Source organism: Lathyrus oleraceus, chromosome 1 (assembly GCF_024323335.1).
Source record: "Lathyrus oleraceus cultivar Zhongwan6 chromosome 1, CAAS_Psat_ZW6_1.0, whole genome shotgun sequence".
NCBI classification, from domain to species: Eukaryota; Viridiplantae; Streptophyta; class Magnoliopsida; order Fabales; family Fabaceae; genus Lathyrus; species Lathyrus oleraceus.
This window is the reverse complement of record NC_066579.1, coordinates 153,919,366-153,991,454: the sequence shown is the minus strand read 5'-3', so window position 1 is coordinate 153,991,454 and position 72,089 is coordinate 153,919,366. Positions and strand designations below refer to the sequence as shown.

General features: G+C 36.3%; 2 protein-coding genes across 2 annotated transcripts; both read right to left on the bottom strand.

The window, feature by feature from the left end:
- Positions 1 to 21,340: 21,340 nt before the first annotated feature.
- On the bottom strand, positions 21,341 to 25,481 carry LOC127123537 (pre-rRNA-processing protein ESF2). The gene is made up of 7 exons (XM_051053750.1): positions 24,898 to 25,481; positions 24,109 to 24,172; positions 23,912 to 23,979; positions 23,721 to 23,810; positions 23,509 to 23,639; positions 21,781 to 21,906; positions 21,341 to 21,646 (listed from the first exon to the last, which is right to left on the bottom strand). Exons 1-7 carry the CDS (start codon positions 25,151 to 25,153, stop codon positions 21,629 to 21,631), a joined length of 753 nt encoding a protein of 250 aa, XP_050909707.1. The 5' UTR covers positions 25,154 to 25,481; the 3' UTR covers positions 21,341 to 21,628.
- Positions 25,482 to 36,839: 11,358 nt separating this feature from the next.
- LOC127123530 (pentatricopeptide repeat-containing protein At4g35850, mitochondrial) lies at positions 36,840 to 45,468 on the bottom strand. The gene is made up of 13 exons (XM_051053744.1): positions 45,304 to 45,468; positions 45,067 to 45,220; positions 44,121 to 44,283; positions 43,336 to 43,401; positions 43,121 to 43,218; positions 42,695 to 42,812; positions 42,399 to 42,608; positions 41,341 to 41,417; positions 37,930 to 38,023; positions 37,685 to 37,750; positions 37,521 to 37,598; positions 37,311 to 37,412; positions 36,840 to 37,185 (listed from the first exon to the last, which is right to left on the bottom strand). The coding sequence occupies exons 1-13, from the start codon at positions 45,326 to 45,328 to the stop codon at positions 37,090 to 37,092; spliced, it is 1,347 nt and encodes a 448-aa protein (XP_050909701.1). The 5' UTR covers positions 45,329 to 45,468; the 3' UTR covers positions 36,840 to 37,089.
- Positions 45,469 to 72,089: the final 26,621 nt, after the last annotated feature.

Here is a 72,089-nt window from a genome sequence, read left to right as displayed (position 1 = left end):
TCATGTCCCGCGAATGTGGGGATACACTTAGCAAAGACCCTTCGATTAAATCATCATGTCCCTATAAAATAAATCATTGTCCCTCGGATGTTGCTTGCGAATATATGATTTTGTCCCTCGATGACCCGTCGTTGTAGCCTACGGTTAATGATGATCGTCCCTTCGAATGCTAAGGTATCCTTACAAATGTTGCCTTCCATGACCAATCGATGACCCTACGATGACCCTCTTACATCCAAAGGATAAAACTACTTACTTCTCAATAGTAAGGACAGTTTTACCCTCATAAGGATAGGAAATGCCCATAAAGACATTAGGTAGGTATAACCCTTAATTGGTTACTCACAACTTGAAATGCTTTTCACACCTCACACCTTTTCAAAACATCTTTTAGAAAATCACTACTTGGTATACATTCGTACTAGAATCATTACTGAGTTATATTTTTCTAAACAACTTTCAAAACTAAACGAGATAACCACTTTGTATACATTCGTACAAGAATCATTACAAAGTTAAATTCTCCTTTCAAAACACTTTCTAAACAATTCACAAACACTTTTTCTCAGATAAACATAAGTGATCAAGCAATTAAGAGCCCATGGATAACCATGGATACAAAGGGTGCTAACACCTTCCCTTTGTATAATGTACCTCCCGAACCCAAAATCTGATTAAGGTCTTTCCTGTTCTTTTCCACCTTTCCTTATGGGATAAAAGAAAAGTCGGTGGCGACTCTTGCTATCCGCGACATTTGCTTTCCAAAGCAAAACACACCAAATTCAGTTCACCGTATGACAGATAGTGTATGCGCTTGAAAAGTTTAGGTCTTATCTTATAGGGTCTAAAGTCGTAGTGTATATCGACCACTCTGCGATTAAATATTTGCTCACCAAACCGGATTCGAAGCAAAGGCTCATCCGTTGGATCCTCTTGTTGCAAGAATTTGATGTTGAAATCAAAGACAAGAAAGGATCGGAAAATTTGGTGGCGGATCATTTATCTCGCTTAGTTAATGTGGAGGTTACCGCTTCAGAGAAGGAAATCCGGGAAGAGTTTCCTGATGAAAAACTTTTCAAAATTCAAGTTAGGTCGTGGTTTGCAGACTTTGCGAACCACAAGGCTAGTGGTTTTGTGCCTCCCGACCTAACTTCGAACCAAAAAAGGAAGTTTCTTTCGGATGCCAAGTATTACGTATGGGATGACCCGTACTTGTTTAAGTTGGGTAGTGATAACCTTTTAAGGAGATGCGTTACTAGCGATGAAGCGCAGAGCATCCTTTGGCATTGTCACAACTCGCCTTACGGCGGACACTATAATGGGGTGAGAACGGCCACTAAAATCCTTCAGTCAGGATTTTATTGGCCCACTATTTTCAAAGACGCACATACCCATGCGCAAAGTTGTGATAGTTGCCAGAGAAGCGGTGGGATTGGTAAGAGAGACGAGATGCCTCTCCAAAACATCCAAGAGGTAGAAGTATTTGATTGTTGGGGCATCGATTTTGTAGGACCATTCCCACCCTCTTATGGTAACGAGTATATGCTTGTCGCAATTGATTACGTTTCTAAGTGGGTTGAGGCGATTGCCTCACCTCGGGCGGATGCGAAAACGGTAATAAATTTTTTGAAGAAAAACATATTTTCCCGTTTCGAAACCCCCCGAGTGTTGATAAGTGATGGAGGGTCACACTTTTGTAATGCACCGTTGGAAAGCATTTTAAAACATTATGGTGTATCACACAGAGTGGCAACTCCGTATCACCCACAGGCTAATGGGCAAGCCGAGGTCTCTAATCGTGAGATTAAGAGAATTCTCGAAAAAACTGTGTCAAATTCGAAAAAAGAGTGGTCACAAAAATGGGATGAAGCGTTATGGGCATACCGTACCGCCTTTAAAGCTCCAATTGGGCTCACTCCTTTTCAATTGGTGTTTGGTAAAACTTGGCATTTGTTGGTCGAATTGGAGCATAAAGCCTTGTGGGCTCTGAAATTTTTAAATTTTGAAAAGGATTTGGCCGGTGAGAAAAGGAAGGTGCAACTGCTCGAGTTGGAAGAGATGCGCAATGCCGCATATCACTCAAGTTGGTTGTACAAAGAAAAGGTAAAAAAATATCATGACAAAAAGCTTCGAAAGAAAGAATTTGTGCCCGGACAGTTGGTCCTATTGTTCAATTCCAGGTTGAAGTTATTCCCCAGAAAGTTGAAATCAAAATGGTCCGGGCCATTTCGGGTCAAAGAAGTTAAGGAGTACGGAGCTATTGTCATTGAGGACATGGAAAAGAAGGAGAGTTGGACCGTTAATGGCCAGCGTTTGAAGGTTTATCTCGGCGGTCATGTGGATCGCGAGAGCTGTGCTATTTCTTTCGATGCTCCTCTGTGAGCATCGCACCGTCGAGCTTATCCGACGTTAAACAAGCGCTTGTTGGGAGGCACCCCGACATTGTAAGTATTTATAGTTTTTTTGTGGTGTCGTATTGGGATTCCAATTGTTAAACCTTGCTGAATGTACCAGGAATGCTATTTTTGAAAAAGCAAATGTTGTCATGCTCGCCAGATGCTCGCTAGGCGAAGCAGTAGCGAGCGGATTCGCTAGCTGCTCGCTAGGCGAAGCAGCAGCGAGCGCTGCGTGGCAGCACTCATTTAATTCTTAGCAGGCCACTCTTTTGGGCCCAAGTGCAATTTTTCTTTTTATAACTCTGAACTGTAGCACTCACAAACACTCTCTCACTTTTCATCTCACTCAAAACCTAAACGGTTACATTGCATTGCAAACCTCACTGTGCACTTCAAATTCAATCAATCTCTTTCATTAAGGTTTGCCCTAATTCCATTTCTTTATGTTTTAACTTTGTAAATTTCTGATGTATATGTCATTTAGGGTGAATTTGGGGGAATGAGTACATTAGGTTTTGCATGTGGGTGTAGATTTGCATGTACCTTAGAACGATGCCTTTCTTGATAAATCATTTTGTTCTGAAATAGATACCATGAGACCTTGGGTTTTGCCAAAATTTCAGTGTAAACATTGCAGAACCCAAAAACCCGTAAGATTCGCTAGCAACTCGCTAGGAGAATCAGTGGCGAGCATTCGCTGCCACTTCGCTAGGCGAACCTGTAGCGAAGCTTCGCTAGGTTCTCGCTAGGCGAAGCAGCAGCGACCATGATAGTAGTTGGAATTCTGTGTTGCTTTCTAATCTGTTTTGTGTTGTGTTGTTTCCTCTCTATGTCTGTGCAGATGGAATCCAGGTCCGGAGCTTCGAAAAAGAGAAAGGGCGGGAACACTTCCCGTCCCGTACCAATACAATTCGACACCGACAAATTTTTCGGGCCAAAGCAAGCAGCAAGATATGTTGCTTTGGAAAAGCGAAAGATTTTGCCGGAAAAGAGATTTATAATCAACCCTGAAGGCACGAACCGTACATTCGCCGGGTTGATTAACAGCAAAAAGTGGGACCGGTTAATATCCCCCCTGGAGCATTACGACATCGCAACAGTGCGTGAGTTCTACGCGAACGCACTGCCGAACGACGACGAGTCATTCACATGGACGTCTAGAGTGTCCGGCCGTCCTGTTGCGTTCGATCGGGATGCAATTAACCGTGTCCTGGGTGAACCGCTCCATCTGGGAGCCAATGAGAGAGACACCTACCACCAAGATTTAAGGCTTCACCGGGATACCGATTCGATTTCTGCTGCCCTGCTTTTGGAAGGGAAATCAGTTAAGCTGAACCCATCTGGGGTTCCGATGAGATACCATAGGGAGGACATGATTCCCTTGGCTCAACTAATCCTTTTGTTGGTTCTTACAAACATCAAACCCAAGTCTCATACTTCTACCGTGCCAATCCCAGTGGCACACTTGGTACACAGCATCCTCACAAATATCCAGATTGATGTGGCGAGGATTATTGCTTTGGAGTTGAAGTCCGTGATTGAAAGCGGGCTAAAGTTGGGGGCACGAGTGAATTGTCCCCTGGCTTTCCCTTGTCTAATCATGGCTTTGTGCCAGCAAGCGAGGGTGAGGCTACCCTCTAAGGGTCAAGTAAGGATCCCGCCGGCCATTGATGACCGATACGTGGCCAAGTACTGCAAACCGAAGAATGTAAGAAGTAGTTCAGCTGCTGAGGTTACCGGGGCTTCTGATGGTCCTGGTACTTTTACTCTAGGATCCAATCCTTTCCAGCAGGCTGTCTGCAACTACAACTGGGATTGGATGGCGGCAACTCAGCGCGCCATGCTCGATATGCACGATTCTATGCAGCTGTTACAGTTGCAGATGCGCGACCCCTCCGGTGAGCATTCTATGATGTCACGTGAGCAGTTTCTGCAGCACGCTAGCTGGCCTGTGGACAGACCTGTGTTTGGAGAGGGGGCGGGTGCTGGTGCAACTGGTCCTGGTGCTTCTTCTGGTGCTGCTGAAGATGATGATGATGATGATGATTAGGCTACCGGTTCTGAAGCCGGTAGTGATGAGGGTTATGAGTCCTTGGAAGGCTAAGTTTATTTTATTTTTCATATTATGTTTTATTTCTATTGTATTTTCATATTTGTGTATTTTGATTTTGGTTATGTACTTTTGGGGTGTTTTGTCCCCCATGAACAATTTTAAATTTTGAAGTAATTTTATTATTTATGTTTTAAATTTCTTCTGTTTTAATAAATTTTTGGTTGGTTGAGTGTCAAACATTCTAGATTGGTTGCTCCTCAAAGAAGTATCCAATGAAGGTGCATCCGAGCTTGGATGGTAATGATAAAAATAAACAAGTGAATAATGCTAAGGTACATGGTTACCTCCGGCTAGAATTTTAGAATGCATTAAGAACTTTACTCTTTTTTGTAATTGAATATTGTCTTTTTGCAACATAATTGAATGAATGTTTCATCTAGGACTTAAAACCACAAATTGTGAGGAAACCTCCATTTGTACACTTAAATGCTGGATTCTAATAAGCTTTGTTGATTCATTTGATTCATGCTTTGTCTTTTATTGTTGTGAATATGTGGAAGCAATTAGAAATGATCAAGGCACTTGTTTTCTATCGAGCATAACCAGTTCCAAATACAACTTACCTGTGAGCAGAGAGAGTATTCGTTAACCCCTTTGAGCTTAAACAGTTGAATCTTAGCTTGAAATAAAGCGAGATTTCAAAAATCTTTTTTTTCTTACAACCCGGAAAATTTTGATAATTGTTCTTTTGCCGTAAAAAGTCAAGAGCATTCACTTAGGGTGAGTAAGAAATAAGTTGGGGAGAACGAAAATGAGAATCGGTAAGTGCCACAACTCTTGAAAAATCGAGCAAGTATAAAAAATATATATATATATATATATATATATATATATATAATATATATATATATATATATATATATATATATATATAAAATATAGAAAAGAGAAACATCTGTTTTGTAAATATGATGTGAAAGAAAAGAAAAAAATAGAGAAAATGAAAATGAATGCTTGCTTGGAAGAAAAATAGTGAAAAACAAAAATTGAGTTGTGAAGGTTTCAAATGAGAAACAAATGGAACGAAGTTGAGATGTGTGAATAATGTACAGTGAATGTCTCTTTTACATCGACAATTTCGTTTTCAATGGCCTTAGAAATGACCCTTGTTTGTTAACCTAACCAAGCTTCAACCGAAAAGTCCTTAGTGATCTTCGTACTTCCACATTACCATTTATAATTGTTAGACATTATATGAATTGAATTGATTTCTTCATTGTTTGTTGGAGAGTGAGATTATTCCCGCGGTTGCAAACGCGTAATTTCTTCAATCCTTATTCGAAGAGGAGAGATAGGGTGATTCATTCAAGATAATATTGTTGTGGATAGATACATATTTCGCATTGCTACTAAGTTTTAGTTCTTGTGTATTATTTTATTCTAACCGTTGGAAATTTGTATCTGCTGATTCGCTTGTGTTTGAGCCGTTTTATCCGATTTCGGAGAAACCTTTTTCTTAATGCAAATCCTCTTGTCCTTCAAGAGGCATACTTTGCTTGAGGACAAGCAAGAATCTAGTTGGGGAGAGTTGTTAGATACCCAAAAGTGCTTATTTGAGCTATCAAATATGGGCATCTTTCACTCCATTTCCTTGCTAAAGTGTTAGAAACCACCTTTGTTTTTGATGAATTGCAATACAATGATAAACGATCTTGGTACCTTTGATTTGTGTGTTATTGTGCAGGAATTAGGTATGAAATAATAGAAAATGAAGCCACAAGAAAGTTGGCAAAGGGACCAAAAAAAGGATGCATTCATCAGCTTGCTCGCTAGGCGAGGGCTGTGGCGAAGATCTCGCTAGGCGAGCACCCAGCGAAGAGCTCCAGTATTTTACAGTAGCAAACATCAACAAACTCGCTAGGCGAGCAGCCAGCGAAGGGTGTAGCGAACACGTCCAGACCTGGTCAAAAGCGCAGCCAGCACTAACTCGCTAGGCGAGCCATTAGCGAGCTCCCAGCGAGCAATTCCAGTAGCAAAACCTCCTAAGCTCGCTGGAGCGAAGGGTGAAGCGTGGGCTTCGCCTAGCGAAGGTTTTGTTCGCCTAGCGAACATGCCAATATGGCAAAGGATATTTCTTTAGGCGCAGGTGCCTCAGGTGCCTCATTTTAGGGCTCTCTAGGCGAGCCATTCTGCTCGCCTAGCGAGCATGACAGCTCAGTAGCAGCACTATAAGTAGCAAGGGCTACTTTTTGGAGCCATACTTTTACACCTCCATACTTTTGTACTTTTGAGATATTTTTCCAGCATTGCTCTAGAGATACTTTGTGACCTAGAAATCATTTCTCTTCATCTCTTAACAATCTTTCACAAAAAGAAGGTGGATTCCCATCCAATCTCGGTTATTCGACTTGGATGTTGATCAACCTTCTTCCGAAACTTGTTGACCAAGCTACCATGAAAATGAGTAGCTAAGTTCTTCATTTTGTCAAGGTTAAATGTAGATGGTCATAAGCTTTGTGTGTATATGAGATGATCTTCATTTGTAAACTCTTTAATGATGAATATATGGTGAAAACTTTGTTTTATTGAAAACTCTTTGTGTTGGTTTATGATCGAGAGATGTTTACCAACTCTTTACCTAGGATTTCATCCAATCTTGTTTGTTAGCTAGAGATAGTAATGAATGATTTTGTTCACCATAAGATTGAACCAAAAAGTTGTCATTTTGATAGATTGTGTTAGAGATAAACAATGGATAAAAATGGGAAAACTCATAATGTGTGTTAGAGATAAACACATTGGGAGGACTTTGTGAAATAGTTTATCATCTAAAGGAGTTTATAAGTTTTGTTGATCGAACATATACATGCAAAGTGATCGTCGAACCCTAACTTTGGCAATATTTCTCAAATATTAAAACCAAATCTTTTACCGTATTTTCTCACACTTTTATGCAAGATACCGTGCCAAAAACCAAAACCCCCTTGTTACTACGAGTTAAGAATTGAAACATCTGTCAAACGGCGGCGATATCTCACAATCCCTGTGGAGACGATAACAAAAACCCGACACTTAAAAATACAATCAACAATAGGGTAATCAAGAGTTGCCCCCAAATCAAAATGTAACCACATGAATCATGCCATTAAAATTCACAAAAAGCTCACAAAAAGCAACCAAGGGTAGGAGGCCTAAACCTCTTGTCAAACACATGCATCAAAAGGGTATCAAATTCACCCATAATACCTCATACATTCAGAGCATTCAAATTAAAAGCATAAAGTATTGGGAATAAGGCAAACCTGACTAGAGAGATCGAATGAAATTGAATTGCCCGGTTGGGTTTGCAAAGCACTCTTAGGGTTTATATGAGAGGGAATTGATTCTTTGTCGATGAGTTCCCTTCAGTCTCTGGAGGTTGCTCTGAACTCTGTTAGCTCTTCTCTCACTATCTTTTTCCCTGCCAAGGTAATAGGAATAGAATTCTCTTTTGTTTCACTGAAACTCTGAATTTATAACCTGATTTTTGTGGACCTGTGGGCTCAAATGAGAGAGGCTCAAGTCCAAAAATTTTCTGTTATATTTTATTTATTTATTTATTATTATTATTATTATTATTTTATTTATTTTTTTCGTTCTTTTTTTTTTTAAACACGTGGGCTTCGCCTAGCGAGCATGACAGTATAAGAAATTCCTCTGAGCGTAGGTGATTCTGGTGGCTTTTCTTGGGACTCGCTAGGCGACCCATTCTGCTCGCCTAGCGAGCATGACAGCTCATGAACAAACTTTTGATCCTTCAAGATTAACGTTTTGACTGACGAATAGACCCCATTTGAACCTGTTGGAAGTATCTCAAGCCATTCCCTTGTGTTGACTGATCATCTAAATAAAACCCACAAAGTGTCTTGGATGATACTCAAGCTTCAAACAAAAGATGTTAGTGACACATTTTTGTGCTTTTGGTTAGTAAACAAAAGTAAGAGAAACAATGATGTATAATTCAAGCATGCTTGGTGATCTCAAAACCAATCACGAGGAGTCCCACCCAAAGGCAAAAGGAACCAAGATGCTAAAGATCCTTGAGGCAATGCAAATGCAATGTTATGATGCCATGAGGGATCTTAGGGTCAAAATTGGGGTCTTACAGATGCCCCTATTTAAATTCATTCTAGGCGGAGAAGTGAAGGTTAAAATCTTCTTCTCGACGGGGTAGAATGTGCTTAAATAATAACAAAGAGACGAATTTTGGTCCCTAAGAGACCTCATGATGCAAATGTAGGTATGAAAAATGGTAGCACTTTGTGGAGATATGTGTCCACAAAAGCAAAGAAATCAGAAGCCACTGATAATCCATATGAGCAATTCACTCCATGGGACCAAGACCCTGGGGACTCTCCTGGGGATAGAAAATGGATAAAAATGCGCGAGCAGGTCACGACTCAAAGCGTGGGGAACAGAATTCCAAAGGGAAAAGATCCAATGGAAATACTCGAGATGACTCAAAGATGCATGTATTTGGGAATATGCCAATACAGCAAAAACTATCCACAACGGATACTTCGGATAAAATCCGGATGAAAACAATCCACTAAGGGACTTCGCTGGGGATGTCCACAAGGACACTCCTGGGGAAGCAGCGGGACGGGGTATTACCGGTTACTAGGTAATAAGCTCAAGGAGACATGTGATCTGAACGCCAGGTATGAGGGTGAGAGATACAACATGCTCAGGAAGAGATGAATATCCAAGACCGGCATAAGGGTGAGAGATATCAAAACTTCAAAACGTCTGAGGAAAACCTAAAAGGTATACTTCAACTCAGGGATTCTGACTCCACAGGGGACAAAAAGTCATAATAGGGAGCAGAGAGGAAGGAACACCAGGGATGCCGGTTACTGGGCATATAATAGGTGACCAACCAAGGCGTGAATTGGGGAATATTCCCAAAACACTCATCATCCAAAAGAGGGCTAAAAGCAAACTCGATTACAGGATGGATATTCGACTCCACAAAGGGGATACGAATCTTACTCAACTGGAGAAGAACAAAAGGCTTCAGACCCGAGAGTGCATGAGATATACTATCTATTACCGTCAGAACGTAGATAATATACTCGCATGGATGATTATCCACAACCGGTTACTGGGTTAATAAAGGATAAATCGACCGAAAAGAAAAGGCATCGGGATACCGAAACTAGGTATATAATGATGACCAATTCAGGGGAGAAACAATCGTTACCAACAACAACAAGGTAGACGAGAGATGACCCGCTGGGGATAAATTGCGTAATCAGGGAAATTATCCAAGCAGATGAGGGGATATCATCACCGAATATTGGATGAAGATAACTGTCACCAATTAAAAATGAGCAAAAATAGTTACTCTGCAAAAAGGGAAGAAATAGGGTTTACAACTACCGGTATGAGGGTAGAGAAACACAGACTCCGCCGGGGATAATAATTACTAATTATTGAGCAATTATTCATTTACCACGGGGAAACGGGAAAAGAGTCTCAAGAGACCGATCTAGGATCAAACTAGATAGGCACACCAAATCAAGACTTGTCCCGGTGAGGATATAACTCAATGGGGAAAACCATCCCAATATATGTGTTAGGAAGGAACAAAAACAATCAACATCCACGAGGATATAACCCGGTGGGTAATATGGAAGAAAGGATAGACGTTTTCTGCCTATGGAGCTGACTCTATATGGAGAGATCAGACACACACATCTGCTCGGGGAAGTATATCACCAAATAGCAGGAGACAGCAAACAACGATATATGGCAAAGAATGCAACATGAATATCTGAATGTTATAATTATGCATGTATATGCGTGGTTTATGTATGATGTATGCTGACAGACATACATATCTAACACAACCAGGTCCAGGAATCAACCACCCAGTACTACATCTCAAGAGAGAAAGCTAAGTTCACCGGAGAGTATCCAATCTGCTGGGGATCAGAGATACCAGGAAGCAAAGAACTCTACAAGGGATGAATCATCAATCATTCCAGCCGGGGACGAGAGTTATCACAGACAAGGTCCACCACACCAACAACTCTACTGGGGAATCTATCCGAGGAGATAAAGGATTTATCGAGATCAACCACCAAATACCGCTCTTGCCCAAAGAGATCCAAGATGCTGAGGAAGAAAGATTGCTACTCTGCTAAAGGGAAGAGAGGTGACTCTCAACAAGCAATCCACTTGGTAGGATAAACCACAAGGGGTTCCGGAGGGAGGAGATACAGTCATGCCAGGAATATGGACAAAAATCTTACCCTGTTGGGGATCATACCACCCTTGGGAGAGCACTGAGGATCTCCTAAGTATCCTTTCGTCATTGTGAATGTTCACTTTGTTTAAAAACAAATTATAAAAAATTTGATCGTTTAAAACAATGATATTTTCTTAATTAAAACATGCAAAACATTTGTTGAATAGAAACAGATAAGAGTGCCAATAATTGGATAAAAGGCTCAAATTTATTTGATAGAATGGTAGTCTGCGAATGGCAAGACCCCATAGATCTTTACAAATTTGAAATTGGTGATATATATTGGAAAAGGGCTACATTGAACATAATGACCATTTCTCCACCAATTCTGAATCCGATGTATTTGAAGCTTTGGCTGATAATGAGCAAGGATCTCTGACGGACGACAGTTGTAGAGCAAAGTCTTGTCAGGATGCAGTTACTTGCCAAATCCCTAATTTTTGCCTAGATTTCCCCAGGATGAGGTACTCAATCTATCGGGATACATATATCATTATTATATTATTTTTTTGTGTCTCTAACTTTTGCCTGGATCGCCCTTTCGGGTTTTCAATCCACCGAGATGCTCATTTTTGCCTAAGCCGCCCTTTTGGGTTTTCAACTTAGCGAGCTATTCAGTCTTTATTTTTTAGGCGAAGTATTTCTTGATTGCATCTGAATTCACAGGACGAGTGAAATCCTCCCCATCCATAGTTGTAAGTATCAAAGCACCGCCTGAAAAGGCTCTCTTAACAACATATGGACCTTCATAGTTTGGAGTCCACTTGCCCCTGGAATCGGGCGCGAAAGACAAGACTTTCTTGAGCACAAGGTCACCTTCTCGGAACACACGAGGCTTGACCTTCTTATCAAAAGCTTTCTTCATCCTTTGCTGATATAACTGACCGTGGCACATGGCAATCAATCTCTTCTCTTCAATCAAATTCAGCTGGTCATAACGACTCTGAACCCATTCAGCCTCAGTCAACTTGGCTTCTATCAAGACTCTCATTGATGGGATCTCCACCTCTACAGGGAGTACAACCTCCTATCTTGACTTAGCGATCATATCGTCAACATACGCCTCAATTTCCTTGTGCATCATATCATGAAACAAGGTGGTCATAGCTCGTTGATACGTGGCTCCGGCGTTCTTCAAACCGAAGGGCATCACTCGATAACAGAATGTTCCCCAAGGTGTGATGAATGTTGTCTTCTCCATATCCTCGGGTGCCATTTTAATCTGATTATATCCGAAAAATCCATCCATAAACGAGAAGACTTTGAATTTAGCTGTATTATCTACCAACATATCAATATGTGGTAGAGGGAAATCATCTTTCGGACTAGCTTTATTCAAGTCTCTATAGTCCACACACATCCGGACTTTTCCATCTTTCTTAGGCACGGGCACAATATTGGCCACCCATTGAGGATATGTAGAAGTCACCAGAAACCCCGCATCAATTTGCTTCTGAACTTCCTCTTTGATCTTCACTGCCATATCGGGATGAGTTCTTCTGAACTTCTGCTTCACAGGCATGCACTCAGGCTTTAGAGGTAGGAAATGTTGCACAATATCAGTATCTAGACCAGGCATGTCTTCATATGACCAGGCAAAGACGTCAACATATTCTCGTAGCAACTTAATCAACCCCTTCTTAACAGATTCTTCCAGAAGTGCCCCAATCTTTATCTCTCGCACACAATCTTCAGACCCCAAGTTGACTGTTTCTAGATTCTCAAGATGCGGCTGAATGATCTTCTCTTCATGCTCAAGTAGCCGGGTGATCTCATCAGGAATCTCTTCAACATCATCTTCCTCTGCCTCAAATACAGGGAATTCAAAATTGGGAGATGGTGTTGGGTCATTATGTTCAATGGGTTCAGAAATCAACCTGCATAATGATTTTTGGATATGAAAAGCTTTAGAATTCAAACAAGGCAAATCATTATGCATATGAAAAGATCGATTTTATTCTTTTTTTTTTCTTTTTTTTAGGGTTTTATGTGATCACCAATTTCATGCGAAAAGCGAAAAGGGAAAAAATGGGAAAAACAAACATTTAACATGAATTTATTGAATGAAAATATCATTGTATTTATGCGCCATCAATGTCATCACTCCTCCTTTTGGCATGGGAGAAGGGTTTTTAAACAAAGTGATGATTACGTTGACTTATGGACAACTGTTAGAATATCCACAGCGACCCAATTGTTGCAGACCCCACCAGGGATGATGAAGTTGCCAGAATCCTTTGTATCTTCTTCTAAAACAGCAGCCTCCTCATCTAGACCAGTGTGGATGAAACCTCCACTCTTGAATAACCTTTGCTTGTCGAAAGTACCAGAAGAAAAACCTATGCCAGCCCGGGACTCGTTGTCTTCTAACTCAATCACTTTTCCTAAACCAGTGGTTGCACCACGCTCAATGGCCAACTTTGCATCTTTGTAGGAAGCAAATGAAGGAGTTCTCTTCTCAATAAAGCTTGGAAAGGAGTTCCAATTTTAACCTCAACATCTATATAAGAGAAGGAAGACAAATGGCTAACCAGGAGAGCCCTTTCCCCCCCTACCACTACCAGTTTCTTGTTTTTCACGAATTTCAATTTTTGGTGTAGGGTGGATGTCACGGCGCCTGCCTCGTGAATCCATGGTCTGCCTAAGAGACAACTATACGATGGGTGAATGTCCATAACCTGGAAGGTAATCTGGATATCACTTGGTCCGATCTTGATTGGGAGATCAACTTCCCCAATCACAGTTTTGCGAGACCCATCGAAAGCCTTCACAACTACTCCACTATGCCTCATGGGAGACCCTTGATATGATAGCTTTGAGAGAGTGGACTTTGGCAATACGTTCAATGATGACCCAGTGTCCACCAGCACATTGGACATGGCGTCGTCTCTACAACCCATAGATATATGTAATGCCAAGTTGTGGTATCTTCCCTCCTCAGGGAGATCAGAGTCACAAAAGCTCAGGTTGTTACAAGCTGTAATGTTTGCAACAATGCTATCGAATTGCTCCAAAGTGACATCGTGATCTACATATGCCACATCCAACACCTTCTGCAGAGCCTCTCGGTGTGGTTCTGAATTTAAGAGTAAGGATAACACAGATATCTTGGATGGCGTTTGTAGAAGTTGGTCTACAACATTGTACTCACTCCTTTTGATGAGTCTCAGCATCTCATCACAGTCTTCTTTCTTATTGCCACTCGGGCCAACAGAAGTATGAGTTTTCAGTACGGAGGAGGGCTTAACAGCAAGTGCCGGATTCGGAGAATTCACAACGTTCCCGATCAGGCATTCAACAAAATCAGCATTAATTTGAGGCTTCGGCGGTGCTGAAAATACACGGCCACTACGGGTCAAACCGCTAACAGCGGCAATATTCACAACAGAAGAAGAGGGCAAGGACACCTCTTTCCCATTCTCTACTGCTACGGCGTTGTAGCGATAGGGAACTGCCTTTTCAGAGGAGTAAGGCACAGGACCAGCAGGCTTGAAATTGGGAGGCATCCCCCACGGGAACCCGGTTGGCATGGTTGTTGGAATAGAATTCTCTCACTATCTTTTTTCCTGTCAGGGTAATAGGAATAGAATTCTCTTTTGTTTCACTGAAACTCTGAATTTATAACCTGATTTTTGTGGACCTATGGGCTCAAATGAGAGAGGCCCAAGTCCAAAAATTTTCTGTTATATATATATATATATATATATATATATATATATATATATATTTATTATTATTATTTTATTTTATTTTATTTTTTTTTATTTTTTTTTCGTTTTTTTTTAAACACGTGGGCTTCGCCTAGCGAGCATGACAGTTCAAGAAATTCCTCTGAGCGTAGGTGATTCTGGTGGCTTTTCTTGGGACTCGCTAGGTGACCCATTCTGCTCGCCTAGCGAGCATGACAGCTCATGAACAAACTTTTGCTCCTTCAAGATTAACGTTTTGACTGACGAATAGACCCCATTTGAACCTGTTGGAAGTATCTCAAGCCATTCCCTTGTGTTGATTAATCATCTAAATAAAACTCACAAAGTGTCTTGGGTGATACTCAAGCTTCAAACAAAAGGTGTTAGTGACACATTTTTGTGCTTTTGGTTAGTAAACAAAAGTAAGAGAAACAATGATGTATAATTCAAGCATGCTTGGTGATCTCAAACCAATCACGAGGAGTCCCACCCAAAGGCAAAGGGAATTAAGATGCTAAAGATCCTTGAGGCAATGCAAATGCAATGTTATGATGCCATGAGGGATCTTAGGATCAAAATTGGGGTCTTACAAGTATGTATATTAACTTACATATAAAAAAAACCGTAACATATATATTAAAAGAAAAATAGAAAGCAAATATATATATATATATATATATATATATATATATATATATATATATATATATATATATATATATATATATATATATATATATATATATATATATATATATATATATATATATGTAGTGTGATAGTATTATTTCCATATTTTATTCGTTCAACTCTATTATGTTTCTGTAACAATGCGAATTTATTGTGGGTGGCGTGTGTGTTTGTTGTATTTTAGTTTCCTGTTTTTCTATTACTTTGAGTTGATGTTTAAATTATAACATTGTTGTATTATGCTTGATTGTTGCTTGGTTTATTATAGCATTACGATTTCGAAAGTTTAAATTCAATTTAAATTTCAAACATCATCTGGACGCATATATTTTTGAGTGGCTTCTTATAGAGTGATTCTTACATGAATTCACTTTAAGTTAGCTTAATATAACACTATTTCGATTTTGGTTGGTTTTTGGTCTCATGGTTTACTCTTGGATATTCTTATAATGAGATTTTTTGTTTACATTTACTTGTTTGATAGCTTCTATCTTATTTGCTTCATTATATCCCCATTGACAAAGTGCACCCCCATCCATTGTTTGTAATTTATACTTATTTTTTCGCTTTCATTTTCATTGCTCTTAGTTAGTTAGTATGAACTAAATAAATAATAGACAAAAAACAAAATATAAAATTAGCATTTCAAACAAGAACAAACACTTGATCAACATTAAGTTAGTTTTCAAAATCTCACCATTTTCAAATTGTTTCTCATTTATAAGAATCAAATATCGATCAACATCGAGTGACTTTTATTAAATCAAACGTAATACCAAATACTTTTTCTTAAACAAACGTGAAAGAAGAGGACCATTGGAGTCTAGCATTCCGATGGAACCCTCGAATGACCGGTTTCGAGGCACACATTTCGGGTTAGCCGTTTATTCTCTCTTTTTCTCCTAAAACAATTAATAAACATGGACTAAAAAGGACCGTTGGAGTATAGCATTCCAGTGGAACCATTGAACAATTGATTCCAAGGAATTTGTCTTGTTCTTATTGAGCGTTCATTGTCCATCAAACCATTTTCTTAAATACTTTGAATGAAAAATGAACATTGGAATCTAGTATTCCACTGAAAACCCAAATGATTGATCACGAGGCTTATGTCTCATTTTCATCGAGCATTCTTCGCTCACTTATAGAACATTCAACAAATCAAAATCTTTTAACCGAAAGATATTTTGTCTCGAGATGATGCAAGACAATGCTTCGTTCACGATCGTGTGAGTTGAGATAGTGGCGTTTTCCCGTGAATGTTGATATCTAGAAATCCATTAATGTGATGCAAACGCCCACTCCTTACATGTTTTGGGTAAGTAATAATTTTTTGTCGATTGACACAAAGTAGCTTTTGCTAAAATCGACCAACAAACAAAACATTTTCTACCAAGAACTACATATGTCTTAAGTTCTCTTTTAATTTACTCTAAGAAAACAAATAACATAAGCTAACATTAATAAAAAACTTGTCAGACACATTAATAAAAAACTTTTTGTGACCCCTTTTCTTTTCTCTTTTAATTTACTCGAAGAAAACAAATAACATAAGCTAACATCCAATCGCAAGTTTAATTAAAAGGTTCCAGTTGTGTACAACGGACGTAAGGGGTGTTAATACCTTCCCCTTGCGTAATCGACTCCCGAACCCAAATATTATTGCGACGACCATGTTCTTTTCAAAGGTTTTATCGAAATTTTCCTTTTCCTTCATATGATTAAATAAACTTTGGTGGCGACTATGTTCGAACACATTTTCCGCGAGCGTGCAATGCGCTTAGCGGAGGATCATATTTTTCTAGGTACGACAGATGGCGACTCTTCTGGGGAATATCATTGCTCCATTCAAGAGAGAGTCAAGCTTAATTTAGTTAACTTTGCGATGAATGTTGATTTGTCTTATTTGTTTTATTTATCTTTGCTTTGTTCGTTGTACATGTTTGCTTACTTTCTTTCTTTTATGCTTTGACTTTTTCTTTATATGCTTAACATCGTGTTATATGTGGGATCTTGGAATGATATCATGAGTAAAGCTCTGCACCTGATCTTTTGAAAAATAAGAGAGAACAAATAGTTTAGAATTGGAAGTTGTGTAGTGTTGGTCTCCAAGGACCACATCCTTTTGCGCCTAGCATGAAGACTTCCCATATAGTAGACCTTTGCGTAGATCTTGTTATAAGACAGCTAGCATTTGCATGACGTTGATTCATGAAGGGTCCATGACTCTAGGACCCCTCTTAGAACAAATTTCTTCTTTGGTGGTTGTGTAATGTTAGTCTCAAAGGATCATTCCTTGTGCGCCTAACATGAAAACCCGACTCAAAATAAACCTTTTTGTCACTCTTATCATAAAACGACTATTCTATTGCAGGATGCTGATACAATTAGAGTTCATGACTCTAGGAATCTTATCTAAAACCTTAGAGCCAACCCTATAAATGGTTTGTGGGTAGAAAGTGTATAATTGTCCACTATAGGGAAACCTAAATAGGTTGTTCTGACAATACTCATGTTATCATGAATCCTAACTATACATGCATTGGATTTTCTTTGCATGCCAAAATTCAAAAAATCCATGCATTCCCATCTCATCAGCATGCATTGCATATCATTTTCCAAAGAAAAACTCATTTCGCCTTTTGTCCATGACCAACCAGCTGATTTCCCGATACCCATACTAAACTCTTGGTAGCTGTTGAAAGAATTTAGAGCATTTAAAGCAGGATCAAGTAGAGATAAGAGGGAACATAGACAGTTTAAAATACCGAATAGACCAAATGTTGGAACATGTGGTAGCTATGTCAAATCTTCAGCAAGCTATTGCGGAGAATGTTGGTCCCCCACCAGGCTTCACTGTGGTAACTAACCCGACGTACGATCTTCCTCCTAACTATGCTCCTCAACAAGTTCCTACTCAACCTCATTCGGTGCATGTAATGTGGTCCCCAATATGCCGAAGAAGCCCATTCTTCGTATTAATAAGGAGGGTCATCAATTCACAAGGAACGTGCTAAAATTTCAGAATGCCCTCCTGATGAAAAAAATAGAGCGTTCTCAAGTGGCTGAAGTTGCAGAAATAGGTTGTGATATGTAGAAATGATTGAGAGATATGGAAGGCTTTAACACATTGAGACTTGATGACATGTGTTTAGTCCCAGATCTGGTCATACCTCCTAAGTTTAAGGTTACTGACTTTGAAAAGTACAAAAGGGATAGTTGTACAAGGCACCACTTGGTGATGTTCTGTCAAAATATAACTTCCCGTACTCATGACGATAAGCTGATGATTCATTATTTTCAAGACAATTTGAGTGGGGCATCATTAAGTTGGTACATGGAACTAGAAACAAGTCATATTCAGTCATGGGAGGACCTAGTCAACTCCGTTTTAAAGCGATACCAGTACAACTTATACATGACTCCAAACCGAAGGCAGTTGCAAAGCTTATCTCAAAAGAGCGACGAATCCTTCAGAGGATATGTGCAGGGGTGGAGAGAATTGGCAACCCAAGTGCAGCCACCCCTCTTAGAGAAAGAATTGGTTGACTTATTCATGGATACCTTCCAATCCACATACTTCAGAATGATGGTAGGCGGTGCATCATCAAGTTTCTCATACTTGGGGAAAATTGGAGAACGCATCGAGAGCGACCTCAAAAGTGGAAGAATCCAGGTGCCTCGAGTAGCTAGACTAGCGAGACATAATCCATTAATTGTTCTTTGATGTGGAGTTTCATGTTGTCATCCTCAATTGTTCTTTGGTAGGAAATATTCCTCAATTATTCTTTGATGTGAAGTTTCATGTTGTCATCGAATTTCAAAAATCTCTCTTGTATCACTTCTCATTCGATCAAAATAGAGATATTCGATTTACCTTTTTTCGTGACACTTTTGTCATCAAACCTAAGCCTCTTCCAATGAGTACAAACCTCATACATTTCTATCGGGGTACCAAGTTTCACCTCTTTTTGCAATAACACAAGCACATGGGAGACCATATGTTTTCATAATTATGCATCCACACTTTGCGCTATCGGAACCTACACTATTAACTCGTTTAACCTCATGAAAATTATAATTCAAACCCGCTCGAGATATGTTGTTGACCAAATGAGAATAAAGATTGTTGTCTTTAAATCTGTGTTCCAAAACTGTGATGCTCCGACCAAGTGATGTTTATATCTCATTATGCTGGTTTTGAATCATTTGGTTCACGGAGTCCCAATCTCTACACAAATCACTATTACTATTTCCCAACCAATTTTTCAAAGCAACATGGGCAGACGCAACTCTATTAGTTGTTTTATTTCCAAGGTGTCTAACCTTATCAGTCTGTGCACAAACAATTTTCTCCTTCACCTGGTCAAGAATTGTGCTTTCAACATATTTCAATAAATCAGGATACTTTTCATACACTTTCCTGAAATACATAACAGAATGGGCGTATAGTTCTTTTGTGGAAGAATTTACTCTACGATTCCATGCATCCATTATTTTTTCCACAACCACAGCCACTTTCACCATTTTTCCATCTTCGGACTCTATCTGTTCCGTCCTTATCGTGGGTTTAACCCGACTTCTCATATTCTTTATTATGTAATACCTACAAAGTAATGCATTAGAAGTAGGAAATATTTTTACAACCGAATTCATCAAGGCAATATCATGCTCGGTAACAATCACTTTAGGCATGTCACCTTGGTTCTTCAACAGTGTCCAACACATCTCTAAGGCCCAAAGAGCATTCTCCTCTTTTTTACTCTCTAGAAATACAAACCCAACTGAATATGTCTTCTCAATTGAGGTAACACCAACCATCTCCAATAATGAAAGTCTATACTTGTTGGTCTTGTAGGTTGAATCAAGTATGAGCACAGTAGAAAACGTGTTGAACAACTTTAAGGAATCAGGATGAGTACAAAATATATCTCTAACAGTAACTACATCCTCCCACGTTCCGTACCTAGACAAGTAATTGTTATCATCCAACAATTTTAAGAGTTATTTCATTTCAGTTATATCCCCCCTAAGTGCCTTGTTAGTTTTGTACCGAATATTATAGACTTGCTTGATATTTGATATATTTTCGGATCTTTTTCGTTTCAATATTGAAAGTATATTTTTTGGTTGAACCAAATTCAATGTCATGTCAGCAATACATTCCTTATCTTCCGGCATGAGCCAACACACACTAGGATGGACGGATAATTCTTCACACAAATCATGGTTATGAAAACCACATATGACATTAAATATCCAAGTTTTATTTGACAATATGTAACCACACACCTTAAAGGGACACTCACATATTTTCTTGAATCAGTGTCATCTCTTTATATATATATATATATATATATATATATATATATATATATATATATATATATATATATATATATATATATATATATATATATATATATATATTATATATATATATATATATATATATATATATATATATATATATATATATATATATATAAGCGATTTCATTTATGGAAACCGAATTGTTAATCATATAAAATAAAATGAGAGTGACGCATATGATAGAATGTTTGAGCGGTTTCATTTATTGAAACCGAATTGTTAATCATATCAAATAAAATGAAAGTGTTATATATATATATATATATATATATATATATATATATATATATATATATATATATATATATATATATATATATCAAACTTTTTTGAATACTCAATAATAATTTTGACACGCATTAAATATTTCAAATAATTCGATAAAAAATTATATCGGATTTATTATATGAACAATCGAATTTTTTGCAACTAAAAGAAAATTTTAAAATATATTGTTAATAAAAAAATGAGGGATATTTTTTATTATTATGAAAATGTGTTTGGGTGTGAGGTCCAATTGAATGTTTAAGTTCTCCTACAAACAATTAATTGAATCTATTTTCCTTAGGTCCAATTGAATGTTTAAGTTCTCCTGCACACAATTAATTGAATTAATTTTCCTTTCCTTACCGTTGTTTTTTCAATTATTTCATTGTGGTTTTAATTTTATAATATGGGTCGGAGGGATTTTCAGTGTGAGATATTGGAGCACTATGTAACTTTGGAGCCAACAGTGCAAGCTGGTGATGAAGTTATCATGTTCATAAAAGACACAATTTAGGGTGAAAAACAAGGTGAATGTGCTGGAGAGAAAATAAGATTTGGATCGGGAAAAATGTGACAAAACTAGTTAAACCAGAGTATCCGTACTGTGGACCACAAGATTTTAAGGTTTACAGTTCATAACTTGATAGTATTTTGTAACAGGGGCAAAATCAAGGCATGGAAAACCAGGTTTTGCCCAGTTTAAAATTTTCAACTCACGTTGACAAAATTGCCTGTTATGTATACATATTACTTTGATTTCCAGTTTCAAAACCTGAATAAAAAAGTAAAATATTTTCTAGATAAACTGTAAATGAATAAATACATCAAGGTAGCATCACCCATATGTTGTAGGCATATCAATACAGCATTATGAGCCGCCAAATACCTGCAAGGGTCAATGCGGAGAATCTTAGATTAAAATCTAATGAATTTACACATGTACATATTTATAAAATAAAAAATAACAACAGAACAAGAACAAAACAAAATGAGAGAATCAATAATGAAATTGAGACTTACTGCATCTAGAAAATCATCTGTCAGTTCAGGTTTACTTTGTTTAGCATCAGCAGCAATAGGTTTTGTTTGAGGGAAATGCCGAATCACTTTTTCCACTTGTACTGAGTCTTGTTGAACCTTCTGCTTCTGTGCAATCCAAATGAAAAGTACAGATAAAAAAACGTAGCTGAATCACTATTAAATTTACTTCTAATCAAAATGGTTGTGAAGCATGTTATGTGAGTCAGTGTAATAAATCGTAATCAAAAAGAAGTAAATCATCACAAGTTCTTGTGGATTTAAGGAAAAAGTCAACAATATTTTTTATAATCTAAAACAAGCGTTAGCTACACTAGAAATGGTATTGCACCGTGCAAGATCATTTTAAACCTTTAGATGAAAGAGTTCCACCAAATCTATCCCCTCTTCTCCACCATTTTTTCCTCGTCGAGACCGAACACGCACAACCTGAGTTAAATATTTGTGAACGGCTACTCTTCCCATCTACATAGGTTGGATGAGAGGCAGAAGCCCTCTTTACGACAAGAGGTGTGGTGGCTGAAGACAGGTGCAACGACAATGACAATAGGACACTGTTCAGTGGATGACATGAAGGAAAGAGGACGCCTACCGTCATGCAGTGATGGTGGCGATGAGGGAGTTGTATCCCCTTCTATTTTCTTCTTCTATTTTTTATTTTAATTTTCAGTTGAGCTGGCTGGAGGAGGTTTAAATGATGTTCATCCCCCTAGTTTTTTCTGTTTTATTGTTCGTTTGGTGTTTTATTTTCCAAAAATGGGTTTAGTTGCTTGATGATTGTGTTTTTTTTACTGAGGAAGTAAAAGAGAGGATGAAACGTATTTTATTTTGCAAAGGTGGGTGGGAGTTTTTGCCTTGAATGAAGTGGCATGGGTGAGGAAACGGGGGAGGGTAGTGGAGCTTAAAGGTTGTGCAGAAAAATGATTTCGGAGGGAGAACCATGTAGGTGGAAAACCAATGAGGAAAAACTCAGTATAGAAAAAACACCATAAGATCCAACGAGATTTCAAAATCTATTAGTAAATTAAACATTAGCGCAGAAGCACCACTTAATGTGGTTGTGCACATTACTTGGCCTCTAAAACAAGTTGCTCCATTCCATAACAAAATCCTAGCTACAGAGCTTGCCAGCCTATTCTGCCTTTAAGGTGTTAAGAAAATAATTCAAGAAAAAATTATACAGTGGAAAAATATTATGGCTGTGCTGTGGATTGTGAAGTCACTGATCTAGCAAATATAAAGGTTTTGCTTGTGGTGATTTATACAAAATGAATGTGGTGAGTGGGGGCGTACAAGAAAGTCAAAGAAAGCAGTAAACACTATATCATTGTCAATTATATAGAAAACCCAATAACAACGTTATGCTTCATCACTTGCTAATTTTAAGTTCCAATTACTAGATAGCCTTTTCTATTAATTAAAAATGATATTCATTTTCTGACCAGCCATAGATAATTGATTTTAAAAAATACACATAAGTTATTTCTTTAATGAAAACAACTGTTACAGTTCTATTTTTTTGACATCACCAAACCAATGCCAGAAAAAGGTAGTATAAAAAATCTTGTATTAACCAAGGAAATCAACAGATATGGATTAGTGAGAGCTACCTATTTATTTTCTTAACAGGGACATATTGAAATTGAATTAAGTCACGGCATGATAACTTCATTTAGTATTAAGTTTGGGTCAAGTGCAGAAACCATGTACCTTCTTTAGCCTCTCCTCAATAGCATTCGAAGCACGTGACTGATCAACTTTGGACATATAGAAATCCCTCTCTTTCTTGGCAGCAGAAAGTTCCAATGCCACTTTTTGCTCCCGAGTAGCTCTCTTGAAGGCTGTAACAAATATGTTTAGCTTGAGCTTGAGCTCCTTATTCCTCAATAAATTAAATCAAAAACTGATCATAAAGTGATTACCTAATTCTTCAGTTAGATCATCCCACTTGAACTTGCTTAAGTACTTAATATTCCAAAGGTCATAGTAGAAAGATGACCTCTTCCTTCCCCCTAATAAACACAATATGATTCAGAAACACTGTTGTGCACAAATTTTATTTTTTGTTTCACCAACTTTAAAGAATAAAATAATTCTAGAGTCAAACAAGTACCTATCTGTTCACCATTTAAATTATTGGCAACCCTCTTGGCAACAAATTTATTGGCGAATTCAACCCATCTACACAATCACAAAGCAAAAATCCAATCATCAAAACCCGCCAACATAAAAACATAATCAACAACCACAAAAACTTCAATCAAATGCCAATCCAGTCCAATTTCAAAATCAAATAAATTAAACAATCACCCTTCTGAATAAGCTTGGTTTTGAGATGCACGTGCCCTCTTAAATTGCACTCTGGCAGAAGACTCTGTTATATTAAAAAATAAATAAAAATTAGCCAACCTTAGAACCAACTAACCAAGCAGTAATATATTACTCGATCATGTTTTGAACTAAGCAAAAGAGTACTCATTTATGTCCTAAAATATCCCTGAATTAGTATATGTTTATTTCCCAACGACTCTTATAGCTTCATAAAATAAGCTCCCGTGAAGGGTACTTTAGAAAATGCACATGTATTTCACGAGATCAAAATATTAACCACATTTAACTAAATTTCTTAATAAATCCTTCTTTGGATTAACAACTTAATTAAGCTTAACCATACGAGCCTATCATATAGGTGCATATGTATAATCTATTTCCATAACAATAGATAAAAAAAATATAGTCAAGTTGTTTTCATATATGTTATAGCTTGTTTTCATAACCCAATCCTAGAAAGCTTATGGAAATAAGCTGAAAATAGCCTATGAAATGTCCTAAGTTGTTTCCATCAGCTCTCCCAAACAGTCACATAAGTGCTTATGACAATAGATAAACTCAAATAAACCAATCAGAAATACTATGGATTATGAAATGTCAAATATTTATTCAACAGATGTTCTATCATATCCTATCCTATGAGTATATTTATAAAAACAAAGTGCAATGTGATATCAACATATAAAAATTAAAATAGAAAATTAGATTAAATTAAATTAAATTGAATGTAAGTAATAGAAAAATGTTTGTGTGTGAAGAGTGAGTGACCTTGAGGAGCGAGAAAAATCCTTTGAATATCCCCAAATTGAGATAGAATTTGACGAAGCTTAACATGATCCATATGAGGGGGAATGCGACTCAAATAGCAAACACCACGCTTTTGAGCTTTCTCTGTTTCCTTCTCCAGCTTCTTCTTCATCTTCAATTTCTTCTTCAATTTCAATTTCGATTCCAACTCCGTCTTCTCTTCATTCGATGGAACTGTTGTCGCGTCAATCTCGTTATTTTTCTCGGGAACCTCCATTTTTCTTCTTCTACTTCTTCTGTGTTTATATGGTTGAAAATGAGAATGCGGAGGAGGAGGTTGTTGAAGGTGTGTGAGTTGTGATGGAATTCAGGTGGCGATGCCGGAAGCTGCGACGGTGTTGATGCCGGAAGCTGCGACGGTGTTGATGCCGGAAGCTGCGATGGTGTTGATGCCGGAAGCTGCGACGGTGTTGATGCCGGAAGCTGCGACGGTGTTGATGCCGGAGTTATGGGTAGAGTCGAGGCGCGAGAGAAGAAGATTTAACTTAGGGTTTATATGACGGGGGAGAATCTTAACAGTAGCGAAACGACTTCGTTTTGCAGATTTTTTTTATTTAACATTTTTTTGACAAATTAATTTCATATATTAGTTTATTATTATAAAATAAAAAAATACAACACTCTTTTAAATAGTTTGAAGAAACCAAAATTTGGCCTAGTCATGCTTTTCACTTTTTAAAGTATATTTTATAAAATTATTTTGGAAAAGTATTTTTAAGAAGAGAACTATTAAAAAATTTATTTGATAACATGACTTTTTAAAACTCTTTTAAAAATGAGAAAATAGAAATATTTGTTTGGTAAATTATTTTTAAAAATAGTTTTAAAAATGAGAAAATAAAAAATGATAACTTAATTTTTAAAAATTACTTTTTTAACTAATATAAAATGAAAAAGAATTTTAATAGATAATAATTAAATTTTTAATGACTCATATTTAAATGTACAAGTGTAATTTAAGCGTCGAAGTATTTGCATATACCACCTCTCGACGGCAGACCAAAACTTCAAAATACAATTTGAATCCTTTAGTTCACCATCAACCCAAGCTCACTCTTTCAAAGAGTGGGCTTCCTATATCTCATACCTGATTAAAATTAAATGTTGTTTCGTATAGGCCAAAGGCCTAGGGATTCACCTCTCCTGTCAACCAAATGCCTAATAACAGGAGTTCCACTTATTCCACCTGATTCATCAAGCTCAAGGTATAAATACCTTCACAAAGGATTTTCAGGTACACACTTTCTAATCTCCACTCTCATTGCAGTTTTCTCAAACACTAAACTGACTTGGGCATTGAAGTGTTAACCATGCAAGTACCCCTATTTGAATCATCGTATTGGAGATTTGCAACGTCGATTCAAGATCGACACCAATCAAAGACGCTGACCCAAGATCAATACTTTCGGTTCAAGAAACATTGTGATCGCAACCTTCGATTCACAAAATCATATCGTAGAGTCACTTGTGAAGCATCGCTCCATCGTGATTTTCGCAATCTCATCCATTTCTGGTTCCATAACGGAACAAATATTAATACTTTAAATGACAAACTCAAAATGAAAATGATTAAAACACGAACTTTAAAATTTGACTTTCAACTTATTTTTATGGAATTTTTTATCTTACTTTAAAAATATATACAAAATAATTTAAAAATATATACAAAATAATTTAAAAATATAGGTTGATTTAATAGTAGAGAATAAAAATATTCGCATGTACTTTTATAAGATTAAAAATATGATTTTTTTATGATGATAATAACAAACAAAACTTTATAATTTTAAAAGAAAAAAATTATTTAACTTTAAATTATAATATTCTATTGTTTATTTATTTATAGAGATATTATAAATAACTAATGTAACAAATGGTGTATGAAATTTAGCATAAATTGGTCATAGTTTATAGAAAGAAAAAAAATACTTTTATAAACTTATGCAAGTATGTAAGTGCATTACATTCATTTTTTATTTGTACTACTTAGCTTTTCATTCACTTGACTCAATTATAAAAAATAATAAAATTGGTTATAATTACATATGTGCCATTAATGAAAATTGTCACTTTTTTCCGTATTTTTCATTTGAGATTTGAAATACAGAAATCCAAAATTAAAAATGAAAAACATGTTAAACCTGTTTTTGTTTTTCACTTTTAAAAACAATAAAAATGAAAGAGTTTTTAAAAACAGTTTTCTAGAACATTGTAATCAAACAAATTTTTAATTTTATAAATTTTGAAAACAAAAAAACTGTTTTTAAAAACTAAATCAAACACACCCTTAATTTTTTTAATTCACGAATCAACCCAATAAGGGTGTTCACTAACTTTTTAATTCACTAAATTTTGATGAAATAGTACAAGGGTGTTCAAATTTGAATCAACCCAATAAAAAACCGTAAACATAATCAAATTAAATTGAAATTGTAAAAAATTGTATTTGGTTCGGATGTTTTTTGGTCATTTTATAATAAAATTGTACGGTTTTGTTCGGTTTGTAGTTTGTATTATATTATAATCATGTTTCACTTATCCAACATTCAACCCAAAATCTAAATCTATTATGCATTAATGTTACAAATATTCTCTTACTCACACTAGTTAAAGTTTTAGTTTCAACTTTCTTAAATCTCTCTTAATAGTATGACGCATTCTTCTTATCTTCTTTGTCATGTTCGTCTCACCTCTTCTACTATAATTTTTACTCTCTTGTGTTATTTCTTTTTCATCTTCTCATTTTTATATTATTGTTTTCTCTTTCAATTACATTTTTATTGTACATTTCTTCTCTAATCTCGTATCTCTTATGGTTTTTTTCATCTTCTCTAATCTCTCATCTCCTACATTTTTTTTCTTTTTATTATAATATTTTTATATTGTTTTATGCTATTATTTTATGTTATTTATTTTAGTTTTGTCTAATCTTATTTTTGTATATTGAATGAGAAGTTTTTGTCTAAATATGATGAGTTTTGTTGTTATTTGGTAATGTATAAATGACTAAATACAAAATTATGTTGTTCTCTATGGGTGTATGTATGGCTCAATAAAATAATGTAAAAAAGCTAATCAACCAAATCAACTCAAACCGCATTGGTTTGGTTTAGTTTTATTTCTAAAATCCAACTGAGCTGCATGTTTTTCTCTCTTGCGGTTTTTTGCGTTAAAATCGTCTAAATTGCACTGCGAACACCCCTAATATAGCGCATAAAATGCTTATATGGGATAACCAGGTTAATAACTTAAATTAATTGTAACGTGAGTATCTATCGAAACTCTTTCTTCTATCAAATTTGGTGGATTTTCTCATGTAAGTTGATGTATATTTTGATGAAATTAAAGTTAATAAATAAAATACATCAACTCAATTGTTGTCAAATCACTTATTACACCTAGGGCTAGGGTTCAGGTTAGGCTTACCAATAGGAGATTATAGTCCAGCCTATTTAAATAAGATTTATTTATTTTAAAAAAAAGTCAGACTTGCATTCTATAGTTTGAACTATTTGAAAATCACATAACAAAGATATTTTTTACAAGAAAAGTTTAACGTTTAATAATTGGATGTCTACGATAATTAGCTTCCCGTTAAAGTGGATTAAGGTTCGTTCTTTGGGTTTCTTCATTTCTCTTATTGACTGGGGGTGAGACTCACACAAGTGGCTGTGCATTTAGGGGTTGTTGGGTGGTCACCTGCCATCATTTTATTTTGTACAGGTGGAGATTATACTTGCTTTCAACTTGCTCTCTCCGGAGGTCTATGAGCTAGGAGATTCAGGATAGTGTTGACGGTGTTTTAGGTCGATTTATGTTTTTCTTGTGAGGTAATTTGGGTGTTTTCTTGATTTTTTGTTTGGATTCCGCTCTGGATTCTAGTCGGTGTTGGAATGTTGTTCCTGAGTACTTACAGTGCTCTTAACTTTATTTGTATTCTCTTTAACTCAGGAATCTTTTATTTTTAATATGTGGCTTTTATTTTTCTATTAGAAAAAAGTCAGACTTAAATTATGAAAAAGTATGTTTAATTAAATACGACTTAAGCTATTAAAATTGTGGTGGTTGTAACTACACATTTGATAGCACAAGCAAACATCTTATCACAACATGGAGATAAATCATGAACAAAACAAATACAACCTAAAACACGAGGAGAAACAACATATAAAAGGTTTGTAGTGTGTAACAGAGAATGGGGAACCTAATCATTTATAACAGAGGATGACATTCAGTTTATTAAGTACCTTATGGTAAGAGCAACATCAACAACAAAAATTGAGAGGTAGATTGACATTTAGCAAAAGGATACGAGCATTGTCAACAACTTCTCTATATTTTCTTTTAGCGACACCATTTTATTGAGGTATGCGTCGATAACTAGAAATAAAAAAATTGAGAAATATTATTTTACATTGCCATTACGTAAAATGTGAATAATATTTTCAAATAATGTCATAATTTTGGAACAAAAAGGTCTTTAAAATGTTAAACAACTCAGAACGGTCTTATTAAAAAATACTCAAAATACATCCGGAGAAATCATTAATACAAGTAAAAAATGTACACCCTAAGATAGAAGAAACATGACTATGACCCTTAAACATCAAAATGAACAATATTAAAAAGATACGTAACTTTGTTATTAACACGACTATTGCAATTGTATATCTAATAAAGTTCATTATAGTATACTGTGTTTAAAGTAATTGTATATCATGTAGATTACTAAGATAATTACCCTAATATGTGGTGTGAATATTGTAATCTAAAGGGTGTGGTAAGGTAATTAGAGTGGTCTTACCTATAACACCCCAAATAGGTACATCACATACATATATATTAGATAAAGAATTACAACATGGTAAATGAATGTCGGTACAACTACTACACATAATAGCACATCGGAACAAAACATGATCAACAAAGTCTTCAGATCTTTAGGTCACTTGCCTTTACCTTTAGATTACTCGAGCTACCTGAAATAGTTAAATATGGGGTGAGATACAACTTATCTCAGTGAAGTTCGATCTAAACCACAAATCCACTCGCCCAAGGTATTCTCAACGAAAAAAATTATTAACTCCGCATATCTTATAATTATGCGAGTATGGGGACTCGAGATCCTAACAATCTCATGTAGTGTGTGTGAATATCACTACTCGGGTACATAACCCATTTCCTACCTCGGGAAATAACGACTAAGCGGATTCCAGAATGAGCAAGGAACGTTTTCCCCGACCACCACCTCTTATATCGGCCCAGTCACGAGTCACAGACTCCCTTCACTAAATGGAACATCTCTCCTTGGCCGCTTCCTCTCATATGGTCTCAGTCGGAGATCACGGAAGTCCGTCTAGATATGCAATGTCCTTCCCTGATCACCATTTCTCATATGCGTGAACTCGGGTCACATACTACTAAATATCCTTCCCCGGTCACCATTTCTCATATGTGTGAACTTAGGTCACAAACTTCTAACCAAAACTCTCCATATATTGTAACAATTCCTCAGGTATCTCAAGTAAGCCTTGATACACGTACCAACTAAGGTATCTTTACGTGTCAAAATATCTCATCTCTAGGTTATCTCTCTCAACCTAGGGTTTCCTCACTTTATATTATCCATTGATATTTAGCTAACTAGGAACCTAGCATCTAAGAGAAACCACCCTTGATCATTAACTCAATCCTCAAAGAATCTCATGTTATTTCCTAATAACTAGTCAATAAGGCATCACACACAATCATAATGAAATCCCACAATATCAATTGTGCCACTAGGGTTTCAAGAAAAATGGAAGGGAAAAGGGTCAGGGGTTTACTATAATTGCTCGTAATAGCCATTATGACTTGTAATGGGATCCAGACACCCATGCCAACCATATGTTTTACAAAGGCCATCTACGGGTGCCCGTAGGGGATGCTACGACTTGTAGCAGTGCCCATGCCTCCATCCTTATAAAACCAAAAAGCTTATACGACCCCCCGTAACAGGTGATACGAGTTGTAGTAGGGCCTAGAAAATGTGAACTTGCACATTTGTGATTCCCCACATACAATGCACTCGAAAGTTCTAATCCAACTCAGAGCAAACATGTTATAATCATGGGAAAACTCGGGAATTTTCATCAATAATGAACATGCATACACATCACACAAAGGTTCTAGGACTGTCCACAAAATTAATCATGGCATGAGTGTTTACTAACACATTCATGATTCATATAATTCTATCCACATGAAAACTAGTTCATTATTCAAGGTTAAGCAAGGAAGAGACCACAAATAACACATACAAGCAACCAATCACAAGAAAAAGTTTCATTAGCATGCTTTTCATGTCTTTCATATAAGATAAGCAAAACTTATATATTTTTATCACCATTCCTCATCATGCAAAAACTTAGGGTTATTATCCCAATTCAAACCTATGAATCCCACCTTGCAATGGATGGAGAACATGAAATTGAAGGTTAAAAAGTGAATATGGTGGCTATAAGATGGAAGGGTTCTTTTTTCTTCAAGAATTCACTCAAAGATTGTACATGGGAGGTTTGGTGTCATTATTCAAGATATCTTCTCCCCTCTTCTTCCTTCCTTTTCCCCCGGTCATCTCTCTCTCTCTCTCTCTCTCTCTCTCTCTCTCTCTCTCTCTCTCTCTCTATATATATATATATATATATATATATATATATATATATATATATATATATATATATATATATATATATATATATATATATATATATATATATATATATATATATATATCAATTTTTAAGTGAAGAGAGAGGAAACTAAGATAAAAATGAGAAATTTTTCATAGTTTGAACTTTTATAGGCTAGTCATGCATTTACAAGACTGCCCTTACCACTTATGATAATTTACTAAACATGTCATTCCTTTTCTAGTTAAGAAGGATAAGATTTTATAATCCTAATTATTCTAATGATACTCACTCATTAAGGACTTATAACAAGATTAAAAACTTACAATAAGGCACTTGAAAATGCTCTAAAACTTACAATAAGGCACTTGGACGTAGTATGATACTAGTTAGACTCATACATAATGGTTTAACGTGATTAGAGGAACCCAAGACTCATCATGAAGGAGTTATTGAGGGCAATTAAAGACATTATTAGAATCTATCTAAGAATATCTCAAGGAGAATTAAAGCATGTTGCAAGTTGTATTATTAAAGTAATCGTATAGTCATTGATACCGATGAAGGAACGTGAAAAAGCTATTTAACTCTCGATACAAAACTAACCATTGTAGTTTCAAAGTGAGGGGTGTAAAAACCCTAATTCATGAAATGTAGGCAAAGATAGATAAGAGTAAGCAAGGTAAGGCATATCGCACGAGCAAAGGAGAAAAATTGCATCATCAAATGATGGATTAAGGGATGTGACAATCATCGTAGTACAAACATGAACAACGAATAACTCTAGACAAAAATTTGCACGAAATAAACTTTTATTTGAATCCTTTTAGTTGTGGGAAAGCTGAGAAAACTGAACTGCTAGTTCAATTTCTATTTTCAAATTTTGTAGTACAAATATTTGTCATACTGTTAGTCTTTTAGTTATAACTCACTCTACACAAGGCTTTTAAGAATGAACCTTACATTAGACAAAATTTCCTACATATTAGACTTTGCAAGTGTCTCATTTCATTAAGTAGAGTAGGAGAAATACTAGTTACAATATGGACAAAACATGTTGCTTTATTTCTGTATCAATTCATATTGTTTGATTAAACTGAACCAACTGGAAGTTTAAGTCCTAAAATAAAAAGAAAAATCTTAAAATAGACATTCTAAGTTTTTTAAAGAATGTTTGTTCGCTTGAATATGACTCCATTTGATATTTTAAACAATTAGTCGAATTTGAGATATAACTAGTAGAAAATATGATTTCTAATGTAAAGACAAATCTCGGGTGATTTGTTAGTATATGAGCATAAGGTAAACTTATAATTTATCCTAATTGCTTATAATCTTCCTGATTGTTTTATTTGAACCTAATTTTTTAGGACTATTCCTATAGTTGTATTATTAAATGTGACATATTATATTTTATCCCTCTTCGAAAGTTCACCAAGATCGTAGTATCTCGTCCTACTCCATTGATTATTTTTTAGGTATAAGTTTTTTTCTTCCTAGTCCATTGGAGTTGGATCAGACCTGAGTCTAGATTTAGAATTTTGTGTTATGATTCTGATTTCAAAAGTATTAGAATGTAAGATTATCAATATTTCTTTTAAGTAAAATGTTTTAATTGATAACTCTTTTTGAACTGTAAAGTTATTACAAAAAGATTTTAGTGAAATATGATCTCTGTTTTAAGACTCTTTATGTAAAAACTCTAACTAAGAAGGTCAAACACCATTTTATTCAATTTTTTTTATAAATTCGGAACATCAATCTTGAATGTGTCTATCTATAGATGTTTGTGCAACCTTAGCAATTTTATTAAGTAAATCATCAATCTTGAGTGTGTCTATCTATAGAGGTTTATGCAACATTAACAATTGTGTTAAGTAATTCATGAAACCTGAAACATCAATCTTGAGTGTGCTTATCTTTCCAACGGTAAGTACAATAGAAATTACCTCTACCTCTCAAACATTAACAATTTTGTGTAGTAAGTCATGAAACCCGAATGTCTTTATCTTTCCAACAACAAGTAGAATAGAAATCACCTTTATCCCTCAACCACCTTGACCTCCACTGCTAGAGTTTGAAATAAAAGCAAAGGACTCAAGAATAGTAAAAATATCTAGACAACAATTAATGAGCTCTTATATTGTCGGATGGTAGTATTTGATATCGTTTGGATTTTAAGAGGATTGTCCTCTTTAGGAAGACCAGAAAGAAAGGATAACACCATGGATATGGATGCTCATGGATGATTAATTTTCATAATCAATCCATAACCATAAATAATCCATATGATATAATCGGTTATTAAAACCAATTATCATAACTGAATTTTATTTTGTAAAATAGTTATAAACAGTTATTAACAGGTTATTTCCATAACCAAATTTATAATTAATTTTTTTTAATCATTTTTTGTAAGAATTTTTTTTTTAAGAAAAAATATTTATTTTCAAAAATAAAAAAATCATATTCTTTTATTTTTAGAAAAAAACTTTTTTTCAAAAGAATCATTTTTTTATTTTTATTTTTTAAAATTAAATGCTTTTTTTCAGTTTTTTTATTTACTGAAAAAAATATATTTTTTTATTTTCAAAAGAAAATAAATTTAAAAAATATAGACTATTCTATTTGAATATGGATGTCCAATTATGGATTTGATTAAAACCATATTAATAATATATCCAAAATGATTTAGTTAAAATCAAATTAATAATTAATTAATTTTTAATAATTAAATTTGGATATGAATAATTTAAATAACCGGTTAATTTGAGCACTCATAACCATGAACATATTGTGAAGTTTTTTCAATACACACTTATTATTATGGGGAGGATTATGATTAAATCAATAAGATAATATCATAATAGATACTTATTATAATTACATATCTCAATAGAAATAAAGAGAATTTTTTACAACCAATTTGTAAAGAAAATTCTCAAAATATCCCTGATTTCAAAAAAAATCCTAAATTACCCCACTTTTAGGAGGAGACGCCAATCCAATTGGCGATTCCTCTTAAAAATTGAATGGAGGCGCCAATTGGATTGGCTAGGGCATGCGCTCTAGCCAATCCAATTGGCGCCCATGTGTATTTTTACAAAGGAGGCACCAATTGGATTGACACCTCAGTGTAAAATGCAATTTTTTTATTATAAATAGATGTGTTGTGTGAGTCATTGTTCCATATCTCATTTAATCATTTGGAAATTATGTTTGGTGTTCGTCGCCCATACGAAAAGGTGATTTATGCGAGAGACAAACCTCAGATACTGATGCTCTTCTGGAACATCACTACGTTCGAGCAACTGAAGAGGGAGTTGGTTCGTTGGTTAGATGGAAAAATACAAGAAGGGGAAAAATTAGAAGTATTGAGAGACTCGATAGTATCTTTGGTTGGGTGCGAATGAAGACTGATAAGGATGTTAGGGAAATGATGTTCGGTTGAGATGAAATCAATTTGATTGTTGTAATTAGTTAGAAATATTTTTGTTTTCAGTTAGCTTATTTTGTATTGATGTTTGTTGTGAACCTCGTTGTAACAAAAACTTTATGATATATAATAATTGAAGGTTACAGAAATACAATGTTACAAAAAGCTTATGACCCAGATGATGCTCCTCGATTGGGACAGTTGTTCTTGTTGTGTCCTGGTTGACGACAGATACTACATAATCTTATCATTTTATTTGTCGAATTCATTTATGTCCTGATACGTGTGTTGTTTGGCCTTCCTTTTTTCTTTCTACGCATCTCGTCGTTGTGCCAAACTATATCACCTTCATATGGAGGCCAGTATTCCTCCATTGGTAATACCGAGAAGCTTTTATTATATACATTCATGACGGTGGCGACCTTATACACATCAGATAAATTGTTGTAAGCGTCTTGACGAGTATATGCGCATGCTTCAATGACATGGGAGCAAGGAATGCGGAAGACCTGGAATTTTCCACAGTCGCACCAACTTCTGTTTAGTCTAACAGCATATGCTAAATTTGGTCTCCCCTCGTTGTGGTCCATTGTTTCCTAGACGCTGAAATTTTGCCTATGACGGTCAAAGACTGTTACAGCATGTGTGCTAGCTTTGATACTCTCCTCTTTCATGACTTTCATGCAACACTCACTGTAGACATTAACATCGCACTCCATCTTTCACCTCTGGTTACGAACGTAGATGTCAACCTATAATAGGTCGATCTTACCAAGGCGGTTATTTGGCAGATTTCTAAGTCCTTTGCATACCCCATTCATGCATTCCACAAGGTTTGTTGTCATATGACCCCATCGACAATCTCCGTCAAATGCTCTTGTCCACTACTCTACTAGTATGTTATTTAGCCATCTCCATGCGTCTTCATTAGACAATCTAATTTCATCACGATAATATTGAAATGACGACTGAGTTAGAGCATACCCAGCATTCACCACCTTCTCTGGCATGGGTCATGAACTCAGTTACGGCGGTACACCCTCAACCGTCCCGGTTGCCCACCAATGAGTCAAACACAACCCAACTACTCTGGCATGGGTCATGAACTCAGCTACGGCGGTACACCCTCGATGCATACTGAAGACTATGTCGACTTGTCTGACTACCTCAATATGATCATCAACATGGGTTAGGGAAACAGGTTAGGGTAGGTAAGGGATGTGGGACCGAAGGTCGGTTAGGTGATCCTGATCATCACCATTATGCATTTTTGTGTAAACGAAAAATTTTATTAATATCAATTGATCCTATTTCAAAATTATGTATCACATAGACCATTTAGCAAAAAAAAAATGCATTTTACACTGAGGTATCAATGCAATTGGCGTCTCCATTCAATTTTTAAGAGGAGTCGCCAATTGAATTGGCGCCTCCTCCTAAAAGTGGGATAGTATGGAATTTTTTTTTAAACCAGGGGGGTATTTTGGAAATTTCCTTGAAAAATTGGATTATTTTGATTAAAAAATTCAAATAAAGACATCAAAATTGTAAGTGAAAGAAAAGAGTAATTAAAACTATATTTAAACTTACTCATTTTTAATTTTAGGAGATTTGCAAGAAAATGCTTAGGTGATCTAGCTTTATTTAATACTAAACATATCATAGTGTTCACCATAAAAAATGACCTCTTAATCAACATTCAACACTTAGATCAGATGTTATTGCAACTTCATCTCTTAAGCAGATACCAATTCCAACACTTTGATCATTGATGTTATTACAATTGATCTTGCCAGTTTCCGGTAAGTTAATCTCTATCATTCATTTATTTTAAAACAATAAAAATCAAACCGAGTGCACCATTTTCAATGAGATACACCTTAGACAGGATTGATGAGACTGCGTGAATTAATGAATTCCTAAGATCAACTCATACATGAATCAAGTTTAAAATTTCTTGGTAACTAATGGACTCTCTTTTTGAACCAGAAAAACCTATCAACAGCTAACAGAATTCACAACAAAAAAAGGAAAGAACATAAATCTCTATACATTCACGCTTCCCCTAAATCTCAGGCGAAGGCTGTCGTACATTTGAGTAACCAACACGAGTCTTGGATCATCTTGAGGAATCTGCCGATCCTGCAATTTGACACACAAAGCATTGACATCAAGGGTATAATCCAATTGTTAGATAGCCAGATTAGATGATGTGACAGTAGATATCCTTTATATTAATCAATCTATTGCTGAGGTGAATAACTCACCTTCAAACCCTGGTAGTATGCTTCCACCGCAGGCAACGTAGGTTTGATATTACGGGCTCGCATCAAGTCCCATATGTAGTTAGCATTAGTATATCCTCCGGTCTAGGAATTTAAAAACAACAAAATTGTATATTAACTCCTGAGCGACATGTATTAATCATCTCGTCTCAAGCACATAACAAGATGGTATAATTGGAAGAGTTTGTTTACCTTTTCACCAGAAGCCCTGAGCAGGAGCTCACTTCCCATTTTGACATTCATGAAAAAGTTTCTTTCATTCATTCTTACCTACAATTGCAGATTAAATTTGAATCTTTAAACATATCAAATTAATTTCAAATTAACAAAGTTGATCAAGGTCTACAATAACTTACTAGTATATCTTGAGAAATTTGCATTCCTTTCTCAGTGTACCCAACCATTGCCCCCTCGGCAAGTGTCTGCAGTAATGTTGGTTGGTATAACATTAATCAATATGCATTTTATACAGTTTGTGAAAGAAAAAAAAACTAGTCAATTTAACCAGGCCCTTGGTAACATTACTGGTATACGAAGAAATACAAGCATCCAACTACAAAATTTGGTATTTTATTGTACTAGAAACTATGAGAAAACTCACCACAAAAAGTTCGGCAGCATTACCCTTTCCTAAATTTATAAATTCCTCAAAATATTGAAGACCACGGTCAATTTCTCCAGCATGACAATAGCACCTGCATAATAATGGTAAATAGATTTTATAACTGAAATTTGTATATAATGGACAATAAAAACAGTTGAAACAGAAGCAAGAAATGAGGATTTAGTCTAGAACCAAAAAAGTTCAAACTGCAAATATATTTCCTTATTTCACCACAACCAAGTTGACCCAGTTTGATGGTTACAAGTATTCCTTTTACAAGCAGCTTATAGTTTATTATTAGCAACAACCCCGATATTCCGAACTGGTTTGCATTCTATGGTTGCATCCCTGAATCTAATCTACCCATATCCAAGAGTCCAATCCGGCTTTACATGAGGTAACTTCCTAGACCCTTCAAGTTCTAGTGATTAACCAGAATCTAGCCCAGCCTTACACATGGAACTAGAATTCAGCTCAATACGACTACTACACTATGAAGACTTGCATCTTTGAATTGCCCTCAGGAAAGATACTAGAGCCTTTATCAAAGCCACTTTACACTTTATCCAACTACCGATGCTTTGAACAGTTTTCACCTAATCAAAAAGCCTTCCTCACAAGCCTAAACACTAACAATGCCCATCTATCTATCTGAGACATTGTCTAACAGGAAATGAAAACAAACTATGGACTTTGAGATGGAGGCATTGGATAAATACAACTCTTGGAAATTGGTTTCTTTACCAAATGGAAAGAAACATGTAAGGTGCAAATGGATATACTATTTAAAATACAAGGTTGATGGATCTATTGAGAAGTACAAGGCAAGATTGGTAGCCAAAGGTCTCACTCAAATTTATGGAGTAGATTCCTCAAAGACATTTGCTCGAGTTGCAAAAATAGTTTTTGTCAGGGTGATATTATCTTTAACAGCTAATCACAATTGAAACGTACACTAATTTGATGTGAAAAATACCTTCCTTCATGAAGAACTTGAAGAGATCTACATGAATGTAACCCCTAGATAATGTGAACATACTACCGCCAACACCGTAAGCAAGTTAAAAAAGAGGTTTTATATGGGCTAAACCAATCACCACAAGCATGGTTTGGAAGACTAACTAAAATTACGGTAGGTTTGGGCTTCAAACAAAGCCAAAGAGATCATAATCTTTTTATCAAACACTCAAAGACAGGGGGAGTGACAATATTACTAGTGTATGTGGATGACATTATAGTGACAGGTGATGATAAGGAGAAACAACAATTGCTAGGCCAACACTTAACCAAGGAATTTGAGATTAAGATCGTGGGAAAGTTGAAGCATTTTCTAAGAATTTAAGAGGCAAACTCCAAGAAAGACATCTCCATATATCAACATAATTACATAATTAATCTTCTACAAGAGACTGGCAAGACAACCTAGAAGTGCACGAATAGATCCAAATGTATTGAGGAACGAAGAAGAAGATAATGTGGTTGCTAAGAAAATGCATCACATGTTAGTAGAAAAACTTATATATTCATCGCATACTAGACCTGATGTTGCTTTTGCTATAAGCGTAGTGAGCCACTTCATGCACCAACCAAAGGAGATTTATTTACAAGTTACACTCTTAATCATGCAATATTTGAAAGGAACTCAATGAGAAATTTTGTTCGAACGAAATAGAAATGTAGGTCTTGAAGCATATATTTGTGCTGACTTTGCAAGGTTAATTGGGGATAGAAGAACAACTACATGATTTTCCACCTCCTAGGTGGGAATCTTGTGACATAGAAGAGTAAAAAATAAAGTGTTATCCAGATCTAGAGTAAAAAATAAAGTGTAATCCAGATCTAGTGTTGAAGAAGAGTTCAAAACAATGGTACAAAGGATATGTGAACTACTATGGATGAATATAACCTTGTAAGACTTGAAGATAACGTGAGATGAACCAATGAAACTTTATTTAAATAATAAGTCTACTATTAGCATAGCCCATAATCTCGTGCATCATGATAGAACCAAATATATTGAAGTTGACAGACACCTCATCAAAGGAAAAGTCGATAGTGGTCTTATTTGCAAGGTAGTCAGACTCGAGATCCTACGCAAGATCGGGTAGGGGTAACAAGATCGTGAATCGGGGGATCGTAACACGTATCGTAAGATCCTACCAAATTTAGAAATTCATATATATTGCATATATATTAATAATATGCATATGAAGCAGCATAATTTTGTAGAAAAAAACTTCAAATATCACTAAAATTACTTTTAAAAACTGAAATATAATATTCATTGTTTTTAAAGTCGGAGAAAAAATAAAGAATGAAATGTTGTTTTTACGTGAGAGAGAAGATAGAGGATGGAATAATGAATATGAGATAATTGTTGTATTTAACATGAGAGATGTTTAACGTGAGAAAGTGAAATGAATAGCTGTATTTTTAGGGAAGTTACACTAATCATGGATGTATATTGGAAAGTTGTATAAATTATTGAGTTGGTGGGTATTGATTCCTCATTTTTATTAGGCAGAAACAGTTTAAATGAGAAAGAGAAAAGAAACTTATCAAATTTCAATCAGAAAAAACTGTTTTTTAGGGTTTTTTTGATCCGGGTCGCGAACCTGGCCTGCAAACCCGGATTCCTGGGGGCTTTGAACAGAAACGGTGCTTCTTCCCCAAAACAACGATTCCACCGTTTTCACGTGTTATAGCGGCGATTCTGGCTGCGTCTACCAAAGCAATTTTGGTCATTCTCCGGCACGGTGGGGGGTTGCAAGATCGCAAAACCGTACAATCCTACGAGTAGGATCGCGATTTTGACTACCATGAGTATTTCCATTAAATTTTCCATTTCTTTTGTAACTATTCGGTTGCCTTGTTTCAACTAGTTGCCACCATATCCTCTACAAACTATAAAAGATTGTTGGCATGACACCATACACCATTTGTTAACATTATTTAAGCCTATATTTAGATTGATGGAACAGAACGGAATGAAATATAGATCTCACTCCATTGTTTAGGTATTTTATTAATAATATTTCATTTCATTGCATACATCCCAAACCGGATGGAATAAAAAAATGGAGAATTGGATGAAATGGAATGAATTCCATCATGTTTCAGTCCACTCCATTCATTATTTGCAAATCCAAACAATAGAATCACATTATTTACCACTACATTTCATTTCGTCACATACCATACCACCAATCCAAACATACTCTAAGCGATGTTAAACCTAGATGATGGCATGCAGCAAAGGAAAGCAAAAGAGAAGCAATTAATCAATGCACTAGTCATTAATGTAATTAGTGACTAACTTAAGACAAGCATAAATTTCAGTTTCGTTAATCTACATTTACGTACTAACATAATGATATAGTATGATAGAATGCATGAGAAATTAATTACCTAATTACTTGCGTGACAATATAGATATCAGGAGTTTTCTTCTCCTTGCTCAGCATTTCAAGAAGTGTATCCGTCAACTGCCAAAATTAGACATCAGCCATAGAAATTTTAAAAGGCAATTTAAACCAAAAAAGAAAAGGTATTAACTAATGCAAAACAATTATTGAACGGGCAAGGAAACAATTGATGTTGTGATCAGTGATTACACCACCACAAACCAGAAATATAGAGCTATTGTACGAAATGTTAGAGTGAATGAGAGGCATAGTTTTTCAATCTAGACTCTACTTAAGCTTAACCAATCTGCAAAAATGGGCTTAAGCTTAAACCTGATGAAAATTCAATAAAGGAGCGACAACTGGTCTTGCAAAAAACAAAAACACAATTCAAATCAGATAAGTGGATGTGATTCAATTAAAAAAGCTAAATTATACTACATCAAAAACTAAACTGGACAGAAAAGAAAACAGAAACCAGAAATTGCCCTTTTTTAATTTTTTCCCCTTCTACAAATACAAAAACAAAATGATCAAATTGAAATTGAGCTTTAAATTTTTAGCCCTATAGAAAAGAGGAAGTCCAACTTCTAAAATTTATGTTTTATCTTCAACAAACTAAAACCACCATGCATGCTATAAAGGATAAACATGGAAGAGAGGTGTAGTTTGCTCATTGAGATTACTACTCCATAGAAACTAGAATAAAAAATGAACAATTAGATCCTTTAATTAATATCACTATTTCTGTCGTTTATTTAATCTCTTTTTACTGGTCAGGAGTCAGGGAAGAGGGTAATCATAATAGGAGAACCTTTAGAAGGGCTACCATTAAAAGGAAGACTGACATGTAACATTCTGGTTTAATTGGCAATAAAATCACACCAAAAGCCCTTGCCACACCAGTAAGCAAAAATGAAGTAGGTAAAGAATATTTAAAAGAAATGTACAATATTAACCAGTAAAGTGGGTGTTAAAATTCAGCAATGCCACTAGATAACGACAACACTGCAAGAACCATTTAAAAATAGCATGAAAATTCAGAGACACAGCGCTTCATACCTTAACATTCTTGAAGTCTGCAGCAGCATTGAATGCAGTATGATATGCTGTAAATGCCCTGTTCAAGAATCCTCCGCGCCTATTAACATATTCTGCCGTTGGTAAGTTATATAACTCCTCATCAGTAACACCCACCATCACATTCTCAGCATTGGCACTGTCGGTTTCTACTGAAGACCATATCTTCGACCTCTCCACAAACTCGGTAACCTTTTTCCACAGAGCAATAAGTTCAAAGATTTATGGAAAAATACACAATAATACATGTCAAATCAAGAAAAAGATACGGAAACTACTTTTGCATCAAAATCATCCGTAAAAGGTGTTTTGTTCTTGTGTGCAACTATAAGCCCAGCATAGCAGAACTTGTTTAATCCCAGACCAGCTGCAGTCATATCACGGACAATTGCATACCTGGATATAATTTGAATAAAATATTTTTTTGAAAAATATAAACTCATAAAAGTAAACTTGATGATGGTGATACACATTTGGCAATATAAAAAAAGATAACATGAAATAGGAAATACTCATATGTGAAGGAATGAATGAAAAGAATCAAGTTATAGTAAAGTACTAGATGCAGCAAAACTACTGTAAAAACAGGAATACTAAAATAATGTTTTGAAAGGAAACAAAATTATAAAAAATGGCATATTTCCTTTGGGTCATTCTTTTATTAGTAGTAAATATATGAATAAAAAAACAGCAATATAACATACACTCGGTCTATGCGCCCTTGTGCTGCACAAGCATGTAACAAGCAGATGTAGGTTTGTACATTTGGCTTTACTTCCATGGATTTCATCTCCTCCAAAATCTTCATTTTAAAGGACAATAAATGAAAATATTATATATCTAAAGACGAAGAAGCAATAAGCACTTCTAATGCAGTAGAATATTAAAATCCTGTCTACAAATAGATGGTGACAGGTACCTGAATAGCCTGATCAGAGTTCTTGGATTTCCCACAGGTTGAAATTAGAAAGTTGTAAAAGGTAACCTACATCATCAATATGAGACTAGTCATTGGTCTTCAAAAATAAAAAATGTAAAGGGGAAGTTGACAGAATGTTGTCAACAAGTGTTATGGGGCTACGCCATGTTACAAAAAAAACAATTGAAGAATGATTCTGCTGATCTTCTTTACTTCAAGTAGGATTTATTTCACACGGGAGTTATAAACCAATCCCCTTTTTATGCATATACTCGTACATACAAATAAGGCTGTTACTTTTAAAATACAAAGTCTGTGCAGCCTCTAGTTACAGCCAATTAAAGTCACATTTTTCTGACTAAAATACAAAAATAGATTACATAGAAAAGGAGAACCTTAACTACATAACTTGGTATTACTCAAGATTATCCACATTCCACAGCTGTTGCAACAAAAAGACACAGAAAAAAAGGCTTAACCGCCAAATACACCATCAAGACATTGGATTGAGAAAAAAAAACAATACAGTACAATCATTTTAACCATTTCTATTTGGCAGTAAGAAGGAAAAAAGGGGCAGAGCTATTCAAAAAGATGTAAACTTCAAACCACATATCGGCAACTAACTGAAATTTAAAGTTTCATGTAACCAGGTTAAAGTATCCAATTTATCATCACAAACTTCAAACATTACACACCCAATAACGCATATTAACAGCATAACTTCAAACAAAAAGTTGAACAAGCAAAAACTTATGAAGAAAGCAAAAAAAAAATGTACATACATCAGGAACCAAACCCGTGATTTTCATTTGGTCCTTGAAGAAGAAAGCATCATGCATTCTAGAGCCTCTCATGGTTCCAACAATAAGGGAATGAAAAGTGTCTCGGGTTGGCTTCACTCCATCAAGCATCATATCATCATACACATCCCTTAGCAAAAAAACCCTAACAAATAATCCAACAAACCCAAAATTATATTTAAAAAATATATCAAAAAATGGGGTGTCTCAAATGAATCAGAAAAAAATAAATAAGTAAATACACAAATTGATCCCTATCAAAGAAACACAGATCTATTTGGTCCTCATATATAATTTTACGAATCTATGTTCGAGAAAATGAGGCGATTCCCTCCATAAAATAATTTGTTTACTTCTCAATCCCTCTGTAGCTGGTCATCCTCGTAGAACAACATATAATAATTAAGAACAGATTTCAAATTGTAGCATCGGTTCTATTCCCGATTCATAACAGCGGCAAATAGATCAATGCATTATGTCTTCAAGAGAAGCTTCTATCGAAGTTCACTATGAATCTTATTTTAGCCATAATTAAATAGGAGCTGCCTTCACTCTCTTCTCAATAAATAATTCAAATATCCCTTCAATACTTTTAAAGATATTTTAGTACCAATCAATAAATAATTTGACTGATTTGCAAAATTTGAGGAGGAAACTGGCATTTTTCAATTTTCAGGGGAAAACTAACAAGTATATCTATGCATTTTTTTCATGGGCAACTATTTTTTCAGGGAACATATTATAGACTATTTTGCTGCCCCCAACTATAAAAATTCTCTGAATCCTTCCTTGAATATGATACTATAATATCTGTCCCTAAATTATCCTAAAAATGACTAATTTATCTAACATTTTATATGTTTACAACAAAATTAATAATTTTCAATTCTTAAAAAATAAAATAAAATAACTCAAGAGAAAGAGGAACCTTCTTTGAGCATTGAGAGAACCTAAAACAGTGTTGTATTCAGCGACATTGTTGGCGTAATTCCTCTTGGAATACTCTTCTGGGGAAGCATTGAAGAATCGGAGCCCCGAAACTCGACACAGTAACCTATCACGCGCTGCAAAACGGGTTTTACCTGGGAAAAAAAAGTGATTATAAAAAAGTGAAGTTAAAATTCTGAAATAAGTGATTGTGTATGAAATTGAAGAAGAAAAGTACCTAAGAGAGATTGAAGGAACTTCATAGTAGATTTGAGAAGAGAATATTTAGTTCAGTTCCTCTCTCTCTCTTCCTCGTTAAACCCTTGCGTTTTGTTTGTTACTACTCTGTTTGTTTTTTGTTGGGCCTGTGCGTTGTTATTGGCTTTGGGCTTGTTGATTTGGGCACTTGTGAAGAACAGCATTTAACTTGCCATCCCCATCAACATGACACCCGCCATTGCGTATGAAAAGACAACACTACCTTACAAAATTATTTCATTCATTTTCGAAATTCACCGTATCCACGCGTGAATCACAAAAGTCTGGGGAGATACCAAAAATATTAAAAACACTATCGGAAATTTCAAAAATAGTACGTTTATTACCGCAAATGTCATAATTTCCAGCATTTTATATCGGAAATTTCAAATTTTCTGATATTAATTCTAACATTTTAATTGAAAATTTTCAAATTTTTGGTACAAAATCCCATGAAAATTCCTGAAAGTTTTAGAATTTTCGGTATTTATAAAAAAATTGTTTTTATCGGAAATTCTGAAATTTTCGATAATTATAAAAAAATTGTTTTTTACCGAAAATTTTAGAATTTTCGTAAGTTATTAAAAAAAATTGTTTTTTACTGTAGATTTTGAAAATTTGCGGTAGTTAATAATTTTTTTAAAAATTTTCCTTTTTTTGTAGTGAAATACAGAGGCAGAGACGACACTATTGCAGGTAAAGAGTTATTGATAGAGCGGTAGACGAGGTTATGGCTGCTGAAAAAACATAGACACTACCAGATGATTTTGGATGTTTCATCATGTTCATTATGTCATCAACGGACCTTGAAATCTTATCATCTAACTCGATCGGTCCATTTGTTAACCCACGATAAAATGATCTTCATATATCTTTCACATCTTCATCGGTCTTCAACTTAATAAGGTCGTATCTCATCCTTTCGTCAGCATCAATCTAATATTCACGAAACTCGATCTTTCTCACCTTCCTGTTTTCAGTATCAGGCAACAATTCATTCAACTTGGACGTCAGGCCGGCGATAGATGTGGTGTCATCCGGAAGTCGAAACTCTACGGAAGGTGAAGCTCCGTTGAAGTACACTTCTGTCTTAATCAAAAATTGAGGAAGAGGCATTTTTGAGATGTTTTTATCAAACTATAGGTGACCCCCTATTTATACAATTTCGCATTTACTATGGATCATACAAAAGCATTGGTGCAATCACAACCATTCAAAAATGTCGATAAAATCCTGAGTGTTTAAAATTTTAAATAAATAGCGCTACTTGGGAATTTCACTTTGACGGAAATTTTCGATATCAAATGGTAAATTTCAAAAAAAATTGAAATTTGAAACTTACCAAAACTTTTGAAATTTTTGGTATACTGGAAATTTTGTTTATACCAAAAATTTCGTTTTAGCCTACCGAAAATTTTGACCAGAAATTTTATTCAATTTTAAAATCACGTGAAGTATGAAGGGTGTTATCAGCCATTGTTTATGGAAATGTTAAATTATGGGGAATGCTCATTCTAATTTTAGTGGTGCCTTCCACACCTTTGAAAATTCAAAATTGCATTTCACGCATCCTGAGATGCATCTCCGGACGCACCTAAACCAAACTAAAATGTGTTATTCTTATATCTCCCCCATTTTGATCAAAATATGGTTCAGAGATGCATCTTTGTATATTATTTAGATGTATTCGGAGATGCATCTCTGAAATGTCTGCTCAAGTCATTTTACAGGTATTTGAAACGTAGTAATTGCAATGAGGGATTACTTCGGAGATGCATTTCCGAAAATCCCCCTGAATGGTTTCATAACAGCTCCATTGTCACAACATTATATTTTTTTTAGGCCAAGTTATATTAACATAAAATCAAAGTTAAATCATAGTAAAGTCAAGTTTCATTAAAGGCAAATGAAACTAAAAAGTCATACATAAGTTCAAAAATTCAACACCATACATAAAAAAGTCATGTTCTCCACAAGGGCCAACTGGGGAATGTCATCCTCAAAGAGTCGTGACTCTATGCCTGTTCAACACATCTCCACAACACGCTGATAGACCATCGTCACGCTCTCGACCTGGCCTTCCTGAGCCTCAAGTACCTCCTAGTTAGTTGGCTTATGCTACCTTCCAAAAGCGTCTGGTGTCATGATAAAGTGTGAAACCATATAAAACCATGTCATGTAGTTGTCTCTATAGGGCCAATGTACAAGGGCTAGTATCTTGTGATACTCCTCTGATACATGGTGACTCTCGAAATCGTCAAGTACCGCATCGAGATCTTTGTGGTAGACAGTAGAAGGAGCAGACTCGTAGGAGGTCTCAGAATAATCTACATATAGCCAAATTGTTACATCACTCGCCCTAGCAGATAAGGATACATAAGAGATGACCAACATGCCAACCATCTAGAATATAAGAAAATGACGTTAAACTGACACATCTAACGACGACCCTCGTATGGGCAGAACCAAACTTCATATGGTATACGATCAAGATAGACTATGAATGGCTCGACTGCATTATTCCCCGTGTACGAAACAAGAATGGTTACATGTGACAAATCCTCGTCGTAGGTAGACACATATTCCCACCCTGTGATGCGAGGGAAGTGAAAGATGATTCATGCTTGAAAAAGGTTCAGATATAATATTGATAACAAGTGTAACAAATGAATTATGAAAATATTAGTAACAAGGAAATACCACAAGCAGCATGTAGCTCCATGTCATCTGTTTTGTCTTTCAAAGACATCCATTGCCCAGCTTCAAGTACATGTAGACCAAACAGGTGCCCCCCAGTTGTACTCGTGAATTGAAGTCAGGTCGACGAAGTACCTAAGGTACACCACATCGACATTGGTTGCACTTTTGTCCACAAACATGGACGTATCAACCTAGAAAAAATGTAACACCTAAATGCATAGTGTCAGTGGTACTCAACCGGCACACCATCACTTTCAGTATCCAAGGCCCCCTAAACATATCATGAGCGCCTCTAGTGCCAGTTTCGTCTTTGGCGGCCTTACTAGGGTCAACACACAAATGGGTGACCATCATATTGACGGCTTCCTCTCGCCTCATCCTCATGTGGTCCAGTAATCTCTTCCTTATGAGAAGATGTAGGAGGCATGAGACATCATCCAAGGTAATCTTTATCTTGCTTATAATAAGGTGAAAAGATTATGTCTTTGAATGCCACCTCTCAGCAAAATTCACCTGCATGTCGTGTAAGCAAAAGAACATAAACTGATAAGACCAGAATAACGTATAACATCAGTGAACCAAGCAATAATGAGTTACGCCAGCTCTAATATTTTCCTGTCGTGGTTTGCAGATTTCAAATGTGTACGCTCCTGTCAAATCTGGAGATGTATCTCTAGACAAACCTGCGATTATCTCAGTCATGGAAGATACATCATTTATGTCATAACAGTCCAAAAATATCTCAATGCATGTTCTTCCAGCCTACCAAAATTATTTACATTATTATTTAATGTACCTAAAACAACTAATATAACTTAAACAACTAACTACAAATCAAAATATAAATAAAGATGAAATTTTTAAAAACTTACCAAATCAAATTGACTGTATGAGTAATGAGATGTTGGAAATGAGGAGTTAGAACTCAAAAAGTAGAAGTTTGCTACAAAGAGAAGTTTGAATGTGGCAGAGAGCTCAAAAGCTTGAGAGGAGGAAGAGAACGTTTTTTTTGCAGGAAATGAACAAGAAGGAAGTGGGAAAGGTAGTATGTCGTCAGATATGAAATAAAAGCGTTTGGAGATGCATCTTCGGATTTCCCACTGACTTTTGAATAAATTGTGTTTACGTGTATGCATCTTCAGACGCACTTTTTTGCGCAACGGAGATGCATCTTCGAATTAATTTTGGGAATATGGGTGCCTCTTCAATTTGGTCTGAAAAAGACTAAAATAAAAGTGCCTGGAGATGCATCTCCAGATTCTATGACCAATCTAAATTTTTCATGATGGTGTGTGATAACTCATAAGAGTGAAAAAAAACATCCTTTAAATTATTAGTGTTTACTATTTACACGCAAATGGCATTTGAGAATGTATACATTTTAAATAAATAAAAAAACCTAAAAATAAAATTTAAAAGAGATTCATTGTAAACATATGTACACATAAAATAATTTCATTTTAAAATGATTTAACGAAAATTAATTACTCTCCCAAATATTGCACCTTAAACTTAAAATAACTTTTATGAAGTGGAAATATAAAAGGTTTATATTAGGAAAAACTCTCATTAAATGTCATCCTAAAGCTAATTTACATATGCTTATAATTAGCTTAGATAATATTTGGATGAGTTATTTCAATAAGGGAGTGTAATATTTTAAAGGAATTTAAATTATTTGTATAAAATTTATTATTTTGATAAAAAAATATTAAGAATTGTTAAAAATGAAAATTTATAAAGTATTTTATTAAAGTTAAATTTTATGATTTAAAAATGATATCTAAAATTTAAAAAAAATAATCAAATTTCTCTCCTACTCAATAGAATTCGAATATCGAATTGATTAAGGTTATTGTTTCAAATTTTACAAGTTGATCTCTATATTTTTCAAATTTCTAAAACTGACCCTCAAAACTTTTTTTAAAAATTACAAATTAATCCTTAATAAATTTTAAAATTTATAAATTGGTCCCTTTAAATTTTAAAATTTTGAAATTAGTCCCTATTTTTTAAAATTTAAAATTTAGTCCTAAAACTTTAAAATCAATATAAGTGGCCCCAAAAATCTAACAATGACTTATCGTAATACTTTATCCAAACAAAAAATAAATAAAAAATTCAATTGAATCATTTAAATTAATTAGAATTTTAAATTTCTTAAAAATTTCTAATTACCTCCTCCAAACATATTCTTAGGTTGTGATTGAAGTTTGGAGGTGAAAAGAAGGAAAAATTATGAAAATTTAGAAAGATTTGACAAAAATAAATGAGGGGTTTAGTTGGAGAGATTTTAAGAGAGTTTATTTGTATTCATAATTCAAAGTGGTTCTAGTTTGGAAGAACCGGAAAATTATATTGGATTGGGAGTTTGGAGGATTTATATAAACAGTTCAAATATAATCTATATTTTTATAATATTTTAAAAATTAAAAACACGTTAATAATAGACATTTATTTATTCATTCAATATAAAATTATTCTTTCAAAAAAATGTTAGAGATTTCTATACATTTTTTCTCCAAATTTTCTTTCTTTGAACCGTCATATTTTCACCCCCTTCTAACTCACAAATAAAGCCTAAAAATGTATATATACTTTCAAAATTATTCTTTCTTTGTGATGATTGTTTATCGTTTTCGTTAATTTATTATAATTATTTTTAATCTTCAAATTATCTTCTTATTTTAATATAAATTATGGTTAAATGTGTTTGTGGTCCTTCTAAATATCTTATATTTCACTTTCAGTCTCTCAAAAAAAATCTTTAAATAATGGTCCTGCTAAAAATTTGCATCCGCACTTTTGGTTCCTCCAGCTAAAATCGTCGTTAATTCAGACACTAAGTAATAAACCATCTCTAAAATTGTCGTTAATTATGTCGCTAAGTTGTAAAAATTGTCGCTAAGTTGCATGAGGGACCAAAAGTATGGATGAAAAATTTTAGGAGGACCATTCTTTAAAGAAAAATTTTTAGGGACTAAAAGCGAAATATAAGATATTTATGAGGACCACAAATTTAATTAACCCTATAAATTATCATTCTTATATTTTTATTTTTTTATATAATGTTTATTTTTATGTTTATTTATATACTTGTTAAAAAGTACAACGAGGCGAGAGTCTCCTTACATAGGGTTGCAAGAGACTCTCTATACATATTTTTTGTTGAATCAGTGAATGTCCTTCCTTAATTATGAACCAAGTTATTTATAGATGTCCTCTTAGAGTTTGGGCTAGAAATTCAAGAGATAGTTTTTCGTTATTCCACGATCATGAACATGGGAGTAGTGGAAGACTATTCTTTCTTTGATTGATATTACATGGACACCTCATAGTCCATGTAATATAAGTGACGATCATACACCGAATCTTACATTTAAGTCCAACTTGGGACGACCGAGGTGACTAGACCCGATCAGACGACCAAGCCCAATTGAAAGACCGAGTACAACATCACGGGTCCTCGCCCATTTCCTCATCATGGGCCACCTCTTATGGCCCGATACAATTATAGAAGTACACAGTCCCTTAAGTACGAGGCTTTAAAAAGGGAGAAGTGATTTACTCTAGGCAAAAGGTACTTTATCTCTTGGCGAGACTTTAAGTTGAATCATTATAGGGAGAGACTTAAGTTGAGCCCCTCATGCGAGACTTTAGTTGAGTCCCTCATGCAAGATTTTAGTTGAGCCCCTCAGGTGAGACTTTAATTCAGTCCCTCAAAGGGTGATTCCTGATAAGTGGTATTTGCATCGTTCTCTCTAGTAGTTTTTCTTTAGTATTTTACCGCATTTTACTTGATTTCCTTTCAATCATCTTGTTTTATGCTTTGGTTTATATTTTATCGTGAATTCCAGGGTTTAATGAGCATCCAAGCAAAAAGGGATCAAAGACATGAGAAACAAAGCGAAGACGGCATTTTGGAAATTTCTCTGGTACTAAAGTCAGGGAGCTGCTATGACCACTCATAGAAGCTGCTACTAGTCGTAGCAGTATGGCACCCAAACCCCCTAATTTGTTGTTTTGGGAGGACAAAGGCAGTGACCTGCTACGACCGCCCATAGAAGGGAGGCGAGAGAAAGTCCAAATTTTTGTTTTGCATTCATAAATGGAAAATTTTTCTCTTAATTGTGGCTCTTATGCTTGATTGGATATGAATCAAATATGAATATTTTGCACTTAACCAAGGATATTTTGCAATTTTATTTTTCCCTTATAAAACTTATAGTCTGTTATGAGTTTAAGGTTCCAAACCTTTCTATTTTTCTCCGAGTTCCATGTTTTAACTTTTTTCTACTTTTTTCTTTGTAACTCAAGTATCTAAGGGAGCAATTTATGGAACAAGTTTATAATTATATTCAGGTTTTCTATTCATTCTCCTTATCGTTCATTTGTTTTGTTTGATTAATATGAGTTTGATGATGAATATTTATATGGTTGGTTTATCCTCACCATGAGTGAGTAGTTTCCTAGGGACTATGGGTTATGGAGATTGTTTCATGACCTATCATATGATTTGTTACTATTGATTGTGATGATTTAAATTAAACTTATTTTATTATCTGAGTGCATGCATTCCAACTTCGTTACGAAGGTAAGTGGTTCTCAGGTATCGATCATAGTCTGAAAGGATATGTGTCGATACCATAGCGCAAATTTTTAAACAACTTAATTTGGACGATGCGAAAGTCGACAGACGAGTTTGGGAAAACATATAGCTAGGAAAAAGTAATAACTCATTGAATAATAATCCGAACGATGCGAAAGCCAACAAATTATTTATCAATGATAGGGGCAATGCGCTAACGAAAGCATGTAGTGCCCAATTTTATCTATTTTCTATAATTTATGTAAAAAAAAACTCGCAATAGATATGACAAGGATTATATGATTGTGTTAGAAACATGAAATGTAACCCCGGGTCCTGTTTGCGCTAATTTGGTACTTAAGTGATTTTTTCGCTATTTCTATTTAATTATTTTTTCATTCAAGTTGTTTACTAAAAACTCTCTTTTTATTTCTCTAGATATACACCGATTAGATAAGGATTATATACTTAAACCATTAGTCTCTATGGTTAGATATCTATTTTACTACTTCGTCACAGTCGTGCACTTGCGGCTGCATCAAGTTCTTGGCGTCGTTGTCGGAGACCAATTGCGTTTGATATAAAATTTATGTTTGATCATCGTATAGACTGGAGCTTATTTTTCTGCATTTTTATTGTGTTTGTTTGTTATGGTTCTCACTGCTCTTGTATGCATATAACTCGTAATGTTGATAGCTTAGTTGAGCTCGTTGACGAAACTGAGTGTTTCTTACTCAAGAGATGCTTAAATCTTAGATTAAAAGCTATGGTCGATCTGGTTGATATTAAGCCCCTCAAGAATTATGTTATTCCCACCGAAGAGTAACCACATTGTAGTATTTTGCACCCGCCGATTGAGGCCTTTGATTTTGAACTAAAACCTTCATTGATCGGTATGGTGCAACAAAACCAATTTGTCGGTTTACCTTCTGAAAATATCAACCTTCATCTTTCTATTTTTGTTGATAATTATGGTACCTGTTGGTTCTAAGTGTTGACAACAATTTTGGTAAAACAAAGAGTGTTCACAAGATGTTGTGTGTGATGTCTTAACATAAGATATCCTATGTACCTGCTGGAGTTTAAATGGAAAGCATAATTATGCAGGATTGTTTCAGAATGTCATACACCATGTCATGGCATCTGATATTGTGTACCTGCTGGAGTTTAAGAAACATAATTATGCAGGATTATTTCAGGATATCATACACAATGTCATGGCATCTGATATGTATGTACCTGCTGGAAATTATAAATGGAATTATGGAATTATGCAGGATTGTTCCAGGATGTCAGACCCGATGTCATGACATCCTGTACACAGAACATTCAGTATGAATGTCTGGTGTTTTGTGATTGCGCATTTAATGGCAATCTGTGTATGATTGAAGATCTAATTTGCAGGCGCATTCAATCATTGATTACAACCTGATTTACTTATTTTCCAAGGAGATCTAACCAGCTGTCATGACAAGATTTAATTGGAAAATAGTTTAGGGTTTTCAAGATGTCCAAGTCCAGCTGAAAGCTTCTATAAAAAGGGACTTGGAAAACCTGATTTTACACACAACCAATACTGAGCGAAATATTGAGAGAGGGTTAGGGTTTGTGTCTTGTTTAGTCGTGAGACTTGTAAGCCATTCAAGTCATCCATAGATGATTGAATTGGTCTGATTTGTGGTTGTAATTTGTCACTCAAAGCTTGTAAGCAAGAGTGTGTGTCTACTTGATCAAAGTTGTTAAGCAAGATCAAGTGTGTGTCTTCTTGATCAAAGTTGTTAAGCAAGATCAAGAGTGTGTCTACTTGATTAAAACTGTGAAGTAGAATCAAGTGTGTGTTATTGAAAAGTGTTTTCTTTTCACAAGGAATTTTTGTTTAAAATCATAGGTGTGATTGTAGGGAAGTGAGTGGGTTCTCATATCTAAGAGTGCTTAGGTAGAAATTAAACGGGTAAAGATTAGGTGAGAAAGAATGTATCTTGTTGAAGTCTACGGAGAGTCTTTGAACTAATTCTATTTTAGTGGATTTCCTTCCTGGCTTGGTAGCCCCCAGATGTAGGTGAGTTGGACCGAACTGGGTAAACAATTGCTTGTGTCTATTGCATTACTATTCTCTATCTTTATCCTGTTTGTTTCACTCAGATATTAGTGTCGTGACATTACCTTCGACATCTCATATCTGATACCAGAATTTCAATTGGTATCAGAGCAGGCATCCTGCTCTGGTTCTGGGTGAGATCTAGGGGCAATACTTTCTGGTACAATGGAGAGAGATGGAGGATCTGTTCACAAGCCACCAATTTGGGATGGATCTAACTATGACTATTGGAAACCTCGAATGGTAGCTTTCCTAAAATCTCTTGATAACAAGGCTTGGAAGGCTGTGTTAACAGGCTGGGTACATCCTATAATTACTAAAGAAAAAGGAGCCATAACTGATAAGAAACCTGAAGAACAATGGTCCAAGGAGGAGGGTAATCTAGCCCTTGGAAATTCTAAAGCATTGAATGCAATATTCAATGGAGTAGATAAGAATATTTTCAGGTTGGTAAACAACTGTGAAGTGGCTAAAGATGCTTGGGACATTCTCAAGACCACTCATGAAGGCACCTCTAGAGTAAAGATATCTAGACTACAACTACCCACCTCCAAGTTTGAAAATTTAAGGATGAAAGAAGATGAAAATATTCATGAATTTCATATGAGTATCCTTGAAATTGCTAATGCCTCAGGAGCCCTGGGAGAGAAGATGTCAGATGAGAAGCTGGTAAGGAAAATACTCAGGTCACTCCCTAAGAGATTTGCTATGAAAGTGACAACCATAGAAGAGTCTCAAGACATCTCCAACATGAGAGATGATGAACTAATTGGTTCCCTTCAAACATTTGAGATGGGAATGAATGATGGATCTAAAAGGAAAACCAAAAGCATAGCCTTCATATCAAACACAGGGGAGGAAAATAGTCAGGATGTGGATGGAGATTTGGCCAATGAAGTAGCAATGCTGAGAAGACAGTTCAACAGGCTGTTGAAAAAGATGGATGTAAGATCCAAGGCTAATGTCAAGAACATCTCATCTGGCATCAGTAAATCCAACAATGCTGTAAGAAGAGCAAGGTCAGATGATAAGCCCAAAGAAGGAAAAGAAGTAAAGTGTTATGAATGTGATGGGTATGGACACATCAGAACTGAATGTGGAACCTACCTCAAGAAGCAGAAGTTGAGTCTTGCTGCTACTTGGTCTGATGAGAGTGAAACAGAAGAGTCTGCAAATTTGGTGACTGCCTTGACAGGAAGATGGGGTTCTGATGAAGACTCAAGTGATGATGAAGTAACCTTTGAAGAGTTGGCCACTACCTACAGAAAGTTGTGTCACAAAAGTGTAGAGTTGTGTAAACAGGTTGAAAGGCAGAAGAAGGAAATAACTCAACTTGAGAATGAAAAGGTAGAACACTTTGAAACCATCTCCAAATTAAAAACAGAAGCAGTGGCTCTGAATGCCAAGCTAGATGAAAGTCAACAAGTTGAAATCCAGAAGATAGTACAGTTGGAGAATGAGAAGGCAGACCATGTGGAAACCATCTCCAAGTTAAAAACTAAAGCTATGTTATTGAATTCTAAACTAGAAGAGATGACCAAGTATGTAAGAATGTTAAACAATGGATCTGACTCCTTAGACAAGATTCTCCAAACTGGATAAATAACAGGAGACAAATCTGGCATTAGGTATAATGAATCTAAGCCTGAGTGCAGTTACACTGGTTGCAAACCTCAAGCCAAACCTAAATGCAGCCATAGTAAAAGCAAACCTGTGATATCACATCATATGTCACAACATTAGAAGAGAAGACAACAGAAAGGGAAACACCAAAGATGGAGATGCCATTACTGTGGGAAATTTGGTCACCTGAAGCCCTTCTGCTATAAGTTGTATGGTTATTCTAGCCCTGTTCATCATCAGACTCACTATCAACCCAGACCCAAACATCACAGGCCTGTCAACAAGAAGCAATGGGTTCCTAAGACTAATGTTACAAGTCTAATAGCTCGCATTCCCCTCAGAGTCTCAGCCAAAGAAGAGTGGTATTTTGATAATGGATGTTCCAGACACATGACTGGAAACAAAGACCTGATAACTGGACTTCATCCTCATGCCATAAGCCATGTAACTTTTGGTGATGGATCAAAGGGTGAAATCAAGGGGATATGCAAGCTTGATTGTCCTGGAGTGCCTAAACTTGACAAGGTCCTACTGGTTAAGGGTTTGACTACAAATCTAATAAGCATCAGTCAACTATGTGATCAAGGTCTGAATGTTAACTTCACCAAAACTGAATGTCTGATTACTAATAAAGACAGTGAAGTGATTATGAAAGGAATCAGGACCAAAGACAATTGTTACATGTGGTACTCTCAAATTAGTTACTCCTCAAAATGTACTTCAGTCAATGAGAAAGGGATGAAGATGATTATATCTGCTAGAGAAACTCCCAAATTGAAAGTCTGTGGGAAATGTCAGACAAGGATGTCACACCAGAAACTCAGACTTAACATCACTTCCAAAGGAGAAAAGCTCATGATGGCTCAAATAGATAGGAAGTTGGATCAAATGGTTGAACATGTTGATAGTCATACGCAGTCTGAAGTTGGAAAGAGCTTTGTTAGACTTGGGCTTCCAGTCAAGCAGATAGAAGGGCCTATGTGTCTATCTCAAAGCAAAAGTGCCAAGAACAATGTTGAGAAGATTGGGATGGAGAGTGAAAGGACACATGCTCCTACATATTTGACAGATAAAAATGGTGGATATGCTGAATATATATCAGATGGAAGTAGTTGTTCTCAATAGGGTTGGTTGAAACTACTGATGATTACATACAATGTCACACACGATGTCATGAAATTGTACTATGACAACCTGAACGCTACAACTATGTCCAAAAATCCTATTCAGCACAGTTGGATCAGGCACATTAATTTATGTCATCACTCCATTAGAGAATTTATGAAAGACAAATTCATAGCTCTAAAGCATGAAATGCAATTAGCTGACAAATTTGCAAAGGGTTTGGATGATAATCAGCTTGAATATGTAAGAGGAAAATTGGGGATTTGGATTATTGTGAAGTTATGGCAATTAATATGGAGCGGAAAAGGTAATAAAATATTGTCTGCCCAATTAAAAGAAAGAGCCACATTAATGATGAGTCATTACCTAGTATTGGAACTAGTATCTATGTCATTTCCACACGCTAACTAAACATAGCCATTTCCATCTTCATCCAACTTCTCAACAAACCTCTGCTAGGGCAAAGAGATTTTTTTCAAAAGTTCAACAACATGTCTCAACATCCCCCATCCTCTGGTTCAAAACCCATTCATCATACAAGGACTCCCTCCATGGAGTTTCTAAATGAAGACGTGCTGGATGTTACTCCTCTCTGTGTGATACCAGGTGACACCCCATGTCCTTCTTCCATGGCTGAAAGTAAGCAAGGTAACATTCCTGATAAATCTCCTCATCAAGATGACATGCACTACGCTGATCGTGCCATTAGGAACCTAGTAACTAGGATTCTAAATGAAGGGCATGCAGTCAAGGGTGTTTCTACCCCTCTGTCTAGAAGGGACCCCTCACCTTAGGTGGAACCCCAAGCTGAGAAAGATGATGACTCATCTAGATCAGAGAAACAAGGGGCTACTGAAGGATTATGTTCTCTAGGTAAAAATGTACCTAGCAAGAAACCAACAAATGTGTCACATGAAACTGCTGAGAATATTATTGATATGGAGGAAGAAAGTTCTGAGGAAAAAGATGACACCTTGGTCCATCTTGTGAAACCAAGTGTAGCAAAGAAACTAAAGACCAGAAAAGGGAAGTCTGTGGCTGAAATGAGGATAGCAAGAAGAGTGAAAAAGGTTGCTGGTGTAGGACCCTCCAAATCTTGGAGTAAGGTTGAGGTTAGGAAGAGGAAAGAAAGAGAGAGTTCTGACTCTGAAGAGGATGTCGAAGACGATGTCCCAGACATCTCCCCTGCTAAAAAGCAGGCTGTTAAGAAGTCTCCAGGCAAAGCTGCAGCTGTGCACTTAGATAACATCTCTTTTCATTTAGAAGATGGTGCTACAAAATGGAAATTTGTCATTCAGAGGAGGGTAGCTGTTGAAAGAGAGTTGGGAAAAGAGGCTGTTGAGGTGAAGGAAGTCATGGAATTGATTAAGGTTGATGGACTGATGAAGACAGTGGTTGGTTTACCCCAATGTTATGAGGGGCTAGTAAAAGAATTTGTTGTGAATATCACTGAGGACATTTCTGAAAAGAGCAACAAAGTATTTTGCAAGGTGTTTGTAAGAGGTATATGTGTGAGATTCTCCCCAACCATAATTAACAAGTTCCTAGGGAGAGGAACTGATGGAGGAGTGGATTTAGAGACTACAGACAATGAGGTCTGTAGGACTATTACAGTTGGCCAAGTTAAGGAATGACCTAGTAGGAATCACCTATCAACTGGCAAGCTAACTGTCAAGTATGCCATCTTACACAAGATTGGTTCAGCCAACTGGGTGCCTACTAATTATATCTCTACCATCTTCATTCGTCTTGGAAGAATCATTTATGCTATTGGAACCAGGATAAACTTTGACTTTGGAAGGTTTATGTTTGATTAAATTGTCAGACATGCCTCCACTAATGCAGTGAAGCTGCCCATTGCCTTTCCATCTATCATCTGTGAAATCATCTTGAGCCAGCAACCAGGCATTCTCAACACAAGTGACATTCCAAGCAGAAGAAAGCCCCCCACTATTCATTCACTACAAGTTGTTTGAGGGAAGTCATGTCAATGATGTTGTCATGACATCTGCCATAAAGGAGCATGCATCTCAGGGTAGCTTGATTGATCAATTAAAGGAAACCTGCAAGGAACTGGATAATGGTATAAGGGTTGCCAAGGCAAGAAAAAAGGCTTTGGAGGTTCTTATAAGTAGCCTAGAGAAGGTTGGTGAGACCAAGGATTCAGATGCCAATACCTCAAGTGAGAGGTCCAATGCTTAATCTAGTGGCAGCTCTGACTCTGAAACTGAAGATGATACTTCTTCCTCAGATTAAGTGGTAATGGTTCTCCATGTTTTGAATATTGTGCTATGATGAAGACTGTTTTGGTGTGGCTGTTATGTGTGCTGTTATGGAAGTTGGTTCCCCTGTTGTTTGGATGCTGAAGATTTTTTTTTTGAAATATGTGTAATTTGTAGCAGTCCTTACTGATGCTTTTATGTAATATTCTGGGCTCTTAATGAGTTTCGTGGATTTGTTCATTATCTCAGTTATCACAGCTGTGTATGACGATGGTTTGTATCTCCCAACAATTATGTTTTAACATTTTTAATGTTATAACATCTCCTCTGACATTCTCTACTAGGCTAATTGACATTTATTTTGTCTAATTGGTCACCTTTGGTCAATTTTGACTAAAAAGGGAGAGAAGTTTTTTAATGGAGTTGGGGCTGTGTGGAGATGTATGTGCTAGTGAACAGTTATTATTGGAGGAGATGTGTTTGATGTAAGACAGAATGCTGCTCTGTTTACAAATGTCACAAGTGATGTTGAAGTGTGGTGCACAGGTGATGTTGAAGCAGATGTCAGAAGGATATTCTAATTGTTACAGGTGCTGTTATTATTAAAGGAGATGTTTGTATTGCACAGATTTAGGGGGAGAAGAAGTACCCTTGTACATTTGTGTGTCTTACTAGTTGCATCTATAACTAGTAATTCTGTTTGTGTAGCACAGATTTAGGGGGAGAAGAAGTACCCTTGTGCTTGTGTGTATTACTAGTAGCTTAGCTAGTAATTATGTTTGCTTCTGCTGCTGCTTAAACTGCTGTTTAACTGGTGATAGTTTTCTTGTGAACAAAATGGACAGATATATGTTTTAGCCAAAATTTGCCAAAGGGGAGTTTGTTGGTTCTAAGTGTTGGCAACAATTTTGGTAAAACAAAGAGTGTTCACAAGATGTTGTGTGTGATGTCTTAATATAAGATATCCTATGTACCTGCTGGAGTTTAAATGGAAAACATAAGTATGCAGGATTGTTTCAGAATGTCATACACCATGTCATGACATCTGATATTGTGTACCTGCTGGAGTTTAAGAAACATAATTATGCAGGATTGTTTCAGGATGTCATACACAATGTCATGACATCTGATATGTATGTACCTGTTGGAAATTATAAATGGAATTATGGAATTATGCAGGATTGTTCCAGGATGTCAGACCCGATGTCATGACATCCTGTACACAGAACATTCAGTATGAATGTCTGGTGTTTTGTGATTGCGCATTTAATGGCAATCTGTGTATGATTGAAGATCTAATTTGCAGGCGCATTCAATCATTGATTACAACCTGATTTACTTATTTTCCAAGGAGATCTAACCAACTGTCATGAGAATATTTAATTGGAAAATAGTTTAGGGTTTTCAAGATGTCCAAGCCCAGCTGAAAGCTTCTATAAAAAGGGACTTGGAAAACCTGATTTTACACACAACCAATACTGAGCGAAATATTGAGAGAGAGCTAGGGTTTGTGTCTTGTTTAATCGTGAGACTTGTAAGTCATTCAAGTCATCCATAGATGATTGAATTGGTCTGATTTGTGGTTGTAATTTGTCACTCAAAGCTTGTAAGCAAGAGTGTGTGTCTACTTGATCAAAGCTGTTAAGCAAGATCAAGTGTGTGTCTTCTTGATCAAAGTTGTTAAGCAAGATCAAGAGTGTGCCTACTTGATTAAAACTGTGAAGTAGGATCAAGTGTGTGTTACTGAAAAGTGTTTTCTTTTCACGAGGAATTGTTGTTTAAAATCATAGGTGTGATTGTAGGGAAGTGAGTGGGTTCTCATATCTAAGAGTGCTTAGGTAGAAATTGAACGGGTAAAGATAAGGTGAGAAAGATTGTAACTTGTTGAAGTGTACGAAGAGTTTTTGAACTGATTCTATTTTAGTGGATTTCCTTCCTGGCTTGGTAACCCCCAGATGTAGGTGAGTTGGATTGAACTGGGTAAACAATTGCTTGTGTCTATTGCATTACTATTCTCTATCTTTATCCTGTTTGTTTCACTCAGATATTAGTGTCGTGACATTACCTTCGACATCTCATATCTGATACCAAAATTTCAGTACCATTAAGGCATATGGTGTTTACAAAAAAGCCATATGCCTTTGTTTATTTCCCTTTTCTTTAAGAGATCATGCACGGGCTTAGCTCAAATCCTTGACCGCAAATTCTATTACTTCATGGACCTAATTGAAAGTGGTTTTATAGAGCGGTACTTTACGCCAAGTAAAACGACCCAAGTTAGGAATGAGATCAACAACTTCAGGCAAGAAGAATGAGCGTCCTTGTTTGACGTGTGAGAGCGTTATAAATATTTGCTAAGACTTTTCCCTTTCCATGGGCTTAAGAAGCGGATGATTATCCATACCTTTTACAATGGTCTCCTTTACTATACAAGGATGACCCTTAATGCGGCTTCCGACAGAGCCCTATTGAATAATCCTTAAGATGTAACCTACAATTTGATAGAAGAGAGGCCAAAAAACACCACTGATGGGGAAGTGCGTAACAAAGTGCCATTAAGTTTACTCCTAATACTGGTGGCATGTATGAGGTTAATGCGTTTTATCACATGAATGCTAAGGTGGATGCTCTTTACCAAAAGATATATAGCTTAAGCATTGCACCTTCCACACCTATTATTGTAACCCTTATTGCTCTAGTTGCCCCTGCCACGCTCTACTGTGAGATATGTAGAGTTAATGGTCATACCAATAGACATTATCAAATGATCCTCACGGGATGATCCACCAAAGAGAATGCAAACTTTGTGAACAATAACTAAAGAAACAACCCTTACTCTAACACCTACAATATGGGGTGGCATGATCAACCCAACTTCTCTTATAGGAACAACAACCCCCAATAAGCCATGGGACCTTCGAGTTTCCAAAAATCTACACAACTCGAGCCTAAGAAGTCTAATCTTGAACTTATGATGGAAAGTTTCGTTTTGACACAAACTTTTCAAAATGAAGAGCTTAGAAATCAAAGCATCCTCACTAATGATGATCTTAGGCAATTGAACACCAATGTTGATAACGTTGTCACTCACACAAAAATGTTTGAGACTCAAATCTCCCAAGTGGCGCGATAATAAGCCACTTCTTCTATTCCTCCTGGATCAATTCTGGGGCAGCCCGAACAAATCCTAATGGACATTTGAATGTCATGATAACCTGAAGTGGTAGAGAAGTGGGTAGTTCTAGTTATAAAGAGGTAGGGGTTGAAGTTAGTGTGTCAACGCCTCCCAAAAAGGAGGTTGTCAAAGAGGTTGAGAAGGAAGCACCTTTTGTTGCTCCTCCTCCCTATAAACTTATTGTTCCTTTCCTACAAAGGCTTATGAAAGCTAAAGTGGAGGCCCAATTCCAGAAGTTTGTGGAACTTCTCAAGAAGATCCACCTTAATGTGCCTTTCACTGAGGCGTTAACCCAAATCCCCTCATATATCAAGTTCTTAAAAGAGATACTTTCGAGTAAAAGAAAGCTAGAGGACCATGAACCCATGGCCATGACCCTTGATAGTAGTGTCATGATTCAAAATATGGTAATCCCTAAGCTCAAAGATTTGATAATTTTCTTTATCCCTTGTCATATAGGTACCATGAACTTTGATAGAGCTTCATGTGATTTATGAGCTAATGTTAACTTAATGCCTTTGTCGGTGTGTAATAAGTTGGATATGAGAGATATGATGCCTACCAATATGTCTTTACAACTTGCCGATAGATTGGTCAAGTATCATATAGGTGTGCTAGAAGATGTCCCGATGAGAGTGGGAGAGTATTATGTGTGGGTGGACTTTATGATAATGGACATCAATGAAGATTGTCAAACCCCTGTAATTTTAGGAAGCCCTTCTTAGCTATGGCGGGGGCCATCATAGATGTCAAGAGAGGGAAAGTTGACCTTTAAGGTAGGTGATGAGAAAATTGAGTTCATTTTAGCAAAATTATTGAAGTACACTTCTTTAAGGGACTCTTGTTGTTTGGTTGATTTGTTGAGCGGTTGTGTTCAAGAGAACCCACCGGAATCTCATTCAACCTCTAAGTTGGAGAAGAATTTACTTGAAGGTATTAAGGTTGAGAAAGTTGATACGCAAGCTAAGGGTTATGAAGAAGCCTTGGGGGAAAAGGTTATCCCCACTAACCAAGGCACCAATGTGTCTTTTAAGGAACATGGTAAGTCCAAGGACAACAAGGCTCATCTAAGACCAAACAAGAATGAGTTTAAGGAGAAGAAGAAACTGAAAGAGAAATTCCGTGAAAAACCATACAAAAAGTATGAGCCTCTTCACTGGAGGAAGAGAAAAGAATAAAGTTGTATGACATGGATGTATAGAGTGAGTTGGGTCCTTTCAATGGCTAAGGGACACATTAAGGGTTCCAATTTGAAGGAAGCACCCTCTTGAGTTGAGGGTGTAGGTGGTCGAGCTCAACGACCTTAAAAAAAGTGCTTTGTGGGAGGCAACTCACGCTTTTTCGTATTAATTTGTTTCTTTTTGTATGTTTCTTTTTCAGTTAATAAAGATCTCGTAAGAATGAAGTCGGACAAGTGCCAAAAGGTTCGAAAAAGTGGAGAAAAACTAATTTAGGAATCATGCCCAGAAGAGAACCCCAAAACCCCAAGAATTCATAAATTTTCCATAGAAAGCCAATGGCCTACTACGGGAACTCATAGCCCTTGCTAAAGGCCGTAACATGCCCACCCACCAAACCTTAATTCCAACCATAAAAAGCCTATGGAACTAGCACCCTGCTACGGGCGACTGTAGCACGTGCTATGAGCCATAATAGGACATGCAAAGGGAGATTCGAAATTTTCAAATCTTTTCCGAATTCAAATCTTCTTGGGATCCCACACCTTCAAACTCACCCATCATCAATCATTAATTCTCTTTAAATACCCCAAATCTGAATTTTAACCCAACATTACATCACTCTTCCTCTTTCTAAATATCTCATCATCTTTATTATTCTCTTAATCTTTTCTCCCAACCTTCATAAAAACCTCATATACTTCCACCAAAAAAGCTTTAAACTTTAGCCTTATATTACCCATAACCATAACACCACTTTCACAAAAACTTCACCATTCACCATCCTAAGCCTACTTCCGGACATAAATCCTAAAGAATCCTTCATTTTAAATTTTCTAAAAAAAAGCTTCATTCATCAATGGAACCAAAGAGAGCCAACAAAGGAAAGCAAGTGACGAAGTCCTCAAGACCTCACAAGAGGGGGAACACTCGTTCGTAAAATACTCATAACATCATCTTTGAGGATGAGTCGCAAGCACAAAGGTACTTAACACTCGTCAAGCGGAGGATCACTCTGTTAAGGTATATTTGTGAGACCACCCTTACTACTCTTGGTTTGAAAGTAGAAATTAATATGATGTTCCATTTGATTGGTCTACTAGAATTAATGCAAACAAAAGTGTCTACCTTTCAGTGCATTACTCTTGAGTTCCTTAGCACCTTATATTTCAAGTTGCAAAGTGTCGCATCCGCGAAAAACAACCGGCGGGCTGAAACAAAACAACACAGAGTCGCCACCGTGCGTTATTTATCCCAAAGAGGGAAAGGAAACGCTCGAAGTAAACCTGGGAAAAACATGGTCTCGCGACCAAAGAGAATGGGATCGGGAGTCGGTTATGCGAAGGGAAGGTATTAGCACCCCTACGCATCCGTCGTACTCGACGGGATCCACGCTCAAAAGATAGGTTAAGGTTGCTAAAACAAACATCACACACACACACACTGAAGACAACACAGGTGGAGGAAAGGGGAGAGGGCTCGCTAGGATATCGCATCCTATGCCTACGTATCTCGTCTGGAACGAGAATCAGAGTTGCCGTAGTTCGGCTCACGCACGCCAAACAAGACACACACAAACACAGACAAACTTGGAACCCGAACGCCAATCGCTGGACTTACATCGGCTTCCGAACCAAACAAACACAATCAGGATACGGACAGCCAATCGCTGGTCTTACATCCATATCCAGACACACAAGAAGAAACAAGCAAACAAGTTACTAAGGAGTCAGGCACTCGAGCCTAGCAACTGTCAGGCAAACGCACACAAAAAGAAAAAGGGTGCCCGGAGAGACCTCGCACGGTCTCCTGCCTACGTACCTCATCTGGTATGAGGATCAGGGCGACGTAGTTCCCCTGAACGGGAAAGAAATTCTAACCAGATACAAAGGGAGACACACTACTAGGGAGTTGTACTCGAGCCTAGATGTTATCATGCATATCATCCCTAAGTTATGGTTTCTATCCTAACTTGCACAAGCAACAAGCTAATCCTAAACAGGCAAAGCAAACAGAGCAAACAATCACAAATAGCACACACTATATCCAAACAGAGGTGGCTCAAACAAGGGTTAGACTGCCAAAGCAAGTCAACTGTATCAGGGTGATGTTAGCTCTTAACCCTGACATTGAGAGTCAGGGTGAAGCCAGATGAAGTGGAAGTGAGGGGTGTGCCTCACAGCTCTTATCCCTGGCCAGGGAGAGCTTCAGACAAAGGAAGTGTGGGTCCAGAAAGTGGGAACCCTTCTACACTTATGACACTGACTCAACTGTACAACTGTACATGGATCTTGGGTTAGGATCCACAAGGCATCAACATGTGATGTGAGCCAGGGGACGACTCAACAGATTAGCAGGAGGTGGATTACACACCTCTTGTGTCTACCAATTGCCTTAACAAAGGTATTTTCCTGCTTGGGGACAAAAATAAACAAGCACAAACATCGCCTCTTAAGGAGGACTTCAGACAGGTGCCTGGCCAAGTAACAGGCCAGGTCTTCCAGACTACATGGAGAAAAGAAATTCTACCTCAATTGGTTTACACAACCAAGCAGCAGCACAAGCGAGTTCACAAAGAACTATAGCAACTAAGGTACCTGAAATCAATCTAATATAGTCAGTACTCAGCTCAAACAGTTAAACAGACAAGTTAAAAGTTAACTGTACACAAGCAATGCATCAAGCAAAGCATAATCCAATGCTCAACACAAATGAATTAGAAACCACCTACAAAACAAAATTAATGTTAATCAACATCATTCACATGAGCAACTCAAACCAAGTGCATTAATTCCTCCATGCCATTTGCCTTTTGTCCTGAAAACACAACCCAAACATGAGAAGCATAACCCTAGGACAAAGCCTAGGGTCCAATAGGGATCAAAAATTCAAAACAGAACATGAAAATTATCAAAAATCAAGTTCAATCAATTAAGAATCCAATCCAATTGGTCTCATGCTCATATCATCAACCAAGATTATTTCATGAAGCAAATAGTGCGAAACATGCAATTTAGAACCTCAAAGGACCAAACAGAATGGTTCAACTCAAACTCAATCCAAAACAATTCAATAAATCTCCAAAAAATTCACAGCTAAAAAGCACTCATAACATGTCAATCAAACCAAATTTCAAGCAAATTGGACAATGGGAAGCAAGTCAATTAAATTCATCAAGTTAAAGCATGCTCATGCAAGTCCAAACAAAGCACAATTTCATGTATCAACTTCAAGCAAGCATAAAACAGTGTAGGAACATGATAAATGCACCAAACCAAAACCATGGCAAACCTTAATGTGTCTACAAACACTCCACAAAATTTCAGGTCCATCCAATACATATCCAGAATTTCACAAAACATCTAAAAACATGTCTCACAAAAGGCAACAAATGACTAAGCAGCAAATAAAATCCCAATCAAATAGGAAATGCTTTCAAAAATTCCAGAAATATTCACATGTATTCTCAACATCCATATGTAATCTCATGCAAAAATCCAGCTCAATTCAAGTTCAACAAGCATAGAAAATAAAATCAAGAAGTTTCACAAAGCATGGCATGGCACAAAATGTAACACCTCTAAAGATAATGTCATAACTCTCAATCCAGGAACTCAAAAATTACAAACCACGTAACAAAATACTCCTTAAGATGTCTAGAACATGCATGCCAAATTTCATGAATTTCTAATGAAGCATCATCATTTTATGAGCAGAATAGTGAGCATGGTGCACAAAAGGACACATTCAAACAAGCCCTAGCCAAATAATTTTTCCACACATGCACAATTTTATTAAAAATGTTCATAAAATCAAGAACATCACAAGGAGAATGGCACAAAAAATTGCATCAAATTTGGATCAAAATCGAGTGAGATATGGATTTTTGATGTTGAGAAAAAAATAAAAAATGTTGAACAAGCATGTAAAGCACATGAAAGCATATGGAAATTATTGTGGCAAGGCAATAATGGAACCGCGGGAGCCAGGACTCGAACCGAGTCCCTATTCAAAACAGAAAGTAGCGCGCGCTACTGTTCATAACATCATCAGCATGGCCAAACGCGAATTTCATGGATCAAACAGCCTATTTTGAAAATATTTCAAGCGTTCTTCGCGCGTTCTTGAGCAAAATCCAGCACGAACAAATCTTAACCAAATCATACAATCTTTACACCGTTGGAAAGATCTCTCAACACACATCATGAATATCAACCTAATTTTTCCTAATTCAAACTAACAAATTCAAATCGATCAAAAGAACATTTACATGTCAAACTTCAATTCCAGATTTCTCACTCAATACTCAACGAAATTCAATGATTCAAAGTTCATGCTACTCTACAATCCATGATCTACAGGATGCATATCACAATTACAACAATTATTGAGATCAAATTCTAACCTCTTGGAGATGGCAGTGTTGGATTCGTGCGTTCTAAGGTCTAAAATGCTGAAACAGATGATGATTGATGATGTAGAAGATGATTGGAATAGGTCTTGTAGCTCCAGTATGCTTCAGTTCCAAGAATGCTCAAAATGCATGGATGAACTTGATGATGACAACTGCGATTTCTCAATGCTTTTGCCAATGTTTTGTGCAACAGTTCCTCACAAGTGCCTGCAGAAGATGGATCAAACAAGAACAAGCACAATGGATGATGGATTTCAATGGAAATGGTGAAAAAAGTGTGAAAAAGTTTGAAGAAAATTGAGAGAATTTTGGTGATTTTCTGTTAGATCTGAGAAATGAGATTGTGATTAGGAGAAACAGTTATGATTAGAGCCTTTATACCATATGCTAATCCAAATGTTAATCAAGATTAAGCAAATGTGATGTGAATTAGTGAAATGAAGTTTTAAGTGTTTTGGCCAAAATGCCCTTTTCACAATGCAGCCAATGTAACAGTAAAAGTGCAATTCAAACAAGTCCAATTTGATGTTTATGATGTGCTGGAATTGGTTTGAAGTGCAAATGCCATGTATTTTTCAAAAACACATTTTTTCCCACCAAAATACAAATTATTTCACTTGAAAAATGCCATTTTGCTATGATGATTTTTGATGAAATGTGATGATGCATCATGAAAGTACATGTCAAATGTGGTTTGCTCAAAAAAGAATCACCCAATTTGGCCTTTCCATTCAAAAGTTATGCCACCTTGAAATTCAACTTTTTCTAAAAATGATTTGATCATAACTTGCCAACCACACATGAGAAATTCATGTTCTTGGACTTTTTGGAAATAGGAGAACAAGATCTTCAACCTTCATGTTGAACAAAATTCCATTTGAAGCATTTTTGGACACGTAATTTTGAGGAGAAAAACTTTCCATTTTTGGCAATTTTCAATTACAAGTCACTTTCTATTTTTGGAAAGTTTCCATCTGACTTTATTTTCTTCATTCTTGATGTTTGAAATGTCAAATGAAACTTGTTTAGACATGAAAGAAGTGTCTCTAACTCTCTCCCACCTCCAAATCCATCAATTCAGGCACAGTTGACCGCAGTTGACTTTTGTTGATTGATAGATGAATTGGCTATGCATTGATCCACTTGAGCCTCAAACTCCTGATGAAATGGCTCAATGATGAAACCCTAGCTTCCATATGCTCAATAAAATCATATGATGATCCCCATATCCATTGAAAACCCCCTCTCCTTGACAAGCCCTGATTGGCCTAATGCAGATGATTAGGGTTGACCAGAGGTCAAAAACCCCAATCTCAAGGTATCTGATCAAGCAATGAATCCCTTGGTGATGACAAGACCATGATGATGATGATGTGCCATTTCAACCAAGATGAAGCTCAACCTCTTTGAATAACCATGAAACCCTGATTTGAATCACCAACCCTCAGATGATTAGTGATCAGTTCAATGAAACCCTAACTTGCACCTTAACCTCTTTATCTTCTGATCAAGACCTAGGAGGATGACTTGCTCAATGTAGCCATATGATATGCAACATGCTAATGACTAATGACTTAAGAAATGCAATGCAAATGTTAAGCTAGTCCCAAGAGAGGAGGGCAAATTTTGAGGTGTTACAGCTGCCCCTATTCAATCCACTGTGAACCTGTCGATATGAATAGCCTCGGCTTTCAGATGATCAGGATGAAGAGTGATTGAATACCAAGAACAGACGAACAATTTGCACTCTGATGGGAGATAATTAACAATGCCTATCAGAATCGGCAAAGAACAACCTTGAAAGAAGAATCCGTCTGGTACGGAGACAGTCGGCCAGAATACCGAGACAGAATGTCGACCTGGATACCAAAATAAATGGTAACGCAGGGATAACCATGGCCTGAACACGACATCCGCTGGGGATTACCATCTCTTTTTAATGCTTTTTCTTGAACCCCGAAATTTTTCTCTTTTTCGTTTTCTTGAACCCCAAAATCTCCTTTCGCGCAAATGATCCCAGATCACTGCATTTGAACCCCGACATCTTGTTTGCCAAAATAATGAACCCCATTCTCCATTTGAACCCCAGTCGCCTGACGATAACTTGTGATCGCCATTGTGAACCCCGTTCTCCAGAAAATGCCGCAACATTTCCCTTTCTCCGTTTGAACCCCGCTCTCCAGAAAATGCCTCAACATTTCCCTTTCTCCGTTTGAACCCCGTTCTCCAGTTTCTTGTGATAATTCCGCTGGCAACGTTGGAAATAACACCAAACACCACTCTGAGGGCGACATATCAGAGGGTACACCTTCACAAAAGGAAGGTAAGATGTGCATCTCTTCCTCAGAAGACACCCATAACGACCTCCATTGGCCTCAGCCAAAGTCTAAGGTGACACATGAACAGAAGATAATCCTGAGGACCTCATCCCGGATTTAATCTTCAAATCCAATCTCCATTTGAACCCCGATCTCCAGAAAATGCCTCAACACTTCCTTTTCTCCAATTGAACCCCGATCTCCAGAAAATGCCTCAACATTTCCCTTTCTCCATTTGAACCCCGCTTGTCGCGCTGATTGCGTAACGTCCTTTGATTTTATTTCCATCTCCGTCCGACGGAAAAATTTCCTCCAGTATCGCACTACTGGGGAACATTGCTGATCTGACGTCATGATGCTACACTCCTCAGAGTAACACCTTCAACCAGACACTGACTAATGACTGGGAAGAAACTCGACGTTTACTGGACATCGAACAATGATGTTTACTGACACCAAAGAAAACTCGACCAGACATATACTGATGACTGGGAGGGAACTCAACGTTTACTGGACATCGAACAATGATGTTTACTTGACACCAAAGAAAACTCGACCAGACACTTACTGATGACTAGGAGAAAACTCGACGTTTACTGGACATCGAACAATGATGTTTACTTGACACCAAAGAAAGCTCGACCAGACATTAACTGATGACTGGGAGGGAGCTCGACGTTTACTGGACATCGAACAATGATGTTTACTTGACACCAAAGAAAACTCGACCAGACATTAACTGATGACTGGGAGGAAACTCGACGTTTACTGGACATCGAACAATGATGTTTACTTGACACCACAGAAAGCTCGACCAGACATTAACTGATGACTAGGGGAAAACTCGACGTTTACTGGACATCGAATAATGATGTTTACTTGACACCAAAGAAAACTCGACCAGACATTAATTGATGACTGGGAGAAAACTCGACGTTTACTAGACATCGAACAATGATGTTTACTTGACACCAAAGAAAGCTCGACCAGACATTAACTGATGACTGGGAGGAAACTCGACGTTTACTGGACATCGAACAATGATGTTTACTGACACCAAAGGAAACTCGACCAGACATTAACCAACGACTGAGAGGGAACTCGATGTTTACTGGACATCGAACAATGATGTTTACCTGACACCAAAGAAAGCTCGACCTTACGGGGATCGGCACGACACTTACTGGTATCACAAGAATGCTGAACTCCTCAGAGTAACACATTCCAACTTCCATCTCGTATGATAGAAATCTTCCTCCAGTATCGCGCTACTGGGGAATACCATTGACTCAACATCACAATGTTGAACTCCTCGGAGTATCATC

Bases quoted from the DNA above. Each gene is read 5' to 3' on its own strand.
- LOC127123537 (XM_051053750.1), bottom strand. From the start codon at position 25,153: ATGGAGGTTCCCGAGAAAAATAACGAGATTGACGCGACAACAGTTCCA. The intron at 23,980-24,108 runs GTGATTGTTTAA...GTGATTGTGTAG, and splicing joins AACCAAGCTTATTCAGAAGG to ATGGGTTGAATTCGCCAATA. The intron at 21,907-23,508 runs GTACATGGTTTC...TGGATTGCACAG, and splicing joins TTGAGGAGAGGCTAAAGAAG to AAGCAGAAGGTTCAACAAGA.
- LOC127123530 (XM_051053744.1), bottom strand. From the start codon at position 45,328: ATGAAGTTCCTTCAATCTCTCTTAG. The intron at 45,221-45,303 runs GTACTTTTCTTC...TTTTTTTCCCAG, and splicing joins GTTCCTTCAATCTCTCTTAG to GTAAAACCCGTTTTGCAGCG. The intron at 37,186-37,310 runs GTGAGTTATTCA...GTCAAATTGCAG, and splicing joins CATACTACCAGGGTTTGAAG to GATCGGCAGATTCCTCAAGA.